The sequence below is a fragment of the Haematobia irritans genome, chromosome 3 (genome assembly GCF_050003625.1).
Source record: "Haematobia irritans isolate KBUSLIRL chromosome 3, ASM5000362v1, whole genome shotgun sequence".
Classification (NCBI taxonomy): Eukaryota; Metazoa; Arthropoda; class Insecta; order Diptera; family Muscidae; genus Haematobia; species Haematobia irritans.
Genome location: NC_134399.1, coordinates 35,741,795 through 35,813,883, shown reverse-complemented (window position 1 = coordinate 35,813,883; position 72,089 = coordinate 35,741,795). Strand labels below are relative to the sequence as shown.

The window sequence follows — 72,089 nt, the reverse complement described above, 5'->3', positions numbered from 1 at the left end:
TTTTACTCCCTCTCATTCACTCATTTCTTATATTTGTTCTCTCTATGCTTTAGTGAGATATATCTTGGCCTGCATATTGCCTGCCAAGCATTTTGGTAGATTTTTTGGTGTCTCTCTACAACAAAAGAAAGGTTGTTTAACCGCTTTTTGTTTCTTTGCTGTTGCAAATCCACCAAGAGTTGACAGGTTTCTCAATTGTCAGAATCTACAGATTGAACAACCTTTGTGTGTCAATGCGTGTGTGTGTCTGTGTATATTTATTTGTTTATTGTAATCAAAATTATGACAAATATGGATTAAACCTTTTGTTTGATATATTGACATAGTGAGCCACTGTAGGCGTATGGTAAAAGGGTGATGAAGGCGGTTTTGTCACTTGTCTACCAGAGACCGAGAATTACAGAAAATTGATTTGCTTTTGGGGATTTCTTGACAATTATTTATTGCCGGAACCGGAATTTGAGGGGTTTTAAATGACAAGAGAAAGCAAATGTTTACTTAAGAATGAACTGGAAAACTTCACATATTCTATTTATAGTCCTATTTATAAAAGAACATTTTCGGAGGAACATTAAAAGTAATGACTTAAGAAGAACTTTCAAACTGTGAAGCTCTACATAGTATCGAGCAGCATTTGTTGATAAGAGAGACATTCATCCACAGTACTACCGTTTATTCTCCGGAGATAAGGCCGGTATGCACCTCTAGCGAAAAATTTCATTCCCATAAGAAATGCATTGCTATTTATGCTAACGAAATTTTCGGTAGCGTTCAATTTCGTAAGCTGGTACGCACCTCTAATGAAAATAACAGGGTTGTCAAAAGCATATTTTGGCAGCAAACATTTAATTTATTACAATCATTGTGTGCGTAAAAGTTTTAAAGGTCTGTAAATAATAAACAATTTATTTGAGGAATATTTGGAACATATATTAACAATTTTTAAAAGCGATTAGCTGGTTTAAAATTTCTGTACACAGCCCTGTTTTTTGTTGTAGACTTAAATAAATTTTTGCTACCGAAAAATTTCGCTAGAGGTGCATACCGGCCTATAATACTAATTTATTTCCAAAATAAATCCTATATCTATCTATATTTCTATAGAAAATTTTGTCACAATTTTATTTCTATAGAAAATTTTATCAACATTTTATTTCTATAGAAAATGTTGACAAAATTTTATTATATAGAAAATTTTGTCAAAATTTTATTTCTATAGAAAATTTTATCAACATTTTATTTGACAAAATTTTATTTTATAGAAAATTTTTTTCAAAATTTTATTTCTATAGAATATTTTGTCAAAATTTTATTTCTATAGAAAATTTTATTTCTATAGAAAAATTTTTCAAGATTTTATTTCTATAGAAAATTTTGTCAAACTATTATTTCTATTGAAAAATTTTTCAAAATTGTATTTTTATAGACAATTTTGTCAAAATTTTATTTTTATGGCAAATTGTGTCAAAATTGTATTTTTATAGAAAATTTTGTCAACATTTCATTTCTATAGAAAATTTTGTCAAAATTTTATTTCTATAGAATATTTTGTCAAATATTTATTTTATAGAAAATTTTGTCAAAATTGTATTTATAATAAAAATTTTGTCAAAATTTTAGTTTTATAGAAAATTTTCCCGAGATTTCATTTTGATACAAAATTTTGTCAATATTTTATTTTTATAGAAAATTTTGTCAAGATTTTAAATCCATGGAAGATTTTTCTTAAAACTTTAATTTCTATAAAAATTTGTTCAAAATTGTATTTCTATAGAAAATTTTGTCAAAATTGTATTTTTATGGAAAATTTTGTCAAAATTTTATTTTTATGGCAAATTTGTCAAAATTTTATATTTATAGAAAATTTTGTCAAAATTTTGTTTCTATAGAAAATTTTGTCAAAATTTTATTTCTATAGAAAATTTTGTCAAAATTGTATTTTTATAGAAAATTTTGTCAAAATTGCATTTTTATAGAAAATTTTGTCAAAATTTTATTTTTACAAAAAATTTTGTCATGATTTTATATCTATGGAAGATTTTTCTCAAAATTTTATTTCTATAGGAAATTTTGTCAAAATTTTATTCCATTAGTCAATTTTATCAAAATTTTATTTTTGTAGAAAATTTTGTATAAATATTATTTCTATACAAAATTTTGTCAAAACTTTATTTCTATAGAAAATTTTGTCAAAATTTTATTTCTATAGAAAATTTTGTCAAAATTTTATTTCTATAAAAATTTTTGTCAAACATTTTATTTCTATAGAAAATTTTGTCAAAATTTTATTTCTATAGAAAATTTTGTCAAAATTTTATTTCTATAGAAAATTTTGTCAAAATTTTATTTCTATAGAAAATTTTGTCAAAATTGTATTTTTATAGAAAATTTTGTCAGAATTTTAGTTCTATAGTAAATTTTAGTCAAAATTTTATTTCTATAGAAAATTTTGTCAAAATTTTATTTCTATAGAAAATTTTGTCAAAATTTTATATCTATAGAAAATTTTGTCAAAATTTTATTTCTATAGAAAATTTTGTCAAAATTTTATTTCTATAGAAAATTTTGTCAAAATTTTATTTCTATAGAAATACGGTTTTTTTTCTATAGAAAATTTTATTTCTATAAAAAATTTTGTCAAACATTTTATTTCTATAAAAAATTTTGTCAGAATTTTAGTTCTATAGAAAATTTTAGTCAAAATTTTATTTCTATAGAAAATTTTGTCAGAATTTTATTTCTATAGAAATTTTTAGACAAAATTTTATTTCTATAGAAATTTTTAGACAAAATTTTTTTTCTATAGAAAATTTTGTCAAAATTTTATTTTATATAAACTTTTGCCAAATTTTTTTTATAGAAAATTTTGTCAAAATTTTATTTTTATAGAAAATTTTGTCATGATTTTATATCTATGGAAGATTTTTTTCAAAATTTTAGTGCTACAGAAAATTTTGTCAAAATTTTGTTCCATTAGAAAATTTTATCAAATTTTTATACCCTGCGCCACACTGTGGAACAGGGTATTATAAGTTAGTGCATATGTTTGTAACACCCAGAAGGAGACGAGTTAGACACATGGTGTCTTTGGCAATAATGCTGGGGGTGGGTCGAGTCGATATAACCATGTCCGTCTGTCCGTCTGTCCGTCTGTCTGTGAACACATTTTTGTGATCAAAGTCTAGGTCGCAATTTAAGTCCAATCGCCTTCAAATTTGGCACATGTTCCTAATTTGGGTCAAAATAGATTCCTATTGATTTTGGAAGAAATCGGTTCAGATTTAGATATAGCTCCCATATATATCTATCGCCCGATATGCACTTATATGGACCCAGAAGCCAGAGTTTTATCCCAATTAGCTTGAAATTTTGCACAAGGAGTACAATTGGTAGTATAGTCATGTGTGCCAAATTTGACTGAAATCGGTTCAGATTTAGATATAGCTTCCATATTTTTGGCACAATTTGGTTGAAATTTTGTACTAGGAGTACAATTGGTAACATAGTCATGTGTGCCAAATTTGATTGAAGTCGGTTCAGATTTAGATATAGCTCCCATATATATGTTTTTCTGATTTCGACAAAAATGGTCAAAATACCAACATTTTCCTTGTTAAATCGCCACTGCTTAGTCGAAAAGTTGTAAAAATGACTCTAATTTTCCTAAACTTCTAATACATATATATCGAGCGATAAATCATAAATAAACGTTTGCGAAGTTTCCTTAAAATTGCTTCAGATTTAAATGTTTCCCATATTTTGTTACTAAAATTGTATTCCAGCCTAGTGCATTAGCCAACTTAAATTTTGAGTCCATAGATTTTGTAAAAGTCTATCAAATTCTGTCCAAATCGAGTGATATTTAAATGTATGTATTTGGGACAAACCTTTATATATAGCACCGAACACATTTGACGGATGTGATATGGTAACGAAAATTTAGATCTACAAAGTGGTGCAGGGTATAATATAGTCGGCCCCGCCCGACTTTAGACTTTCCTTACTTGTTTTCTATAGAAAATTTTGTCAAAATTTTTTTTCTATAGAATATTTTGTCAAAATTTTATTTTTATAGAAAATTTTGTCAAAATTTTATTTCTATAGAATATTTTGTTAAAATTTTATTTGATAGAAAACTGTGTCAAAATTTTGCCAAAATTTTATTTTTATAGAAAATTTTGTCATGGTTTTATATCTATGGAAGATTTTTTGTCAAAATTTTGCCAAAAATTTATTTTTATAGAAATTTTTGTCATGGTTTTATATCTATGGAAGATTTTTCTCAAAATTTTATTTCTATAGAAAATTTTGTCAAAATTTTATTCCATTAGTCAATTTTATCAAAATTTTATTTCTATAGAATATTTTGTCAAAATTTTATTTCTATAGAATATTTTGTCAAAATTTTATTTCTTTAGAAAATTTTGTCAAAATTATATTTCTATAGAATTTTTTTATATAAAAATTTTTGTAATAAAAATCAGTTTACTTTTTTAATCACCATGACCTTGGTCCTTTGTCAGCGAAGAATATTTTTTTTTAATCATAACAGTTTAGATGAAATTCATTTTGTATTTATTGAGCATAGTGTGCGAAAAAGTTTTATGCTCGCCTTAAAAATTTTTCTAGATGTATTATTTTGGTTCTTAAATATGAAAATTCCCCGTGTAGTCTCTTAAAATAATTTTGTTCATATGAATACTATTCTATGGCTCTTCAATAATGTGGAATTTCTATTGTTATAACGATCACAGTGATACTACATCCATATTTTTATGGTTTTGCTGATGCTTTAAGTGTTACAGGAATTTTATGAAAAAAATATATGTACGTTCATATAAATTTGTTATTTGACTTAATTTTTAAAAAAGATTAAGTGTATGAGCGCCGATATTTATTAAAAAAAATATTTTTGTTATTAGTAGTAATATAATATTTTATAAATTGTATTTAATTTGAACAGCAAATTTATTTTATATTTTCAAAAAAATACTATTATAATTTAGTAATACTCCTTTTAAATTAAATTTTATATTTTTATAGAATTTGTTTATGTAACTTCAAGATTACTTTGAGTTAGAATTTTACAATATGAAATTTTCAATATACGCAAATATTTATTTTAAATTATTTTTTTAATTAGTTATAATTTAATTTAATTTTATGGATTTGCTGTTTATGTTTATTCTAAAAAAGAGTGTCAATATTTTATAAAAACAAAATTTTACTGTATTATTTTTTTTTATTTTGGACAATATTTTATAATGTTTTATTTAACTTATTTTTGAACAGAAAATTTATTTTATATATTATACAAAAATTACTATCATATTATAATAAATTATTATATATATTATTTTTATATTTAATTATGTTGGGAAAATATTTTGTATTAAAATACTTTGCCTTAATTTATTTCAACATACATATTCTTCTTTGAATAATAATTTTTCCTGATTGCAGTAGTCTTTTTCTGATGTCTAATTTGTCAAATAGTTTTTAGTTTTTTTTTCTATAATAAACTTTATACAAAAATTGTGTATTTCCATGTGTTCCACTTAAAAAGCAAATAGAAGAGAAATTACTTCCAAGAAATTACTATATTTTTTATAGTTACTTTACTATATTTTATTATTATAATATAATATTTTTTTATAAAATATCAGTTCTGTTCAAAAATTAAGTTAAATAAAAATTATAGAATAAACTATTAAAATAAAATTAATAAGATTAATAACAAATTTAATAAATACTCTATTATAATATTATGACTATATCATAACAATAACAACAATAATACAGTAATATTTTTTTTATTTTTATAGAATATTTTTATCTAAATATAAAATTACTTTGAATTACTATATCTAATTTTAATATTCGCAAATGTTGATTTTTATTTTTATTTAATTATTTATAATTTATTTTATTTTTATAAATTTGCTGTTTAATATAAAAACAAATACAAATGAACATTTATATGTGAGTCAAAATGAAAAAACAAAAAACGATGTTTTTATCTATGAGTTGGAAATTTACTGTACCAAAACAATAATACAGTAATATTTTTTGTTTTTATAGAATATTTTTATCTAAATATAAAATTACTTTGAATTACTATATCAAATTTTAATATTCGCAAATGTTGATTTTAAAGTATTTTTATTTAATTATTTATTTATACTTTATTTTATTGTTATAAATTTGCTGTTTAATATAAAAACAAATGAACATTTATATGTGAGTCAAAATGAAAAAAAACGCTATTTTTATCTATGAGTTGGAAATTTACTGTATCAAATTCGCTATATTTGTCAATATTGCTTTTAATGTATTTTTTAATCAAATATTTTTATTTATTTATAATTTTAAAAATTTTCTTAAACTTTGTTTCGTTTTTTTTTTTAATTTTCATTCGTAATCTTTAATTACAAGTTCAAGTTGCGGTTTAATGATCTTTTAGGAATGTGAACTTGACGTTTTTTTTTTCTAAAAAAACAACAACAACAAAAACAAAAGGCGAGTTCAACATCCGTTTTTTATAGTCTGTTTACAAAATTTAGAACTTGTTCTCTAATACTCTCCAAACTTGAAATTAAATTACCAAATCACTATTTAGTTTTGTTTTCTTCTCTGTATTATTTCATTGTTGGATTTCAAAAATTTTCCGAATTTTGAAATAATCGAATGTCTCTGATTTATATTTGATTTCCCGAAAATCGTTTTTGATTTTATGGAGCCGCTCACGCACGTAACGCAAACCGAATTTCACACTGCACCATACACAAATGTTCTGGTGTTTGTGTAGAAATACAAACGGAAACTGCAATCGACGACAGTAGTAAGTTAGTGTGAGCGCAGAAATGTTGGAAGCAGGCTCCAACATTTATCATAGGGAGCATATAAAACCATATACACTTGTTTGATACACATAGACTATGGGCAAGAGATGGGTGATGGTGGGGTGGGGTAATCTGTAATGTTCTCGAAATTTAAAAAATGAGAGTGAATTTTTTGGATCAAATCTATTGAGTGTTTATGTATGTGTGTGTGTGTGTGTGTTTATACTCCAACACTTTTATGTTTGTATATGTTACTACACATAGTGGGACTTGTTTGCAACATGCATTAGATGCAGAAATAGAGAGGAATACAAAGAGATAAATATTTTTTATAAGTAATTACAGATATTTAAATTATGTTTTTAAATTGATATGTTTGGTAAAATGTTAAAATTTAATTTGTCAATTCATTCATTTAAAAATAAAATTATATGTTCTCACATAAGACTATAAACTGGTGAGATTTATGTTGAAGGAGAGAGAGAGAGAGTGAGAGAGATTCACTTTGTAGTAGGGTTACCCACCCGCTTGAAAATTTCTGGCTGCATAACACCGCCAAGTAATACCAAAAACTATTGTTTCCATTCATGGACACTAGCTCAGTATGATGGTGGCGGCGGCGGCGGCCTGCCATATCCTACAGCAACCCATATTGGGGAAGTATCTATCGGCATTCATTGTCGAGGGAGCATACGGGAGAGGGGACAATTCTTTGTGAACAGCCAAAGAGTCAATCACCGTTCGAAGGTCATAGGTTTGGTGCTGCAATGCACATACTACAATTTACAGTGAAAGAGTCCTTGAGTGAAATATTAAACCGTAGATAACAACAAAAACTGGAACAAATATACAGAGTTTATATACCACACACACACACATTAACACATTCTCAAAAATTATAGTAGCAAAAAAAGGATATGCACTTGTACTCTTTGAATGTATATACTATGGATATCTATCCATATCTGTGTGTGTGTGTTATATGTATGTAAATGCCTACAATCCAAATAGAATTGTTTTGAGTCATAAACAACAAATCATGACCTTACCCAATATGAAATGAATAAATAGTGTGTGGCAAAACATTATCAAGTCAAATCAGAATATAACAACAGGGTGTGAGATTTGCATATCCTAACCCAATGGGGGGATTTCATTTTATGGACAATCCCAAAGGCAAAAAGATTTTTTGATATATAAAAAAATATATTGAAGGCTTAGTAATTGCTTAAAATAACGAAATTAACTAATAAAGGATTTAATATTTTTGTTTATTTATTTTAAAAACGTTTAATTAATTAAAATCTAGGTTGAGTAGAAATTTTAATAAGGTACCCAAATTATTTGAGGAAAATTTTAATAATCCAACGACCTGATAAATAACATTTAAAATTCATAAAATGTTTATGTATGTGTGTGAGGAAATTCGGTAGTGTTTGTAGAAAAGGATTTCCAATACTACCCTCTATCGTGCTATATTCGATTCCTTTTTGGATGGGAAACATGAAACTCTTTTGCCATAAAAATGTTGTTTTCTCAACAAATATAAAATGACTGTCAAAATTAGATACCAAATGTCTCAGAAAATAATATTGTTCCGACAAAGATGTTACATATTCACCGTTCAAAAATAACATCTTGCTCTAGGAGGTGATCATATTCCCAGCAAAAAGCACATCGCCTAAAAAGTAGTGAAGATGTTGTTTTTGGATCCGGAAGTGGTGCAAAATCGGCGCAGAAGCGACGAATTTAACATAGTTGGTAGGATTATTGATGTTTTGGTAGATTTTGAAAAATATACCCCAAACAAAGTACTTCCTCTAGAAATAAAATTTTAACAAAATTTTCTATAGAAATAAAATTCTTACAAAACTTTTTATAGAAATAAGATTTTCTATAGAAATAAAATTTTGACAAAATTTTCTATAGCAATAAAAGTTTGACAAAATTTTATATTGAAGTATAATTTTGACAAAATTTTCTATAGAAATAAAATTTTTACAAAACTTTCTATAGAAATAAAAGTTGGACAAAATTTTCTATAGAAATAAGATTTTCTATAGAAATAAAATTTTGACAAAATTTTCTATAGCAATAAAAGTTTGACACAATTTTATATTGAAGTATAATTTTGACAAAATTTTCTATAGAAATAAAATTTTTACAAAATTTTCTAAAGAAATAAAAGCTGGACAAAATTTTCTATAGAAATAAGATTTTGACAAAATTTTCTATAAAAATAAAATTTTGACAAAATTTTCTACAGAAATGAAATGGTTTTTGCAAAATATTCCCCCCAACAAATTTTCTATAGAAACAAATTTTGAAAAATTTTCTATAGAAATAAACTTTTGACAAAATTTTATATTAAAATAAATTTTTGACAAAATTTTCTATACAACTAAATTTTTGACAAAATTTTCTATGCAACTAAAATTTTGACAAAAATGTGTATACAAATAAATTTTTGACAAAAACTTCTATAGAATTTGTTATAGTAATAAAATTTTGACAAAACTTTCTATAAAAATAAAATTTTGACAAAATTTTTTATCGAAATAAAATGTTGACAAAATTTTCTATAAAAATAAAATTTTGACAAAATTTACTGTAGAAAAAAAATTGAGAATATTTTCTATAGAAATAAAATTTTGACAACATTTTCTATAGAAATAAAAATTTGACAAAATTTTATATTGAAGTAAAATTTTGACAAAATTTTCTATAGAAATAAAATTTTGACAAAATTTTCTAAAGAAATAAAATTTTGACAAAATTTTCTATAGAAATAAAATTTACACAAAATTTTCTATAAAAATAAAATTTTGACAAAATTTTCTATAGAAATAAAAGTTTGACAAAATTTTATATTGAAGTAAAATTTTGACAAAATTTTCTATAGAAATAAAATTTTGACAAAATTTTCTAAAGAAATAAAATTTTGACAAAATTTTCTATAGAAATAAAATTTACACAAAATTTTCTATAAAAATAAAATTTTGACAAAATTTTCTATAGAAATAAAAGTTTGACAAAATTTTATATTGAAGTAAAATTTTGACAAAATTTTCTATAGAAATAAAATTTTGACAAAATTTTCTAAAGAAATAAAATTTTGACAAATTTTTCTATACAAATAAAATTTTGACAAAATTTTCTATAGAAATAAAATGTACACAAAATTTTCTATAAAAATAAAATTTTGACAAAATTTTCTACAGAAATGCAATGGATTTTGCAAAATATTCTTCATAGACTTATAGTGAACAAATTGCCTTGTTACTTGTTTGATAAGCTCATCTTTGGTCAATCAAATCGCTGCCTGACTCTTATTATACCACGCTTCAAATATGTGAACTATAGTAGAATGTTCTTCATTAATGCTGTAAGACTATGGAATAATTTACCTTACAATGTTAGATGCTTAATTAATATTGACAAATTTAAAAAAAACCGTAAAGAGCTTTTTAACTAGTGCAGCCTAAAATTACTTATTCATTCTAAAAAAAAAAAAAAATCTCAGCTCCTTCTCTCTGTAAGTTTCTTAAATTCTATAATATATGGTGGTCATTATATATATATTTTTTTTGTTATTGTTAACTTCGCTATTGCTTCTTCTTTTGTGTTTTTGTTTTTGGAAAAATATATTTTCTTTTATTTATTATATATCTTGTCTTGTTTACTATACTATAATATTTACTTATACTTTATATAAATCGTATGACTATGTGTTCCTAAACTACTATGTTGAACTATAAAAGAATATAATTCTTATTGTTCTGATATTGTGATAAAATAAATAAATAAATAAGAAAAATAAGAAACAAATTTGCTACAGAAACTAATTTTGAAAAATTTTCTATAGAAATAAAATTTTGACAAAATTTTATATTAAAATAAATTTTTGACATAATTTTCTATGCAACTAAATTTTTGACAAAATTTTCTATGCAACTAATTTTTTGACAACATTTTCTATACAAATAAATGTTTGACAAAATTTTCTATACATCTAAAATTTTGACAAAAATGTCTATACAAATAAATTTTTGACAGAAACTTCTATAGAAATAAAATTTTGAGAGATTTTTCTATAGAAATAAAATTTTGAGAATTTGCTAGGGAAATAAAATTTTGACAAAACTTTCTTAGAAATAAAATTTGACAAAATTTTATATAGAAACAAAATTTTGACAAAATTTTCTACAAAAATAAAATTTTGACTAAATTTGCTGTAGAAAAAAAATTGACAATATTTTCTATAGAAATAAAATTGTGACAAAATTTTCTGTAGAAATAAAATTTTGACAAAATTTTCTATAGAAATAAAATTTTCACAAAATTTTCTATAGCATAGAATTTTTCTGTAGAAGTAGTAACTTTTTCTTGTTGGTGCAAACTAAAAATATTTAAAAAGTCGACATATTTAATAAATTCTCGCTATAAAAAGTGATCTTTTGAAAACACATTTGTTTTCGTAATAACCACACAAATTTTTTCAAACAGTGCAAAATCAGATTTTTTAGATTATTTTTGGATCGAGTGGCAACCGTGGTTGCATCGCACCCAAAATGTGGAGTAAAAAAAATATTAACAATACCAGAAATAATCTGAAATGTGAAGACCAAATTTTATCGAAATCCACCAGGCAGTGGTAGAAAACGTGAGATGAACATGTACGAGAACGTAGCCGTTGAAGTTCGAAAATGTTCAAGAATTCACCGATGTCCAATAAAAGTTTGACTGGAAAAAGCCAAGGAGTTGCTGCGTTTGCAGGAAAGTAGTCAGTTACCGAATTTGATTTTCCCCGGCGAAAAGGCATTCCAAATTGAGCAGTTTGTGAACAAAGAAAATGAATGGGTTTATAAGCTGAAAATGTACACCATGGATTGATCAGCAGAACTCAAGCGCCATCATAATGGTTTGGGCCACTGTAACGGCAAATGGTCGCTCCCCCCTCTTTTTTATCAATTGTGGTGGCAAAATAAATACTGAATATTAGCGGGAAAATGTTGTAAATGCCTTATTGAACCCCGGGGGCTGACAAATATTTCGACTGCAGACCCTGGACATTCCAACAGGACTCCGCACTAATGCGTCAACCAAGATTGGTTTAAAAACAGGAAGTTCCTTGCATCGTTTATAACTCAAAATGGGCACCAAACTCTCCAGACCGCAATCCGTTGGACTTTTTCATCTAGAGCATTCTGTAGAGCACTTAAAATTACCAAATTACCGGAATGGGTCAAAATACCACAGGGGTGGCTGTTCGTGCAGTTGGAAATAAACGACTGAAACCCACATCATTTTCAGTCGTTTATTTCCAATATTTTGTGCTTTTTAACAGTACAATGAAAAAAAATATTAATAACAAAAAATATAGCGCTTTACTTTCTTGCATATCAGCCACGCTGTAAATTTGGATACACACAAAAAAAATTTTCTGATTCAATCACGAAATTAATTGATCCAATTAATTTTTTAATTGAAATGTCTTCAATCACAGAAATGAAAGTATCAATTAAAAAATTAATTGACAGTCAATTAAAAAATTAATTGATCCAATTAAATATTTAATTGATACTATTAATTTGTGTGATTGATTTTTATTTCAATTAAAAAAATTGTTGAATCAATTAAATTTTTAATTGAATATTTTTTAAAACTCAATTAAGATTTTAATTGGAAAAATTTTCGTGAAATTTTTTCTGTGTATCTATCTTTTTCCATTTGGCAATAGGGGTCATATTTTTTAGGAGCAGTGCCTTTATTTTTTGTAGGCCATATATTGAGAATCACAAAAACATTTTGGAATATCCGTTTTTACCTGCGGCTAGAGGACTAAAAGGTCTATCTTTCGCATATAAATCTGGGTGCACATCATTTTCCTTTGGCCTTAGTGGCAAAGTTTTTTTCTCGAGGAGCAGTACCTCCACTTTCTTGTATTGAGAATCCCACACCCTCAAAAAAAATCGCTTCTTTAACATATGTTCCAAACATATTTTGCAGGAAGCATATATATTATTGGATACTGCCGAAACATTAATATGTTTGTTTTATGTGAACATATTATATGTTTGGAATCATTTTGAGCCCAAAAATATTGTATGCTTGGAAGAATTTTTCCCAAAGACGATTGTGCTCATTCCCTAACATACTCGTTATTTTCACTTCCACGAAATATTTTAATTCTTGGCACCTTTTTCTGTAATACAAATAATGTTGAAGAAATTATTCACTTTTATAATTTTTTTAAATTTTACCTCCCGTCTGCACGGAGAATCGAACCGAGGACCATACAGTTTGTAAGCCAACACTCTATCCACTGGGCTACGTAGCTGTTATAATCACCAGCAAATAATTATCGTTATAAGTTACATTTATATAGCATAGTTTGCAGCGCCCACGAGCCCATGCAAACATAACATTATTTAACAGAAACATACATTTGTTTGCCACGTGGAGCAGTGGTTAGCATGTCTGCCTTGCATGCAAAGGGTCGTGGGTTCAATCCCTGCTCTGACCGAACACTTTTTTTTTAATTTAACTTTAAAACTTTGAAATGTGGGTTATTAAAGATTTATAGTCAGTAACAGTGCTTGATATAAACGAAATTGACTGATTTTTGGATAAAATATTATTTTTTTTTAAAGCAAAAATAACAATTTTGTAACAAAAAACTGTTTTTGGTACAAAACTTTAAAATTTGGTATTCAAAAACTCTAACAAAAGAAGAACGTGGAGTCGAGTATAAACATACATAAGTAATTTTATAATATAAACATAAATTTATTTATGCGTGAACAGTTTTTTACTAGCATTTAACACCATCGCTCTAAAATGCCTTTTATTTTTCGTTAATAATTCATTTTAAAGAAAATAAACTTTTTAAATTGTTTTAGCTGCAAAGCTCGAACTTAATGCCCGCTTTTATATTTGAAGGTGTCCGTCAACTCCTCGTGGACTACTTATTAATAAAGAGGAACTAAACATTGTTTTTATATATTTTACTGTGTAATTTTTCACTATTTCCTCCTTATTTTATTTTACTGTCCCAACTCTAAAAAGAGTATAGTGCCCTTTCGTTATTTTTATGAAGACCCCTGATTTCTTTTAACGAACCAAGAAAAAAATTGTGCCCATAATGCCAAAATGATAAACAAAACACATGTCCACACATACATAAAATGCTGCTCTCAAGGCGAAAACATATGCTGTTTGTTTTTCAAATGTCTATTCTCTTGGTTCCGAATGTCCATTCTCTTTATTCAAATTAAATAATATTTAGACTTAAGCATATCAAATTTTTGGCCTTATCATAAAACAGTTTTCCGAAACAACATACAACATTCTTTCGCTGTGTTATGTTGATATCTTTTGTCAACTCTCCCGGTTCCCATCTCTATTTCTTTCTCTATACTCTCTCTGTTGCTTTGAATAAAATATCACAACATATGTATGTTTAGTCGAAATTTGTAAATTTATATATGTTTGCATTCACACATATGATTTTTATGAAACATTCATGCCCCAAACATAATATATTCTAACATATTAACATAGATGTCCCAAACATTTAGTGTTAGTTTAGGAACATTACATGTTTGCACTTAAATATATTGTGTTTTAAAATTGTACCCGAAACACATTTTGTTTATATCGGAACATATGAAAAACATATTTTTCTAAGAGTGCATACAATACCCATTCCATACATTTTGTGCTTTTTAACAGTACAATGAAAAAAATATTAATAACAAAAAATATAGCGCTTTACTTTCTTGCATATCAGCCACCCTGTACATTTGGATATATATCTTTTTTCATTTGGCAATTAGGGGTCATATTTTTTTAGGAGCAGTGACTTTATTTTTTGTAGGCCATATATTGAGAATCCCAAACACATTTTGGAATATCCGTTTTTACCTACGGCTAGAGGACTAAAAGATCTGTAAATGTTCTTTGGTTTTTTTTTATGTAGATCTTGCGTCCCTTGCTTAAATAAATAATTTTGTACTTGTAAGACCATGTTTCCTCGCCCATTTCCCAACCAGCTGGAGAAGGCTTTATTTATGATATCTATAATTGTCATTTTCTTCGAGTGAAAATGCCATCACTTTTAACCTTTTATTTTCAAAGGATAGCAAATAGCTCTTTATGGCTAAATTTCGCAGTAAAAGTGATACCCAACGTGTCATGAAAGTGTCTACCTTTCAGAGTGAAATTGTGATATCTTTGGGACATACAAGCACGACAAAATCCATCAGTATCTGGTGGGAACATTTTCACCACGGTTTATTTATAAAAGTCTTTTGAAAATACTCGAAACTTTATCTTATTCACCTTATGAATTTCAAATAAGAACAAACTAATATAACAAGGGATTGGCAACACTAGTTTCAAATCGATTTTAAATAGAAATAAATTAAAACTATTCTAGTATTGTCTCAAAAACTTTTGTATTTTCAAATAAGCGCTCAGACAAAAGAAAAGTATTAAAACCGAGGTAATATTTACCGACTCATTTCATGAAGGCATAATTTTTACTCTTTTTCTCTCTCTCTCTCTCATCAACAGAATTCTCAATGTAATTGCATCACTTTTATATATATTGTGTGGGGAAGGGTGGGGTATGGTTCTCTGTAAAACTAGCACGTTGCAGAATTCAAATGAAAAACTAATGTCAGCTTTATTAAGTTAGGAGAGCAATGCAGCACTAACACTAAAGCAAAACATGTAGGCAATGGACACACTGAATCTAACGCAATAGCATCATAAGCATAACACAAAACTTCTCTCACCCATACACTCTTACATATGACGATTATCAAAACGCCAGTGCAACGATATTGTATGCGTCGTCGACGACTACCATAGGAATAACAGCAACAACAACAATAGTAACAGAGCCAAAGGCAATTCTAATGCAACAAAGTCAACCGAGTATAAGTTCAACAACATTTTCATACAAAATCCTTGAGAGTCATTGAAAAAAATGTGCACATAGAAAAACAAAACAACAACAAAAACAACGACAATAACAATGTACCCAATAAACACAAGATGAGCGTTTTTCAAATGCAACAACTTTTCAGTTTGAGGGTAAATATAATTTTCAACATAAATTCAACTTGACTTGAAATAGCTCATCTTCAATACATCTTCAAATTGTTTGCGAATTACTTCCAATTTGCCAAAATGTTGACGAAATCTTTGAAAAGGTGTTGAAGATAATATGAGAAAACTTTGACAAAACACTACCCTAAAATGCAACGAAAAAACCATGTGGTTTTTAATACTTATTTGTGCAACGAAGTTCGTGGTCAATTGCAAGAAATAAAAAAAATGGAAAATTTTAGACAAATAACCAAATAGTTTATAAAAAAAGGTAAGTGAAAATAATAAATGAAATAAAACTTTAAGGAAGTCACTAAATGTATATCTCTTTGCAGAAAACTAAAATTATGGAGTCTACGTTCTTGAAAACATTAAAACGCTGACCGATGAAAAAATGGTGGACAATTAACTGGAACTGCTTCAAAAAGTTTATAATAATTGGTACGTCAATATGAAAAATTAAATCAAAACTTTAGAGAAGTCACTAAATTTTAATCTCTTTGCAGAAAACTAAAATCTTTGGATGCTACATTCTTCCAAACATTAAGAAGCTGACCAATGAAAAATGAATGGCTTATCGACAAGAAAAAGTTTCCAGAAACATTATAAGTGCAACCAATTAAAATGGTTAAAAACAACAAATTGTTGAAATCAACAACTTCTGGATGAAAATGTGCATCACATCGTCAGTTTAATTCATATGCTATTATCAGTTTAAAATGGATATTTTGTGAATTCCTTCTGCTGGAAATCAATTCTAACACGCGGTCCTGTACGTTCCTAATTTCAAATTGCCCGCATGTTAATAAATTGTAATGCTGTTTTATGACACCAAAAGGAAGGAAATCGAATTATCAATGCAAAAGTGTTTACTAATAATGTTTAAGATATTTAACGTTTTGTTGTTTGTTTTTTTTTTGTTCTTATTTGTTGATATGTTTAATAAGATTATTATTTATCAATTGGTATTGTAGTGTATTATGTAGTGTAGTGTATTATTATATATTTTATTTTGATAAAAATGAATAAATTATACAAAATTAATAGAATTTTGGCTTTGACTTTCAATTTGAAGTGGGGATATCGTTCATACAAATTTAGGTTGAAATGTATTTGCAACGATGTTAATTTTGAATTTGACTCGCATCGAAAATTATTTGACAAATTATTGAGTAGCGATGCATTTCAATTTGAGGATAACACTTGAGATATTATTGTTAATGTGTTGAATTTCACTGTTGAGGGTAATGTCTGTTTTTTGTTGAGAACGCGATTTTCTCAACAATTTCTCAACTTGAATATTACCCTAATCCTTTGAAAAAATGTTTGAAAAATTGTTGAAATTTAGCATTTTTCAAACGTTTGTGTTTATTGGGTACACTCACACAGAGTCGCCCAAAAACAATAACAACGATTGATAAAGAGAAGAAATAGAAGAAAATTTCAAAAAATGCAGCTAAAAATTAAAATAAATAGTGAAAAAATATGAATTGTTGAAAATGTAAATGTATGTGTGTGTGTGTGTGGAAAACAAAAGTTGCTATAGAAAATAGAGAAGCATAAAATCCTCATTCCAAGAAACACCCAAGTGTATATTTTGCAATGCAAACTACTAAGGTTGACCGAAGACATTCTGTGGTTACAATTTAAGGAACTGGAAGTGCAAAAAGACGAATAATGAGTAACTTAATTTCATTTTATTTTATTTTGTTAGAAGAATAATTATGACCACATATTTAAATAAGTAAAATAAAAAAGGAGCTTAAGTCGGAGGTGAACGATTATATGGTACGCCACATCACTCTGTTGAGTTAGGCATATTCACCACACATGAGAAATCCAATAGAAAAGAAGACTTTTAAATGATTTCTTACTTAATGGACATGTTTTATAGTATATATAGATTTGGAGCTCTATATTAATACTAAGAACCCATATGTAAGCAATATTCGAAATGAAATAGCTTGTGCTAGAGTATAATCCACGGTGGTTGGCAAATCTTGTGCTATTTTTGAATTACAGTGTTGCCATATTTTTTCTTATGAAGACAGTAAATGCAAAATGGCATTGGGGCGTCTGGGATAAGCAACGACTAAATTCGGCCGTAGTTGGTATTTCTTTTCATTTAACTTAAAAATTTCAAATTAATTTAACTTCATACATTCTTGTAATTAGTCATCGATTTATTCTTATAAAGAAATCATCTAAAGTCATTATTTATGTAAAGTAGTCATTTAATCACTTTATAATCCTACACATTATTTACTTAGATAGAACTAAAGTTATATCCCACACAACGTAAAAAACGTCGAATATAAATAATACATTGTTGTTCAATAAAAAATAGTGAAGTAACGGAAAACAAAAGAAATTATATGTAAGCGTATAATAAGGCAATTGTGTAAGTCGTAGCAAGATTAAAGTACTTGCTTAGTATTGAAGAACTTTACACACCTGCTAAGAAACATGATGAAATAAGAAAGTAATTAATTATAAGCATATTTGATTAATTATGAGAATATTTAATGAAAAGATATATGAAGGAAATAAGAAAAACGTAAAAAATTCTAGATAAACATTACGAAATGTTTAATTAATTTTTTTCATATTATGTAATTTATTTTAATTTTTTAATTTTAATATTTAAATTTTAAAATTTAAATTTAATTTAAAATTTAGAGAGAGAGAGAGAGAGAGAAATTTAAAATTTTAGATTTTAAATTTAAAATCTACAATTTAAAATTTCTCTCTTTCTAAATTTAAATTAAATTTAAATTTTAAAATTTATAAATTTAAAATTTATTATAAATTTAAAATTTATAAATTTAAATTTCAAATATTAAAATTTAAACATTTAAAATAAACAAGTATATACGGCCGTAAGTTCGGCCAGGCCGAATCTTATGTACCCTCCACCATGGATTGCGTAGAAACTTCTACTAAAGACTGTCATCCACAATCGAATTACTTGGGTTGCGGTAACACTTGCCGACGGCAAGGTATCTTAAAAAATCCTTAACACCGTCTTCTAAATTGTAAGTTAGTCCATACGTGGGATATATTAAACAAAAACAAATGCCGATTAAATACGTATATAATTCAGTTCGACAACATTTTCTATAGAAATAATATGTTGACATAATTTTCTATAGAAATAAAATTTTCACAAAATTTTCTATAGAAATAAAATTTTCACAAAATTTTCTATAGAAATAAAATTTTGACAAAATTATCTATAGAAATAGAATTTTGACAAAATTTTCTATAGAAATAAAATTTTGACAAAATTATCTGAAGAAATAAAATTTTGATAAAATTTTCTTTAGAAATAAAATTTTGACAAAATTATCTATAGAAATAAAATTTTGACAAAATTATTTACAGAAATAAAATTTTGATAAAATTTTTTATAGAAATAAAATTTTCACAAAATTTTCTATAGAAATAAAATTTTGACAAAATTATCTAAAGAAATAAAATTTTGATAAAATTATCTATAGAAATAAAATTTTGATAACATTTTTTATAGAAATAAAATTTTCACAAAATTTTCTATAGAAATAAAATTTTGACAAAATTATCTGAAGAAATAAATTTTTGATAAAATTTTCTTTAGAGAAATAAAATTTTGACAAAATTATCTATAGAAATAAAATTTTTTATAGAAATAAAATTTTCACAAAATTTTCTATAGAAATAAAATTTTGTCAAAATTATCTAAGGAAATAACATTTTGACAAAATTATCTATAGAAATAAAATTTTGATAACATTTTTTATAGAAATAAAATGTTGACAAAATTTTCTATAGAAATAAAATGTTGACAAAATTTTCTATAGAAATAAAATGTTGACAAAATTTTCTATAGAAATAAAATGTTGACAAAATTTTCTATAGAAATAAAATTTTGATAAAATTTTCTATGGAAATAAAATTTTGACAAAATTTTCTTTAGAAATAAAATTTTGACAAAATTATCTATAGAAATAAAATTTTGGTAGATTAGTTTTGGCAATATGGACCAATTTTTGTGTGATTGGCCATTGGCTATATATAACTATACACCGATATGGACCAATTTTTGCATGGTTGATAGATACCATATACTAACACCACATACCAAATTTTAACCGCATCAGATTAAATTTGCTCTTCCAAGAGGCTCCGGAGTTCAAATCTGGGGATCGGTTTATATGGGGGCTATATATAATTATAGACCGATATGGACCAATTTTTTCATGGTTGTTAGATACCATATACTAACACCACATACCAAATTTTAACCGGATCGGATGAATTTTGCTCCTCCAAGAGGCTCTGCAAGCCAAATTTGGGGGGTCGGTTTATATGGGGGCTATACGTAAAAGTGGTCAGATACGGCCCATTTTCAATACCATCCGACCTACATCAATAACAACTACCTGTGCCAAGTTTCAAGTCGATAGCTTGTTTCGTTCGGAAGTTAGCGTGATTTCAACAGACGGACGGACGGACATGCTCAAATAGACTCAGAATTTCACCACGACCCAGAATATATATACTTTATGGGGTCTTAGAGCAATATTTCGATGTGTTACAAACGGAATGACAAAGTTAATATACCCCCAGCCTATGGTTGAGGGTATAAGAATTTATAAATTTTAAAATTTAAATTTAATTTGAATTTTAAATTTAGAGAGAGAGAGAAATTTTTAAATTTAATAATTTAAAAAATTTAATTTAATTTAATTTTATTTTATTTAGTTTAATTTAATTCACTATAATAATTTAATTTTTTAATATATTTGAGTAAAAATATATACATTTAATTTAAATAAAATATAATTAAATACAATAAAGATTCTCTCGGTTTAAACGAAATTATTTTTAATTATTTAGATTTGTTTTTAAATATAGTCAATATTTAGTTTTTAAAACTATATTAACTGAAAAATTATCTAGAAATTTTAACAAGCAAAATGACTTAATAATATTTTTTGTTTTAATTTCTAAGTAAATTTATGAGTGCTGCATATTTGCTAGCAAAGATTAAAATAAACACTCAACGCAATGAGCCTGAACTTATGATAGATAACGTGCTAAATGTAAAACTAAACATAAAAATAAAATGTAAACAAATTATAAATAATGCAACAAGAACAAAAAGCAACAAAAAAGAAAAAAACAAATGCGTTGGCACTACATTAGGTGAGGTTGAAGGCAATAACGACGACAATCACGAAGTTTGGTGATGGTGATGATGATGATGATGATATTGCATACGATGACGACCGACCGACTACTTACGGCGATGCCAAAACAATGATAATGATATTGATGACAAGCATGCTTGCATGCACAGCCATCCCCAAAAACAATATTTGCACTTTTAGTTTCAACCATAACGTAACACGAACGCCAGAAATCCCCAATGCATCACAGACAGACACTAAGACACATGGACTGACATACAGACAGATAGCAATAAAAAGAACAAACGCCTAAACGCTTACGCTCGGCTATCTAATGCACATCAGTGGCATACATAAGCGAACGCACATTAATGAAACGACGATTGCGAGAACCATGACACTAGCAGCAGTAGCCGATATCGGTTAAACCATAGACCTACACTAACAATCACCAATACTTTGGCAAATAATTAAATTTTTTGCACTCTTTTCGTTTTGCCTGGCCAACACACATACCTCCTCACGCGGATAGAGCGTCTAGCGAAGCCTTGTTAATAGAGTATTGCTAATAACGAAAACAATAATATACAATGCAAAACAAATTGTGTACATAAACCGGGTGAGAGATATAGAGAGTGAGAGTGGCTATGGCAATTCTCACTAACCAGGCAAGAACCATGACAACATTCATGTATGAAGTGCATTTGAGTATGCTACCACATTGAATGTATGGTAGTGTGGGTTGTTGGGTTTTTGTTGGTATGTGAAATACTTGGCGTTGTTTTTGTGAGTTCTCACTGCACCAGCAGCATTGGCTCGGGTACAATGACCACAAAAATATTGTTTAACTATATCATGATGTTGTTGTTTTCGTCGTCGTCGTCATCGCTATTGTTGTTGTTGTTGCATATTAAAATTTGACCCAGAAAAATTGACTAAAGTGCAAAATATGAAAGCACTTTACATGCACACACACATATGCACATATAGAAGACGAATCCATCCAACAGAAAGGTATGCTTCGGGAGAGACAAAAGACCATTGAAAGGTAAAAATGCTAAATGGCAAAGGAAATCGATTGAACCCCTATTGAAGGTGGTTAACAAGAGATTATGGATTAATGTTGGGTAAAAGAAGAACCTATTCTCGGAAAAAAATTGCCTGTTTCGGTATTAGGCTAACATGAAAAATAAAAACAAGTATATACGGCCGTAAGTTCGGCCAGGCCGAAGCTTATGTACCCTCCATCATGGATTGCGTAGAAACTTCATCTAAACACTGCCATCCACAATCGAATTACTTAAGTTGTGGTAACGCTTGCCGATGGCAAGGTATCTTAAAACCTCCTAACACCATCTTCTAAATTGTATGTAAGTCCATACGTGGTATATATTAAATCAAAAAAGATCGATCCAATACGTATATAATTCAATTCGACAAAGTAGACATAAAATTTTGACAAAATTATCTACAGAAATAAAATTTTAACAAAATTTTCTATAGAAATAAAATTTTCACAAAATTTTCTATAAAAATACAAATTTTGACAAAATTTTCTATAGAAAGAAATTTTTGACAAATATTTCCACAGAAATAAAATTTTAACAAAATTTTCTATAGAAATAAACTTTTGACAAAATTTTCTATAGAAATAAAATCTTGGTAGATTATTTTTAGCTCGAGTGGAAACCATGATTATGAACCGAATAAAATTTGAACAAAATTTTCTATAGAAATAAAATTTTGACAAAATTTTCTATAGAAATAAAATGTTGACAATGATGAAAATTTTATTATGAACCTAATAAAATTTTAACACAATTTTCTCTATAGAAATATAGAAATAAAATTTTGACAATTTGAACCGGATCGGATGAATTTTGCTCCTCCAAGAGGCTCCGGAGGTCAAATCTGGAGAATGTTTTATATGGGGGCTATATATAATTATGAACCGATGTGAACCAATTTTTGCATGGTTGTTAGAGACCATATACCAATACCATGTACCAAATTTCAGGCGGATCGGATGAAATTTGCTTCTCTTGGAGACTTCGCAAGCCAAATCTGGGAATCGGTTTATATGGGGGCTATATATAATTATGAACCGATGTGAACCAATTTTTGCATGGTTGTTAGAGACCATATACCAATAGCATGTACCCAATTTCAGGCGGATCGGATGAAATTTGCTTCTCTTGGAGACTTTGCAAGCCAAATCTGGGAATCGGTTTATATGGGGGCTATATATAATTATGAACCGATGTGGACCAATTTTTGCACGGTTGTTAGAGACCATATACCAATACCATGTACCAAATTTCAGCCGGATCGGATGCAATTTGCTCCTCTTTGAGGCTTCGCAAGCCAAATCTGGAGATCGGTTCATATGGGGTCTATATATAATTATGGACCGATGTGAACCACTTTTTACATGATTGTTAGAGACCATATACCAACACCATGTACCAAATTTCAGCCCGATCGGATGAAATATGCTTCTCTTAGGGGCTCCACAAGCTAAATCTGGGGATCGGTTTATATGGGGGCTATATATAATTAAGGACCGATATGGACCAATTTTTGCATGGTTGTTAGAGACCATATACCAACATCATGTACCAAATTTCAGCCGGATCGGATGAAATTTTCTTCTCTTTGAGGCTCCGCAAGCCAAATCTGGGGATCGGTTTATATGGGGGCTATATATAATTATGGACCGATGTGGACCACTTTTTGCATGATTGTTAGAGACCATATACCAACACCATGTACCAAATTTCAGCCGGATCGGATGAAATATGCTTCTCTTAGGGGCTCCACAAGCCAAATCTGGGGATCGGTTTATATGGGGGCTATATATAATTAAGGACCGATATAGACCAATTTTTGCATGGTTGTTAGAGACCATATACCAACACCATGTACCAAATTTCAGCCGGATCGGATGAAATATGCTTCTGTTAGAGGCTCCACAAGCCAAATCTGAGGGACCCTTTATATGGGGACTATACGTAAAAGTGGACCGATATGGCCCATTTTCAATACCATCCGACCTACATCGATAACAACTACTTGTGCCAAGTTTCAAGTCGATAGCTTGTTTCGTTCGGAAGTTAGCGTGATTTCAACAGACGGACGGACGGACGGACGGACGGACGGACATGCTTAGATCGACTCAGAATTTCACCACGACCCAGAATATATATACTTTATGGGGTCTTAGAGCAATATTTCGATGTGTTACAAACGGAATGACAAAGTTAATATACCCCCATCCTATGATGGAGGGTATAAAAACTGAAAGTTAAAAGTTTATAGTTTTTTGTTTTTTAATATTAGGGTTGTTCTTACTTTGGGGGATTTCCCCATTATAGGATGGGGGTATATTAACTTTGTCATTCCGTTTGTAACACATCGAAATATTGCTCTAAGACCCCATAAAGTATATATATTCTGGGTCGTGGTGAAATTCTGAGTCGATCTAAGCATGTCCGTCCGTCCGTCTGTTGAAATCACGCTAACTTCCGAACGAAACAAGCTATCGACTTGAAACTTGGCACAAGTAGTTGTTATCGATGTAGGTCGGTTGGTATTGAAAATGGGCCATATCGGTCCACTTTTACGTATAGCCCCCATATAAAGGGACCCTCAGATTTGGCTTGTGGAGCCTCTAACAGAAGCATATTTCATCCGATCCGGCTGAAATTTGGTATATGGTGTTGGTATATGGTCTCTAACAACCACGCAAAAATTGGTCCACATCGGTCCATAATTATATATAGCCCCCATATAAACCGATCCCCAGATTTGGCTTGCGGAGCCTAAAAGAGAAGCAAATTTCATCCGATCCGGCTGAAATTTGGTACATGATGTTGGTATATGGTCTCTAACAACCGTGCAAAAATTGGTTCACATCGGTCCATAATTATATATAGCCGATCCCCAGATTTGGCTTGCGGAGCCTCAAAGAGAAGAAAATAGGTTCACATCGGTCCATAATTATATATAGCCCCCATATAAACCGATCCCCAGATTTGGCTTGTGGAGCCTCTAAGAGAAGCATATTTCATCCGATCCGGCTGAAATTTGGTACATGGTGTTGGTATAGGGTCTCTAACAATCATGCAAAAATTTGTCCACATCGGTCCATAATTATATATAGCCATATAAACCGATCCCCAGATTTGGCTTGCGGAGCCCCAAGAGAAGCAAATTGCATCCGATCCGGCTGAAATTTGGTACATGATATTGGTATATGGTCTCTAACAACCATGCAAAAATTGGTCCTCATCGGTTCATAATTATGTATAGCCCCCATATAAACCGATCCCCAGATTTGGCTTGCGAAGTCTCCAAGAGAAGCAAATTTCATCCAATCCGGTTGTAATTTGGAACATGGTGTTAGTATATGATCTTTAACAACCGTGTCAGAATTGGTCCATATCGGTCCATAATTATATATAGCCCCCATATAAAACGTTCTCCAGATTTGACCTCCGGAGCCTCTTGGAGGAGCAAAATTCATCCGATCCGGTTCAAATTAGGAACGTGGTGTTAGTATATGGTCGCTAACAACCATACCAAAATTGGTCCAATCACACAAAAATTGGTCCATATCGGTTCATAATCATGGTTGCCACTAGAGCCAAAAATAATCTACCAAAATTTTATTTCTATAGAAAATTTTGTCAAAATTTTATTTATAGAGAAAATTTTGTTAAAATTTTATTCGGTTATAATAAAATTTTTAGCATTGTCAAAATTTTATTTCTATAGAAAATTTTGTTCAAATTTTGTTTCTGTAGAAATATTTGTCAAAATTTTCTTTCTATAGAAAATTTTGTCAAAATTTTTATTTCTATAGAAAATTTTGTGAAAATTTTATTTCTATAGAAAATTTTGTTAAAATTGTATTTCTGTAGAAAATTTTGTCAAAATTGTATGCCTACTTTGTCAAACTGAATTATATACGTATTGGATCGATCTTTTTTGATTTAATATATACCACGTATGGACTTACATACAATTTAGAAGATGGTGTTAGGAGGTTTTAAGATACCTTGTCATCGGCAAGCGTTACCGCAAGTAAGTAATTCGATGGCAGTGTTTAGAAGAAGTTTCTACGCAATCCATGATGGAGGGTACATAAGCTTCGGCCTGGCCGAACTTACGGCCGTATATACTTGTTCAAGTTTGTTTGGGCTGCCAATAAAATTTTAAGAAAAATCGTCACTTTTTCCCGAAAAAAGTGTCATAATCGGCACTTGCTTTATAAAAATCGTCCAAAAATCGAGAATTTAAATAATATTAAAATAAAACATATGTTTTGGTTAAAAACAAAACAGATGTATTCATTTCATATAAAAGCACGCAATTCTACTATAATTAGTACATGCGTAGTACAAGCATTATGAGCATGTCATAGCCGCAAAGTAAGCGAACGCCATTCTGTAACTCTTTGTATATTCTAAATTTCAGCTTCTAAACATTAAAAACAACAAATGCATCCAGATTTTATATCTTAATCCACATACTCGTAGTGTTTAGGGAATAATAACTTTTATTGACTTTAGACTATATAAAACATACTGATCGACTCAGAATCACCTCCTGAGTCGCTTTATTCGTATTCGTCCGTTCATCGGTCGGTCTGTCTACACTGTTAGAAAATTATGTTTTTCATATGTTCCGATATAAACAAAATGTGTTTCGGGCACAATTTTAAAACACAATATATTTAAGTGCAAACATGTAATGTTCCTAAACTAACACTAAATGTTTGGGACATCTATGTTAATATGTTAGAATATATTATGTTTGGGGCATGAATGTGTCATAAAAATCATATGTGTGAATGCAAACATATATAAATTTACAAATTTCGACTAAACATACATATGTTGTGATATTTTATTCAAAGCGACAGAGAGAGTATAGAGAAAGAAATAGAGATGGAAACCGGGAGAGTTGACAAAAGATATCAACGTAACACAGCAAAGAATCAAAAGAGAATAATTTCTGTGAAACCGCTTGTATGTTGTTTCGGAAAACTGTTTTATGATAAGGCCAAAAATTTGATATGCTTAAGTCAAAATATTATTTAATTTGAATAAAGAGAATATACATTCTGAACCAAGAGAATAGACATTTGAAAAACAAACAGCATATGTTTTCGCCTTGAGAGCAGCATTTTATGTATGTGTGGACATGTGTTTTGTTTATCATTTTGGCATTATGGGCACAATTTTTTTCTTGGTTCGTTAAAAGAAATCAGGGGTCTTCATAAAAATAACGAAAGGGCACTCTACACTTTTTAGAGTTGGGACAGTAAAATGAAATAAGGAGGAAATAGTGAAAAATTACTCAGTAAAATGTATAAAAATAAAGTTTAGTTCATCTTTATTAATAAGTAGTCCACGAAGAGTTGACGGACACCTTCAAATATAAAAGCGGGCATTAAGTTCGAGTTTTGCAGCTAAAACATTTTAAAAAGTTTATTTGCTTTAAAATGAAAAATAAAAGGCATTTTAGAGCGATGGTGTTAAATGCTAGTAAAAAACTGTTCACGCCTGAATAAATTTATGTTTATTATAAAATTATTTATGTATGTTTATACTCGACTCCACGTTCTTCTTTTGTTAGAGTTTTTGAATTCCCTCCACATTTTAAAGTTTTGTACCAAAAACAGTTTTTTGTTACAAAATTGTTATTTTTGCAATAAAAAAATAATATTTTATCCAAAAATCAGTCAATTTCGTTTATATCAAGCACTGTTACTGACTATAAATCTTAAATAACCCACATTTCAAAGTTTCATTATAAAAACTTAATATTGTATAAATATAAATGTGTAAATTAAAAAAAAAAGTGTTCTGTCGGAGCAGGGATTGAACCCACGACCCTTTGCATGCAAGGCAGACATGCTAACCACTGCTCCACGTGGCAAACAAATGTATGTTTCTGTTAAATAATGTTATGTTTGCATGGGCTCGTGGGCGCTGCAAACTATGCTATATAAATGTAACTTATAACGATAATTATCTACTGGTGACTATAACAGCTACGTAGTCCAGTGTATAGTGTGTTGGCTTACAAACTGTATGGTCCTCGGTTCGATTCTCCGTGCAGGCGAAAGGTAAAATTTAAAAAAATTATAAAAGTGAATAATTTCTTCAACATTATTTGTATTATTGTATATTACAGAAAAGGTGCCAAGAACTAAAATATTTCGTGGAAGTGAAAATTACGAGTATGTTAGGCAATGAGCCCAATCGTCTTTGGGAAAAATTCTTCCAAGCATATAATATTTTTGGGCTCAAAATGCTTCCAAACATATAATATGTTCACTTAAAACAAACATATTAATGTTTCGGCAGTATCCAATAATATATGTGCTTCCTGCAAAATATGTTTGGAACATATGTTAAAGAAGCGATTTTTTTTGAGGGTGTATGTATGCAGGATTCCGATCGCGAGGTATATACATACCTCGCCGATTTCAACAAATGGGGTCCTATTGAGCCTATTTACTAACCAGTCGTCTTCAAATTTAATACAAGGTACGTAATTAAGTACCCTTAAAGTAAGCAAAATTTAATCGGAATCGGTTAAGATTTCGAATTCGCTCGATTTTCCCAAATTTTTTAACGGAGTAAATATCGTCATTTTCGAGGCAAAAATCGGAAACTGCTATTTTTTGAGTCAGAAATCGTCAAAATGCCGATAAATCGGCAAAATTTGCAGCCCTGTCCATATGTTTGGCTATACGGGACATATAAATAAATTCAGGGCTAAGAGCAATATGTTTGGTGGTGAAATTTTTGTAAAGATCCAATCTAGTACTCACCTATCTCTCTCCCTGTAATAGAGAGCCTAAGCTGTGTTATATTAAGTAGTAGGAACTCCTTGAGAAACAAGAAATTGTAGTTTTGTTTCAATAAATTCTAATATTCCAATATTTGGGTACTTCTAATTCTTTCTTGTTCAATAACACTAGCCAACAGTCGTTTTGTGATTTGTTTCTAGCATATTTTTTCTTATTGATTTTGAGTTACGAAACAATTTTTTTAATTTTTTTTTTTAAATTTTTGAAGGTACACCTACAATTTTGAGCATATCTTTCGTCTTATTTGACCTATTTGATCCTAGTGCTACTCAAATTAAAGAAAATTGAGCCGTCTACAACTCATTCTCAGAAAATTTTCAAATCGGGTAAGTAGTTTGGATGTTGGCGGCTTAAAAAGGTTAAAAAACGGCGTTTTTTTAGTAAAAATGTGGCAGAAAAAACCATATAAAAATTCATATAAAATATAAAACACGATGCTAACAGCAATTTTGTTTTTTTTACATATAGCTGAAATTTTTACAAATTTTTTTGGTAAAAGACCGAAAAGACCAAATCAACGCATCAACGCTGTTTTCCACATGGCATAAAATGTACAGTTATATCTTTGTTTCTACTCATTTTTTTTTGGGCGTTGATTTGGTCTTTTCGGTCTTTTACCACTTTACTTTACCAAAATTATAAGTCCGCTATTTGTTGTTAGATTTTGTTACGTGAGGGCTTATTTTCTTTGTAAAAATTTCAGCTATAAAAACCAAAATTGCTGTTAGCATCGTGTTTTTTTATTTTATATGAATTTTTATATGTTTTTTTCTGCCACATTTTTACTAAAAAAACGCAGTTTTTTAACTTTTTTAAGCCGCCAACATCCAAACTGCTTACCCGATTTGAAAATTTTCTGAGGATGAGTTGTAGACGGCTCAATTTTCTTTAATTTGAGTGGCACAAGGATCAAATAGGTCAAATAAGACGAAAGATATGCTCAAAATTGTAGGTGTACCTCCAAAAATTAAAAAAAAATTAAAAAAATTGTATCTCGAAAACCAATCGACAGAAAATTTTTTAAAACTCATTTTCGTGTTTAGTAGGTCAAAATCAATAAGAAAAAATATGCTAGAAACAAATCACAGAGAAAATTTTGTTATTTGTTACCTAGTGTAATCACAGTTTGATTGGATATCCATATTCGAGGCATATAAATTGGTGAAACTTTTGTTAAGATCCAAGCTAGTTCTATCTTACTTCCCTCTCTCTAATTAAGAGCCTAAGCTATTTTAAGTAATAGGAACTTTTTCAACTCTTTGAGAAACAAGAAATTGTATTTTTACTTCAATCCACTCTAATGTTCCAATATATGAGTATTTCTTGTTCTTCGTTTTTCAAGATTCTTAGTTTTTATTCTACATATGTTAGCTATTCGGGGCATATAAAAAATGCAGGGCTAAGAAATTCAATATTTTTGGTGGTGAAATTTTTTTAAAGATCCAAGCTAGTATTCTCTCATCTCTCTCTCTCTCTCTCTAGTAATAGAGAGAAAATATTTTCAACTCTATGAGAAAAAATAAATTGTATTTTTATTTTAATCCACTCTAATATTCCAATATATGAGTATTTGTTGGTCTTTCTTTTTCAAGATTCTCAGTTTAATTGGGTATCCATATTTTGGTTATTCAGGACATATCAGAAAAGATTCAAAACATTGTTGATGAAAATAACGGTACCCACTATGTGAATATTCGCCATGTATTTGAGATCACCAAATAAAACGGAAAGTCCAACTCACCCGTAAACCGGTTTACATGTAGTAAAGAAGAGTATGTAAATCATGTGATGTTGCGCATGTATTTATGTGTGTGTTATTTGAGTAATACCAATGTAATTTGGCTAACATAGTTGGGGGGATTAATGTTTTTCGTATGCTCTCTGGCTTTGTTGGACAACAGGGATTATAACAAGGATTATTGGGTATATTTACATAGAATGTATGTTAAAATTTTGATTTTAATTAAAATTAAAAAATAGAAGTTTCTTTAAAAAGGAGCTAATAAATCATATTTTTTTTACCTCATCGAAATGATTATGTTTTAGATTAAATGTCCCCAATATGACTTCATTTTTAAATTTTTGTTTTGTTTACTTTCGTTAAATGAAATTTATACAAAATGAAGCACACAATGGGGGGGATAATTAATGTTTTTCGTATGCTCTTTGGCTTTGTTGGACAACAGGGATTATAACAAGTATTATTGGGTATATTTACATAGATTGTATATTAAAAATTTTGAATTTGGTTAATAATAAAATTAAGACAAGAATAAATTTCTTTAAAAAGGGGCTACTAAATCCAATTTATTTTTTTTTTCATGGAAATTATTATGTTTTAGTTAAAATTTCCTTAATATTTTTAACCCTATTTTTATTTATTTATGTATTTTTTTTTTTTGGTTTTTGAAATTATTAACTTTTCGTTAGCAACTGAATTTAAAATTTCCCCAATAGAAAAAAGTTTTTTTTTGTTTACTTTCGTTTAATTAACAAAAAAAAGACAAAATGAAGCATAAAATTTTAATAAATTCGAATTTCCCACGAAATAGTTCAGAAATTCCAAAAATCTAAATTTTATAAAAAATGCATCCGTCTTTAAAATTTTATGGCTCTAAAGACCTTTTTGCAATTTTTAACACCATTTTTATTTGTTTTTTGGAATTACGAAATTTGTGTTAGCATTTGAAAAAAATTGATTATGTAAAATAATTTTTTTTTTAAATTTCTCGACAAATATTTATTTATTTGGCAAAAATTAACCTTTATATTATTTCCGAGTAAATTCGCTTTTTTCGTGAGAGTAGGTATTTTTTGTGAATGCGGTATGGCAATGGACATTCGGTCAGTGTGAATAGCTGATTAAAGTCTTTGGACCCAAGTATACTTTTTTCAATATAGATTATCAGTTATTTCTAAAAATTTTAGCATGGTTTCCGATAGGTTTGAGAACTGAATTTATCCTATGTGGACAGTTCAAGTTTTGGAGCGAGGATATGTTTAATATAGATTTTGTTTAAATATAATTTATATAAACACATTTCCTAAAATAAAAGCTGTAAGATTTTTACTCCTGATTGAAGATTTTCATGAACTTACCTTATAAAAAGAAAATCCAACGCTGCAAAAGAAATGCTCGCGTCATAGCCTAAATGGCCTGAAAAAAAATAAGAAATTTTTATAGACTGACATTTATTTTTTAAAAATTTTAATTTTAAATATATTCTTAATGCAATTCTTCTTTGGGAATCAATACCAAAATATTTTATGTAAACAAAAAATCGATGTAAATCACATCTTGTGAATCATAGTAAGTAATGACCATCATTTTTCCCACCGATAGGACAGATGGCACAGAAACTCCCATGGATTGTAAAAATGGTGTCACTATTGCTCTTATAGTCCACAACATGATAGTGGCCAAAATTTTAATAGTACACACTTTTTGAAATTTAGTATAAGTCGATTTTCGGCTTTACGACTTTTTATAAAAAATTTTTCAGAGTTTTTTTTAAAACTTAGAAAAATCTACTTTTCGATATTTTTTCAAAAATTGGAAAAGTCGACTTTTTGAGCTTTTCAACATTTTTAAAAAATTGGATAAAGTCGACTTTTCCAGTTTTTTAATTTTTGAATATTTGGATAATCCGACTTTTCGATATTACGCCTTTTCGTAAAATTTGAAAAAGTAAACTTTTCAACATTACGCCTTTTGGTAAAATTTGGAAAAATCGAATTTTCGACATTTTTAATTTTTCTAAAATTTGGAAAAATCTACTTTCCGATTTTAGGAGTTTTTAAAAATTTGAAAAAAAAAATAAAATGTTCGATTTTCAGAGTTTGTCAAATTTTCAAGTTTTCAACTATTTGGAAAAATCTGTTTTTTTTTAATTCTGATTTTTTTTTAAATGTGGAGTTTTTGAAATTTTGGATAAGTTGTCTTTTCAACATTACGCTTTTTTGTCAAATTTTGCGAAAGTCAACTTTTCGACGTAATGACTTTTTGTAAACTTTGAAAAAGTCGAATTTTCGATTTTGTGATTTTTCCAAAATTTTAAAAAATCGACCTTTCGATTTTTCAAATTTTTCAAAATTTGGAAAAATTATGTCACATAAAAAATTAATGGCAAAGCTTGGAAATTAGGAAAAGACTGTTTGATTTTAAATTTAAGAAATTGACTTTTCGGCTAATTTAAAATTTGGAAAGGTTGAATTTTCGAGGTTTTAACTTGTTCTAAATTTGTAAAAAGTAACTTTTCGAGTTTTTGATATTTGGAAAATACGACTTTTTTAAAAATTTGGATAAGTCGACTTTTCCAACTTACGAGTTTTTGTCAAATTTGGAAAAGTCGACGTTTCAACTTTTTGAAAATTGGAAAATATCGACTTTTGGAATTCCCCACATTTGATAACTTTTTATCGAGTCGACTTTTCGAGCTTTTCCAAATGTGGAAAAAAATTTATTGTTTTATCAAAACTTGTCATTTCTAGTTTTCGACTTTCGTAAAAGCCGAATTTTCAAGTATTCAAAATTTGTCAAAAAATTGACCTTTCGAGTTTTTGACTTTTTGAAAATTTGGATAAGTCGACTTTTGGACCGATTAAATCGATTTTTCGACCTTACAAATTTTTGTAAAGTTTGAGAAAGTGGACTTTTTAACCTTAAGGCCGGTACTCTGTTCGGTTTTTGCGTTGAAACTCCATACAAAAAAGTGCGAAAAACTAGCGAAATTTTTTCCATTTGTGGTACTTTGTTTTTTCGAGTTGAAAAACTGACGTTTATAGCATGACGCCATTTGCAATGTGAATTAAGAAATAATTTATTTATTAAAACTATTTGTGTGGGTTTATAACGCAAACACGGATCATATGTTTGTTCTGATAATATAAACAAGGGACCAAAGGAGTAGCAGATCAATTGAAAATAATATGTTAATTTTGTAATAGCTAGCAGCATCCACCAACCAACCACCAACTTAATTCAATATCGCTCCCTGTTACCTAAATAAACACCGCTTTTTATGTGCGAAATAATGGTTTCTATAAAATTTTTTCGTAAAGGTGGGTATTAAGTTCGAGTTTAGCCGCTAAAATCGTAATTTTTCCACGATTACTTTTCTTTAATAATCCATTTTAAGGAATATAAACTTTGTGAAAATTTGTTTTGGTGCTATTCCCCATCAAATTATAGTGAAATCTGGAACAAATATGTATAATTTTATGCCTTTTTTACTGATTTAGTTTTCACTTTAGTGAAAAAATTACGATTTTAGCGGTTAAACTCGAACTTAATACCCACCTTAAGAATGAACATAGTACCGACCTTTTCGTCTGTTTGTAAAATTGGCAAATGTGGACTTTTCGATTTTTTCGAAACATTTACTTTTCAAGGTTTTGACTTCTTCTAAGTTTGAAAAAATCAACTTTTCGACAATTTGGCTTTTTGAAAATTTTGAATAAATAAACTTTGGAACTTATGAATTTTTGTAAAATTTGAAGAAGTCGAAATTTCAACTTTTTGACTTTTTGAAAATATAGACTTTTGGAATTCCGCACCTGCTTTTCTTTTTTCAAAATTTGATAAGGTTGACTTTTTGAGGTTTTAAAAATTTTGAAAAGCCTACATTTTTGAGTTTTTGATTTTCGACTTTATTCATTTTTCTAAAAGACGACTTTTCCACTTTTTTAAGTATTCGACTTTATAAAATTTTGTAAAAGTCGACTTTTTATACCCTGCGCCACACTGTGGAACAGGGTATTATAAGTTAGTGCATATGTTTGCAACACCCAGAAGGAGACGAGATAGACACATGGTGTCTTTGGCAAAAATGCTCAGGGTGGGCTCCTGAGTCGATAAAGCCATGTCCGTCTGTCCGTGAATACATTTTGTAATCAAAGTCTAGGTCCCAGTTTTAGTCCAATCGACTTCAAATTTGGCACAAGTATGTGTTTTGCCTCAGAATAGAACCCTATTGATTTTGGAAGAAATCGGTCCAGATTTAGATATAGCTCCCATATATATATTTCGCCCGATATGGACTTATATGGCCCCAGAAGCCAGAGTTTTAACCGAATTTGCTTAAATTTTGCACAAGAAGAACAATTAGTACTATAGGAAAGCGTGCCAAATTTTATTGAAATCGGTTCAGATTTAGATATAGCTCCCATATATATCTTTCGCCCGATATGGACTAATACAGTCCCAGAAGCCAGAGTTTTACCCCAATTTGGTTGAAATTTTGCACTAGGAGTACAATTAGTAGTGTAGTCAAGTGTGCCAAATTTTATTGAAATCGGTTCAGATTTAGATATAGCTCCCATATATACCTTTCGCCCGATATGGACTAATACGGTCCCAGAAGACAGATTTTTCCCCAATTTGGTTGAAATTTTGCACTAGGAGTACAATTAGTAGTGTAGTCAAGTGTGCCAAAGATTATTGAAATCTGTTCAGATTTGGATATATCCCCCATATATATATCGTTCGCCCGATTTACACTCATATGACCACAGTGGCCAATCTTTTACTCCGATTTAATTGAAATTTTGCACAGGGAGTAGAATTTGCATTGTAGCTATACGTGCCAAATTTGGTTGAAATCGGTTCAGATTTAGATATAGCTCCCATATATAGCTTTCGCCCGATTTACACTCATATGACCACAGAGGCCAATTTTTTGCTCCGATTTAGTTGAAATTTTGCACAGGGAGTAGAATTAGCATTGTAGCTATGCGTGCCAAATTTGGTTGAAATCGGTTCAGATTTAGATATATCTCCCATATATAGCTTTCGCCCGATTTACACTCATATGACCACAGAGGCCAAATTTTAACTCCGATTTAGTTGAAATTTTGCACAGGGAGTAGAATTAGCATTGTAGCTATGCCTGCCAAATTTGGTTGAAATCGGTTCAGATTTAGATATAGCTCCCATATATATGTTTTTCTGATTTCGACAAAAATGATCAAAATACCAACATTGTAAAATCGCCACTGCTTAGACGAAAAGTTGTAAAAATGACTCTAATTTTCCTAAACTTCTAATACATATATATCGAGCGGTAAATCATAAATAAACTTTTGCGAAGTTTCCTTAAAGTTGCTTCAGATTTAAATGTTTCCCGTATTTATACCCACCACCATAAAATGGTGACGGGGGTATAATAAGTTTGTCATTCCGTTTGTAACACGTCGAAATATCGATTTCCGACTATATAAAGTATATATATTCTTGATCAGGGAGAAATTCTAAGACGATATAAGCATGTCGGTCTGTCCGTCTGTCTGTCTGTCTGTTGTAATCACGCTACAGCCTTCAATAATGGCGCTATCGTCCCGAAGTTTGCCGGCAGGTCATGTTCGAAGATGGGCTATATCGGTCCAAGTTTTGATATAGTCCCCATATAAACCGACCTCCCGATTTGGGGTCTTGGGCCTATAAAAACCGTAGTTTTATCAGATTTGTCTGAAATTGGAAATCTAGAGGTATTTTGGGACCATAAAGAGGTGTGTCGAAAATGGTCCGTATCGGTCCATGTTTTAGTATAGCCCCCATATAGACCGATCTCCCGATTTTGCTTCTTAGGCGTCTAGAAACAGTATTTTCTATCCGATTTGTCTGAAATTGAAAATCTAGAGGTATTTTGAGACCATAAAGAGGTGTGTCGAAAATGGTGTCCATCGGTCCATGTTTTGATATAGCCCCCATATAAACAAACCTCCCGATTTGGAGTCTTGGTCCTATAAAAACCGTAGTTTTTATCCAATTTGCCTGAAATTGGAAATATAGAGGTATTTGAGGACCATAAAAACGTGTACCGAAAATGGTGCCCATTCGTCCATGTTTTGGTATAGCCCCCATACAGACCGATATCCCGATTTGGCTTCTAGGGCTTCTAGAAACTATATTTTCTATCCGATTTTCCTGAAATTGAAAATCTAGAGTTCTTTTGGGACCATAAAAAGGTGTGCTGAAAATGTGTGCCGAAAAGGTGTGCCGAAAATGGTGTCCATTTTTTGGTATAACCCCCATATAGACTGATCTCTCGATTTTTACTTCTTGGACGTCTAGAGACTATATTTTCTAGCCGCTTTGTTTGAAATTGAAAATCTGGAGGTATTTTAAGATCACAAATATGTGAGTAGCAAATGGTGCCTATCGGTCCATGTTTTGGTGTAGCCCCCATATACACCGATCTCCCGGCCTTATTTCTTGGGCTTCTAGAATCCGTAGTTTTTATCCGATTTGCTGGAAATTAGTAATCTATAATAAAATTTTAGACAAACGAAATTTCTTTTTCTTATAAAGTATTTTCGTTTATTCAACGATTGTCTCTAAAATTTGAGTCAAAAGAAAACTTTGCTTGTCTAAAATTACGTTTCTCAAAAAAGAAAACTCTTCTTTCAGGGTATATCAGGCGCACTGATCAATTGCTTCAAACTGAAAGTAAAAGTTCCAGATTTTACTCATCGTATTTAAATAAATGCGGAAAAATCTACAGATTTAAGATTTTAAATCAACGCGTAATTTCAACATATACACGATATGTTTATATTTTCTCTAAAACTCAAACAAAATTGGTTCTCATAAATCCAGAATCTTATCTGGTCTTCATAGGTAGAATCTTTAAAGTTTGTCTTCGGGAGCTGGCTCGTTTGGGAGAAGATTTGTCATCAAACCCCCTACAATTATATATATATTATCAAGTAACCCACTACGACGAAGAGTTTTCATAGTAAACTATTATACTTGATTCATGGTGGTGGGTATTTAAAATTCGGCCCTGCCGAATTTACTGCTGTATATACTTGTTTTTTACTAACATTGTGTTCCACCCTAGTGCATTAGCCAACTTAAATTTTGAGTCTATAGATTTTGTAAAAGTCTATCAAATTCTGTCCAGATCGAGTGATATTTAAATGTAGGTATTTGGGACAAACATTTATATATAGCCCCCAATATATTTGACGGATGTGATGTGGTATCGAAAATTTAGATCTACAAAGTGGTGCAGGGTATAATATAGTCGGCCCCGCCCGACTTTAGACTTTCCTTACTTGTCTATTTATTGAAAATTTCGTTTTTTTTAATTTGGAAAAGTCTACATTATTATCTTTTTACCAATTTCTGTAAATTTTGTAAAAGTGGACTTTCCGAATTTTTAAATGTTTACAAATTTTGGAAATATGGGCCTCTTGAATTTTCCACATTTAATAATTTTTCAGCTACGGTTAAAATGTAAAATTTTACACATTCATATTCACCATATGTATGTCGCAAATATGTATCCATTTTAAAATAATTCTTATAATAAATTATATCGTCTACTCCCAGAGTTATCATAGAAATATTTGCTGCTTTTAGTGTAATGTCGACTGTTTGTCAGAAGTCGAATATTTGAGCTTTGTCGATTTGAGTCAATTTTAAAAATTTCAAAAATCGATTAGTCGCATTTAAAAATTATAAAAAGAGGACTTCTACTTTTTTTTAACTAAAAGATGATAAGTCGAACAGTCGATTTTATATCCCTAGTCCCAAATAAATAAACCCCTGATTTGACTGACACCGATATTTTTAAAAATCGGTTTGATGACTTTGTTGGAAAAGCCGAATTTTCAACTCGTTTAGTCGATCAGTTTCCGTGAAATTTTTAACTATTTTCGCTTTAATTTCCAGAAATCTCTTAAAAATAACTTACCTCACCAAAAAAAATATTCCTTTTATAATTTAATAATTTTCATTAATTTATTAGTGACTTCGAATAATGCACAATTTAATGTCCAATTTGTTATTTACGATATAAACTAAAAATATTTATGTTTTAGCGATAGTTATCACGAACTGAAATGCCAAAGGGAATATAAAAGTCTAAACTTTGTTTAAACTAATTGGCAAATAATAATTGCAAGCAATCAGCAGCCAATATCAATACCAGCCATACATTCTGGAATGGGAAAACAAAAACCACAAACCAATTGAGATAGCCATCCAATGAGGCAAACGCATTTGTGGAGAGAAAAAAAATTGCAATGTTTTTTTTTTTTTTTAATTTTCCAAAGCTTATTTAAAAAAAGCAAAAACAAATAAATATTGAAAGTAAAAGCCAAGTAGCCAAAACAACCTGCCAATATTGTTGTCACCTGGATTAGGGGTTGGTTGGAGTGAAATACCTCGGTTAAGCTTTTAATTTCCATATCTAACGGTCTTGGTCGTGTCCAATGGTAGGAGGGGATGGGGACGGGGTGGGCTTAATTTACGTTCGAATTGTCCACAAAAACAATGACCAATGACTGGTAAACAACAGACTAGACATAATAAACATTTGCAATTGTCCACTTGAATTATCATAGATGCCAGACCGACTGACTGACATTCAGTCGGTTGTGGTTACAAATGAGCCATTGCAAAGATACAGCTCTCGTACGGCCAGATAGCGGGTGTGCGCATGCGCACTGTGCTAAACATCGTTCATAACAAATTGCAGCTGATTGTTTCTTGCATTTGGCATTTATTTCTTATTTCCCTGAATTTTGTATTAACATATCATGCTTAATAGGCAATAGTCAAGGTTATTGGATTAGGGAGAGAAAGATTTAGATATCAATTATATTAATTATTAAAATAAGCTTACCGTATATTTTTAACAAGAAAATATCAATAATGAATGTTTAGGTTAGGTTAGGTGGCAGCCCGATGTATCAGGCTCACTTAGACTATTCAGTCCATTGTGATACCACATTGGTGAACTTCTCTCTTATCACTGAGTGCTGCCCGATTCCATGTTAAGCTTAATGACAATGGACCTCCTTTTTACACACAAAGAAAATTTCATTAAAATTGAGCCAATGAAAATTTGTCATTGATATAACGAAACATTTTCGTTAATAGTACGAAACGTTACGTTGAGTAACAGAAAATTCGTCATAATAACGAAACATTTCATTGTATTAACGAATTTGTTTCGTTGGCTCACTTTTAATGACACATTTCGTTAATATAACGAAACTTTTTCTATCAGTGTATAGCCGAGTCCGAACGGCGTTCCACATTGCAGTGAAACCACTTAGAGAAGCTTTGAAACCCTCAGAAATTTCATCAGCATTACTGAGGTGGGATAATCCACAGCTGAAAAACTTTTTGGTGTTCGGTCGAATCAGGAATCGAACCCACGACCTTGTGTATGCAAGGCGGGCATGCTAACCATTGCACCACGGTGGCTAATGAATGTTTATATTAGCTTATTAGTTCATAAAATAGGACTTTGAAAATTTTGATTTTTGAGAAAAATAATTTTGTAGTAAATGATTTCTTAGAATGTGGACACGCAAAAAAAAATCATTAAAATTCAGCAAACGAAAAATTTTCATTAACATTAATAGTACGAAACGTTACGTTGATTAACAGAAAATTCGTTATAATAGCGAACAATTTCGTTGTATTAACGAATTTCTTTCATTGGCTGACTTTTAACGATACATTTCGTTAATGTAACGAAACTTTTTCTATTAGTGTACGAATTTTCCAAATTTAAATTTGTTTGAAAAGTAGAAATGCTAAATTTTCAAAATTTTGATTTTTATTTAATTTAAAAAAAAAGTCGAAATCTCGACAAGTCGACATTTTCAATTTTTTTATAGGAATAAAAAGAAAAGACGACTCTTTCCAATTAAGAAATAAAAAATATGTAAGGGTCAAAAATTTGACTTTTCCAATTTCTAAAAACTTCTAAAGGCCGAAAATTTGATTGTTCCAGTTTTGAAGTCGAAAGGATGAGAAGTCAAATTTTCTAAATTTTGAAGAGATCAAAAGATCGGCTTTTCCAAATTTAAAAAAAAAAACTTATTTTTTCCAAAATTTAATTTTATATACAAAAACAAAAAAAAAACACCGGCTCATTTTAATTAAAACAAGTATATACGGCCGTAAGTTCGGCCAGGCCCAATCTTATGTACCCTCCACCATGGATTGCGTAGAAACTTCCTCTAAACATTGCCATCCACAATCGAAATACTTGGGTTGCGGTAACCCTTGCCGATGGCAAGGTATCGTAAAACCTCCTAACACCGTCTTCTAAATTGTAAGTAAGTCCATACGTGGTATATATTGAATTACCGATTAAATACGTATATAATTAAGTTTGACAAAATTTTCTATAGAAATAAAATTTTGACAAAACTTTTTATAGAAATAAAATTTTGACAAAATTTACTATAGAAATAAAATTTTGACAACATTTTCTATAGAAATGAAATTTTAACAAAATTTTCTATAGAAATAAAATTTTAACAAAATTTGCTATAGAAATAAAATTTTGACAAAATTTTCTATAAAAATAAAAATTTGACAAAATTTTCTTTAGAAATAAAATTTTGATAGATTATTTTTGGCTCGAGTGGCAACCATGATTATGAACCGATATGGACAAATTTTGATGTGATTGGCGATCGGCTATATATAACTATAGACCGATATGGACATATTTTGGCATGGTTATTAGCGGCCGTATACTAACACCTCGTTCCAAATTTCAACCGGATCGGATGAATTTTTCTTCTTCAATAGGCTCCGGAGGTCAAATCTGGAGAACAGATTATATGGGGGCTATATATAGTTATGGACCAATATGGACCAATTCTGGCACGGTTGTTAGAGACCATATACTAACACCATGTACCAAACTTCAGCAGGGTGGGATGAAATTTGCTTCTCTTTGAGGCTCCGCAAGTCACATCTGGGGATCGGTTTCTATGGGGGCTATACATAATTATGAACCGGTGTGGATTAATTTTTGCGTGGTTGTTAGAGACCATATACTAACACCATGTACCAAATTTCAGCCGTACCGGATGAAATATGCTTCTCTTAGCGGCTCCGCAAGCCAAATCTGGGGGTCCGTTTATATGGGGCTATACGAAAAAGTGGACCGATATGGCCCATTTGCAATACCATCCGACCTACATAAATAGCAACTACTTGTGCCAAATTTCAAGTCGATAGCTTGTTTCGTTCGGAAGTTAGAGTGATTTCAACATACGGACGGACATGCTTAGATCGACTCAGAATTTCACCATGACCCAGAATGTATATACTTTATGGGGTCTTAGAGCAATATTTCGATGTGTTATAAACGGAATGATAAAGTTAATCCTATGGTGGAGGGTATAAAAATTGAGAGGTCGATTTTTCCACATTTAAAAAAAATATTTAAGGATCACAAATTAGGCTTTTCCAATTTCTAAAAACGTCTAAAGGTCGAAAACTTGAATTTTCCAGATTTTGATGTCGAAAGGTTTAAAAGCAAAATTTTCTAAATTTTGTAAAGGTTGAAAAGTCGGCATTTCCAAATTTAAAGTAAGTTCACTTTCCAAATTTTAAAAACATGCCAAAAGCTCGAAAAAATCGAAAATTTGGATAAGTTGATATTTCAAAATTAAAACAAGTATATACGGCCGTAAGTTCGGCCAGGCCGAAGCTTATGTACCCTCCATCATGGATTGCTTAGAAACTTCTTCTAAACACTGCCATCCACAATCGAATTACCTAAGTTGCGGTAACGCTTGCCGATGACAAGGTATCTTAAAACCTCCTAACACCATCTTCTAAATTGTATGTAAGTCCATACGTGGTATATATTAACTCAAAAAAGATCGATCCAATACGTATATAATTCAGTTTGGCAAAGTAGACATAAATTTTTGACAAAATTTTCTACAGAAATAAAATTTTAACAAAATTTTCTATAGAAATAAAATTTTCACAAAATTTTCTATAGAAATAAAAATTTTGACAAAATTTTCTATAGAAAGAAAATTTTGACAAAAATTTCTACAGAAATAAAATTTTAACAAAATTTTCTATAGAAATAAACTTATGACAAAATATTCTATAGAAATAAAATCTTGGTAGATTATTTTTGGCTCGAGTGGCAACCATGATTATGAACCGAATAAAATTTGAACAAAATTTTCTATAGAAATAAAATTTTGACAAAATTTTCTATAGAAATAAAAATTTGACAATGATGAAAATTTTATTATGAACCGAATAAAATTTTAACAACATTTTCTCTAGAAATAAAATTTAGACAAAATTTTCTATATAAATAAAATTTTGGTAGATTATTTTTGGCTCTAGTGGCAACCATGATTATGAACCGATATGGACCAATTTTTGTGTGATTGGACCAATTTTGGTATGGTTGTTAGCGACCATATACTAACACCACGTTCCTAATTTGAACCGGATCGGATGAATTTTGCTCCTCCAAGAGGCTCCGGAGGTCAAATCTGGAGAACGTTTTATATGGGGGCTATATATAATTATGGACTGATATGGACCAATTCTGGCACGGTTGTTAAAGATCATATACTAACACCATGTTCCAAATTACAACCAGATTGGATGAAATTTGCTTCTCTTGAAGACTTCGCAAGCCAAATCTGGGGATCGGTTTATATGGGGGTTATATATAATTATGAACCGATGTGGACCAATTTTTGCATGATTGTTAGAGACCATATGCCAACACCATGTACCAAATTTCAGCCGGATCGGATGAAATATGCTTCTCTTAGAGGCTCCACAAGCCAAATCTGGTGATCGGTTTATATGGGGGCTCTATATAATTATGAACCGATGTGGACCAATTTTTGCATGGTTGTTATAGACCATATACCAACACCATATACCAAATTTCAGCCGGATCGGATGAAATATGCTTCTGTTAGAGGCTCCACAAACCAAATCTGAGGGTCCCTTTATATGGGGGCTATACGGAAAAGTGGACCGATATGGCCCATTTTCAATACCATCCGACCTACATCGATAACAACTACTTGTGCCAAGTTTCAAGTCGATAGCTTGTTTCGTTCGGAAGTTAGCGTTATTTCAACAGACGGACGGACGGACGGACGGACGGACGGACGGACGGACATGCTTAGATCGACTCAGAATTTCACCACGACCCAGAATATATATACTTTATGGGGTCTTAGAGCAATATTTCGATGTGTTACAAACGGAATGACAAAGTTAATATACCCCCATCCTATGATGGAGGGTATAAAAATATAATAAAATCGGAAAGTCGACTTTTCCAACTTAAAGCAACTTTTCCAATTTACTTTTCCTAGTTAAATCAAAGACCGAAAAGTAGACTTTTCAGTTTTCTAAATTTTGAAAAAATCAAAAGGTCGGCTTTTCCAAATTAAAAAACAAGTTAATTTCTCCAAATTTTAATTTGATATAAAAATAAAAAGCCGGCTCTTTTAATTAAAAAAAATGAAAAAAGATTTAAGGATCAAAAATTAGGCGTTTCCAATTTCTAAAAACGTCTGAACGACTTTTCAAAATTTAAAAAAGGGCCACTTTTTAAAAAATCGAAAAATCGTTTTTATCCAACAAAATTTAAAAAAAAAAATCGAACATTTGACATTTCCAAATTTAAACAAGTATATATGGCCGTAAGTTCGGCCAGGCCGAAGCTTATGTACCCTCCATCATGGATTGCGTAGAAACTTCTTCTAAACACTGTCATCCACAATCGAATTACTTAAGTTGCGGTAACGCTTGCCGATGCCAAGGTATCTTAAAACCTCCTAAAACCACCTTCTAAATTGTATGTAAGTCCATACGTGGTATATATTAAATCAAAAAAGATCGATCCAATACGTATAAATTCAGTTTGACAAAGTAGACATAACATTTTGACAAAATTTTCTACAGAAATAAAATTTTAACAAAATTTTCTATAGAAATAAAATTTTCACAAAATTTTCTACAGAAATAAAAATTTTGACAAAATTTTCTATAAAAATAAACTTTTGAAAAAAAATATTGTATAGAAATAAAATCTTGGTAGATTATTTTTGGCTCGAGTGGCAACCATGATTATGAACCGAATAAAATTTGAACAAAATTTTCTATAGATATAAAATTTTGAAAATCTTTCTCAAAATTTTGACAAAATTTTCTATAGAAATAAAATTTTGGTTGATTATTTTTGGCTCTAGTGGCAACCATGATTATGAACCGATATGGACCAATTTTTGTGTGATTGGGCCAATTTTGGTATGGTTATTAGCGACCATATACTAACACCACGTTCCTAATTTGAACCGGATCGGATGAATTTTGCTCCTCCAAGAGGCTCCGGAGGTCAAATCTGGAGAACGTTTTATATGGGGGCTATATATAATTATGGACCGATATGGACCAATTCTGGCACGGTTGTTAAAGATCATATACACGCACAGAAAAAACATGTTTGGACATGGTTGCCGCATCCATTTAATGCTTATTTAGAGTATGTAATTGTCGCGAAAACCATGTATTTTGTCTTTGTAAAAATAATTTTCGAGCGGAGAAAAATATATGTTGGCAATAAGCATTTAAATGGTTCTCAAATGCCGCAAACATGTTCTATTATTTAAATGATAGAATTTGAGACCATTATATGGTCAGGAAAATCATGTATCTGACCATTCAATTTTTTGCATTTTTTGCAGAGAAAAAAATATTTTTATAGTTTACGTATAGACATGTCTACAACTATTACATGGCCATAAAGACCATGTACATTGTTTTCGTGACCATTTAATTTTTTAATTTTTTTGCAGCGACAAGAATTTTATAAAAACATTGAGCAGGTACACACGATTTTCATTTTGCGCGTCAGTCGTGTGTTGATTGTTTCTTGGAATGGACGGAGAATACGGAATTATTGTGTTTTGTGTTAATTTATTTATTCAGAAATGGCACGTGGTTTTATGTGAATACAAAAAAGGAAAGTGTAATTGAAAAAAATATACCTGGTTTTTGTTCTGCATTTTGATATATGGTATAATTTATTTTTATTTGCAGTTACATGATGTCTGCGTTTGTACATTTGATGGGCACGAAGTAAATATGGAATGATTACTTATTGTTGAAATTGAACCAAACTAGAGTGTGTAAAAATATGTGAAGTTTGCTTGCACGACATTATAAATACAAATAAACAATGAATTAGTTTATAAATAAATAAAAACAAATAAATAAAGTTAATTTTGTGTTTTCTTTTCTCAAGTGGCGTCCTTTTTTCGACGACGAAAAAAGTTTTTTCATAAAAATCAAAACATTTTAGGTTGTGACCATGTTCTTTTAACTAGAAGAAAAACATTCTTGACGAATAACATAACATTTTAGATCGTGACCATTGTCTTTTAATGGAATCAAAATTCTTTTTATCAATATAATAACATTTTAGATGAGGACAATTGTATTTTTCTTAGAACCGTGTTCACTGAGCCAACATGGTTGCAGGTTACAATGTTACATGGTCGCCGCAAAAATAGCTGCTATCATATTATTTTGCTCTTCGAATATGATTGTGGCAATCATTTTTCTTCTCTGCGTGTACTAACACCATGTTCCAAATTACAACCGGATCGGATGCAATTTGCTCCTCTTTGAGGCTTCGCAAGCCAAATCTGGAAATCGGTTTATATGGGGTCTATATATAATTATGGACCGATGTGGACCAATTTTTGCATGGTTGTTAGAGACCATATACCAACACCATGTACCAAATTTCAGCCGGATCGGATGAAATATGCTTCTCTTAGAGGCTCCACAAGCCAAATCTGGGGATCGGTTTATATGGGGGCTATATATAATTAAGGACCGATATGGACCAATTTTTGCATGGTTGTTAGAGACCATATACCAACATCATGTACCAAATTTCAGCCGGATCGGATGAAATTTGCTTCTCTTTGAGGCTCCGCAAGCCAAATCTGGGGATCGGTTTATATGGGGGCTATATATAATTATGGACCGATGTGGACCAATTTTTGCTTGATTGTTAGAGACCACATACCAACACCATGTACCAAATTTCAGCCGGATCGGATGAAATATGCTTCTCTTAGAGGCTCCACAATCCAAATCTGAGGGTCCCTTTATATGGGGGCTATACGTAAAAGTGGACCGATATGGCCCATTTTCAATACAAATACCTACATCGATAACAACTACTTGTGCCAAGTTTCAAGTCGATAGCTTGTTTCGTTCGGAAGTTAGCGTGATTTCAACAGACGGACGGACGGACGGACGAAAAGTCGATTTTTTAACTTTTAAAAGAATCGAAGGGTCGTAAAGACGATTTTTCTAAATTTTATAGGAATGTAAAGTCGACTTTTCAATATTTTGAAAAAGACAAAACGTCAATTTTTCCAAATTTCGAAAACAGTAAAATTTTTCAAATTTAAAATATTCAAACTTTCAAAATTAACAAAAGCTTAAAAAGGCTTTTGCAAAATTTGCAAAAGTAGATATTTGAAAATTAAAAAAATTTTAATTTAAATTTTTGTAAAGATCAAAAAGTCGACTTTTCAATATTTTAAATAGTCAAAAAGTCGACGTTTTCAAATTTAAAAAAGTCAATTTTTCCAAATTTAGAAAACAGTCAAATATTTCAAATTAACTAAAGCTAAAAATGCTTGAATAGTCGAATTTTGCAAATTTTGAAAAATTAGATATTTTAAAATTTAAAAAATCTAATACAGTAATCCCTCGATTTACGTCGTGATTGGTTCGGGAATTTGACGACGTTAATCGAAACGACGTAAAACGAATTTAAAATTGCTCATACTTACTCCTAAGACCATTTAATTATGTATATACATTTAATTATGTGTATAACATACATAATAAAAAATTTCAAAAATAAAGGTAATTCAGAATTTGACGAATTTTCGGTAAGAATTTCAGAAATAAATGTTTCGATGTCGTTGGTACTTATTTCAATTATGGAAGGCGTTTCTCATAAATTTGGCAAAAAGAAATCGACGACGGAAATCGAATGACGATGTAAATGGAAGTTGGATGGAACAAAAAAAAAATTGACGACGTAAATCGAAACAACGTAGACCGAGGCGACGTAAATCGAGGGATTGCTGTATTCGAGAAATTGACTTTTCCAAATTTTTAAAATAATCGAAAAGTCGATTTTTCCAAATTAAAAGAACAAAAAAAGGAAAATAGAAAGCCCGAACAGTCGACATTTCCAAATTCTACAATGAAAACAAAAATGAAAAATCGAAAGGTCGTATTTTTAACTTTTAAAAGAATCGAGATTTTTCTAAATTTTGAAGGAGCTTAAAGAACCAAAATTCTACCTTTGAATATTTTAAAAAAAGTTAAAAGTTTGACTTTTTCAAATTTAAATATCGAAATGTCGATATTTATAAACTTTGTAGAATCCAAAATTTTGGGATTCTACAAAATTTAAAAAAAATTCAAATTCGCCATTTGCAAGTTTTTGAAAAGGTCGAAAGCCAAAAATCAACTATTCCAAATTTCAAGTCAACTTTTTCTTTAAGTCCAAAAATCTCCTTTTTCAAATTTTGAAAAAATCCGAAACCCGAATTTTTACTTTTAAAAGTTTTTAAAAAGTTATGTTTTAAATTTTCTAAAACTTCTAACGTTTAAAAAGTCGACATTTACAATTTTTAAAAAGTCAAAAACTTTTCCAAATTAAAAAAAAAAAACGAATTTTCCAAATTTTGAAAAAAGTCTAAAGGTCGAAATGTCTACCTTTTCAAATGTAGAAAAAGTTGACAAACTTTGCAAAGTTTGAAGAATGGGAAATTCGAAAAGAGTACTTTTTAAAGTTTTCAAAAAGTTTCAATTTTTTTTTTAATTCTTATTAAAAATTTTGAAAAGGACAAAAACTTTTCCAAAGAAAAAGTCTTAAGGTCGAAAATGTCTACTTTTTCATATGTAAACAAAGTCGACTAACTTTGCCTAAATTTTGAAAAAAAAAAACGGAAAACTCGAATATTTTGCATTTCTAAAGTTTAAAAAGTCTAAAGATCAAAATGTCGATTTTTACCAAACAGTCGTCTTTTTCAGATCGTCGTTTTCAAATTTCAAAACGCTTGTCTGAAACGATTAACTTCTAATATTTTTTTTGCAATTTTTCTAGAATAGATTTAGCAGTTTTTTCGATAAAATTTAAATAATTTGTACCATTTTTTTAACCTAAAATAATAAAATTACCCACTAAAAAGATGACAAAATTAAGTTGTAAAAAAAATTAAATTAAAAGAACTTCCTGTGTAGTTAAAATAAAGTGGGAGGACATTTTTGAAAAAGCTTTTAAAGTTGTGCTTTTAGAAGAATTTCCAAATTTGTTTGCTGGGTCAGTCCATTAGAACCAACAGGGAGGTTTTTTGAAATACTACATTTTTGAGAAAAACAAAATTTTTTTTTGATAACAAAGGGTCCCTAGTGGGATACAGAAATATTTTTTTTGTAAAAAAATCTAAATTTCCAAAACCATTTATTATAATATTCAAATTCTACTTATCTACGTTAAAAACTTTCTGCAATCGGAAAAGGTGAACAACTCGAAAAGTTCAATTAAAAAAAAATTTAAAGGTCGCAAAGTTGACTTTCCCAAAGTGGATTTTTTTGAAATTATAAAAAAATCCTTTTTTCCAAATTTTAAAAAAGTCGAAAACTCAAACTTTTCCTAATTATAAAAAAGTCTCGACATTAGCTCTTCTTATTTAGTCTCAAATAATTTACAATCAGCTGCCAATGAATTCCGTTAATTTAATTAGTTTAAAATGCAAAAAAGCGCAATAATTTGTTGCAGTTTTTATTGCAATAAATAAAAGCAAGATTTTAATTGGAATTCCTCTATGCATTAAATGATCGTATTTTACGGCCATTACAATTGACCACACTTTGTTGTTACAATTGGCCATATCACACCGACAGAAATGTCAACAGAAAGCTTTTATTGGTAATGAATACGGAACAATGTGAATATCGTGTGATTAACTTGTGTTTACAGGGTAGCTGATGTGTAATACATATATTTTTTAAAAAGCAACAAATGTCGCATATTTTGGTATCAGTATGGATTTGTTCAAATTGTCTACGCTTTGAACAATAAAGAAAATTTAAAAAAATATATTTTTTTAATTAGAAAATAAAAAAATATATTTTTTAATTAAAAAAATATAGTTTTGTTTTATTAAAAAATATTTTTTTAATTAAGAAAATAAAAAAATATATTTGTTTTAATTAAGAAAATAAAAAAAAATATATTTTATTAAATTAAAAAAAATATTTTTTTTTAAAAGATTAAAAAAAAATAAATAAAAAATATTTTTTTTATTAAAAAATAAAAAATAAATTAAAAAAAAAATATTTTTTTTAATTAAAAATAATTTAAAACAAGCAAGGAAAGTCTAAAGTCGGGCGGGGTCGACTATATTACACCACTTTGTAGATCTAAATTTTCGATACCATATCGCATTCGTCAAATGTGTTGGGTGCTATAAAGGTTTGTCCCAAATACATACAGTTAAATATCACTCGATTTGGACAGAGTTTTATAGACTTCTACAAAATCTATAGACTTAAAATTTAAGTCGGCTAATGCACTAGGTTGGAACACAATGTTGGTAAAAACCAAGTAAGGAAAGTCTAAAGTCGGGCGGGCCGACTATATTATACCCTGCACCACTTTGTAAATCCACATTTTCGATATCAAATCCGTCGAATGTGTTGGGTGCTATATATATATATATATATATATATATATATATAAAGGTTTTAGTCCCAAATACATACATTTAAATCTGACTCCATCTGAACAAAATTTATAATCTATAGACTTAAAATTTAAGTCGGCTAATGCCCTGGGATGGTACACTATGTTAGTAAAAAACAAGTAAGTAAAGTCTAAAGTCAGGCGGGGCCGACCACCACTTTATAGATCTAAATTTTCGGTACCATATCACATCCGTCAAATGTGTTGGGTGCTATATATGAAGGTTTGTCCCAAATACATACATTTAAATATCACTCGATTTGGACAGAATTTGATAGACTTTTACAAAATCTATACACTCAAAATTTAAGTTGGCTAATGCACTAGGGTGGAACACAATTTTAGTAAAAAAATATGGGAAACATTTAAATCTGAAGCAATTTTAAGGAAATTTCGCAAAAGTTTATTTATGATTTATCGCTCGATATATATATGTATTGGAAGTTTAGGAAAATTAGAGTCCTTTTTAGAACTTTTCGACTAAGCAGTGGCGATTTAACAAGGAAAATGTTGGTATTTTGACCATTTTTGTCAAAATCAGAAAAACATATATATGGGAGCTATATCTAAATCTGAACCGATGTCAACCAAATTTGGCATACTTGACTATACGACTAAGTGTTATGTTTGTACAAAATTTCAAGCAAATCGGTATAAAACTCTGGCTGCTTGGTCCATATTAGTGCATATCGGGCGAAAGATATATATGGGAGCTATATCTAAATCTGAATCGATTTCAATAGGGTTCTATTCTGACCCACATTAGGAACATGTGCCAAATTTGAAAGCGATTGGACTTAAATTGCGACCTAGACTTTGATCACAAAAATGTGTTCATAGACAGACGGACGGACGGACGGAGGACGGACGGACGGACAGACGGACATGGTTATATCGACTCAGGGACCCACCCTGAGCATTATTGCCAAAGACGCCATGTGTCTATCTCGTCTCCTTCTGGGTGTTACAAACATATGCACTAACTTATAATACCCTGTTCCACAGTGTGGCGCAGGGTATAAAAAGAGGAAATCGGTCAATTAGTTGTGGGTAATAAATCCAAATTTCTGCAAATAGGGCAATAGATTTATGTAAGAGCTACATGTAAGACTAAATACGATCAGCTAGTACATCAAAATTTGAAATTTGAATAACATAGGTTATTAAATAAGAGAATTATGGCCAAATATGACAAAATCGAGCGATGCATATATATAGGACCTATATCTAAATCTGAACCAATTTGTATAATATTTTGCAGGTATGACTGATACCACAGAAGGTCACTTTGTGTAAAATTTGAGTACGATCAGATAGTAAATGAGGCCCCTATGGTCAAAAATAAGGTTATTAGGGGCAAATTTTTCAAAATCGGGCGATACATATATATGGGAGCTATATCTAAATCTGATCCGATTTCGATGAAATTTCGCACATACAGTTAGAGCTATATAAGATTACATTTAGCCAATATTGAACACTATCGGTTGATAAATAAGGGTTTTACGGCCAAATTTGGCAAAATCGGGCGATACATATATATGGGAGCTATATCTAAATCTGAACCGATTTCGATTATTTTTGGCACATATTGCCAGTACCATAAAAGATTAGAGTAAGCCAAGTTTGAGTAAGATCGCTTAATAAATAAGGTTTTTATGGCCAAATTTGGGGAAATCGCGCGATACATATATGTGGGAGCTATAGCTAAATCTGAACCGATTTCGATTATTTTTGGCATATATTGTCAGTACCATAAAAGATTAGAGTAAGCCAAGTTTGAGTAAGGTCTTTTAATAAATAAGGTTTTTATGGCCAAATTTGGGAAAATCGGGCGATACATATATATGGGAGCTATAGCTAAATCTGAACCGATTTCGATGATTTGTTGCACATACAGTTAGAGCTATATAAGATTACATTTAGCCAACATTGAACACTATCGGTTGATAAATAAAGGTTTTGTGGCCAAATTTGGGAAAATCTGGCGATACATATATATGGGAGCTATATCTAAATCTGAACCGATTTCGATTATTTTTGGCACATATTGCCAGTACCATAAAAGATTAGAGTAAGCCAAGTTTGAGTAAGATCGCTTAATAAATAAGGTTTTTATGGCCAAATTTGGGAAAATCGGGCGATACATATATGTGGGAGCTATAGCTAAATCTGAACCGATTTCGATTATTTTTGGCATATATTGTCAGTACCATAAAAGATTAGAGTAAGCCAAGTTTGAGTAAGATCTTTTTTTAAATAAGGTTTTTATGGCCAAATTTGGAAAAATCGGGCGATACATATATATGGGAGCTATAGCTAAATCTGAACCGATTTCGATGATTTGTTGCACATATAGTTAGTGCTATAGAAGATTAGTGTAAGCCAAGTTTGAGTAAGATCGCTTAATAAATAAAGTTTTTATGGCCAAATTTGGGAAAATCGGGCGATACATATATGTGGGAGCTATAGCTAAATCTGAACCGATTTCGATTATTTTTGGCATATATTGTCAGTACCATAAAAGATTAGAGTAAGCCAAGTTTGAGTAAGATCTTTTAATAAATAAGGTTTTTATGGCCAAATTTGGGAAAATCGGGCGATACATATATATGGGAGCTATAGCTAAATCTGAACCGATTTCGATTATTTTTGGCATATATTGTCAGTACCATAAAAGATTAGAGTAAGCCAAGTTTGAGTAAGATCGTTTAATAAATAAGGTTTTTATGGCCAAATTTGGGAAAATCGGGCGATACATATATTTGGGTGCTATATCTAAATCTGAACCGATTTCGATGAAATTTTGCAGACTTGAAGGGCGATGGAAAAGACTATCTTTTGCCAAATTTGGTGACGATCCGTTTGAAAAAGAGCGCAACGTGACTCCATTTGTCGAAATCGGGCGATACATATATATGGGAGCTATATCTAAATTTGATCCGATTTCTTCCAAATTCCAATAGCGTTCGTCCTTGTGCCCAAAAAACACCCTGTACCAAATTTCATCCAAATCGGTTAATAATTGCGACCGGAACAAAAAAAAAAAAAAAACATGGACAGACGGACACCAAGCGCTAGATCGAATCAGGAGGTGATTCTGAGTCGATCGGTATATATTTTATGGGGTCTAAAATCAATATTTCTGGTAGCCACATTTTTTGGCCGATCAAACTTATTATACCCTGACCATTATGTTGTTTAGGGTATAATTAAAATATGAATATGTGATTTATGTGTCGCCTCAATTTATAGACAAACTATTGAATAATATATTTAAAGTAAATTCTATGTAAGCCTCATATTGTAGCTTTAAGCAAATACGAGTATGTAGAATTATGACTATAAATATTTCATTTACCTAAGAATTCATGACTTTTAATTGCTTTCCACTAGCAAGTATGATTTTTTCGCAGTGATTTGTTTTTGTGGTTTTATTTCCACATACTCAGACGATTTGCTATTATTATAATTTTTTTTTCAATTTTTATAACCTACAGTAAGGTAGGTTACTCATATAGTCTATCAGACTATATGAGCCAATGATATATCTTCAAAAATCGTGTGAGACATTATCAGGCAAATGTAGAAATTAACCAGAGAGCTATGTGGAAGTGTACGACCAGGATAGCTCTTCTTATCTAAATAGGGAGTGTTCCTCTGTCACCACCAGGGTTGGCATGTCGCAAACTTTTGCAATATAATGATTAAATACTTCTATTTGCTAGTAATCTTATATGTTTCCGTCACTATAGAAGTTATGTTTTATTTTCATTATGTTTTATTTTTTCCTCATAGAGTATCCATAATTCGTATAAATCGGCACATACCTTGATTTCCTTCTCAATTTTCGTCGCATTGCTTCGCGTTTGTCTTTTTTCTCTCATTTCTAATTAATTTGCCATAAATCATAAGTACTTTATTAGCAATTTCAATGTCAAAGTTAAAACGCAAATTGTTTGTATTAATAAAAGAAACTACAAGTGGTCTCAGTTGCTGGAATTTGTTTTTTTTCATTGTTGCTATGATTTCGCATTTACTGCAAGTTATGCGGAAAAAATGTAGTGATGTAAAATCAATTAGCAGGGAGTGGAAGAGATTTATACACTCAAAAAAAAAATTGAAAATGGAAAATGGTACTGATGATTACGACTTAAATTCATTGATGTACTAAGGTGACAATCGAAAAATCAGAAATTTGATCCACAGATCCTACAAGCCTTCGATAGGTTGAAGGCCATAATTAGTGCCCAAGATGGTCGATTCGAATGAATCAAAAGAGATTCTAAAATTTAATATTGTTTCCGATATTTCGGCTTTTGAACAAAATGAAGTATTGTAACTTAGGTACAAGGACAGGTAAGTCGTGATCAACAGTGAGACACCTCGCGAACGCCGTTACAAGGGATGATGGGATTTCTGTCACCTTTGGCGACGTGACGGTAAGTGATTCGAGGAGATGTCCGAGATTTTTCAACCGACAGTTTCTCTATAATCTCGAGAGTGATAAAGGGTGATACGGTCAAAATTTGGTCAAGGGAAAACGCGTGTAAATCGGTGAAATCGTTTATTTAAAAAATCAAATTAAATTTCTTTTTCAAGTTCAATTAGTATAAAATTCAGGAAAAATATTCAGTTAGACTTTCGCTTTTCCAAATCCGAATTGCCGGGCCTCACGCTTGACACCTGCCATCAGATTTTGTACAGCCACCTTGTCCACCTTCTTCGCCGCAGAAAGCCAGTTTGCCTTGAACTGCTGCTCGTCCTTAGCGGTTTTTTGGTCTTCTTTAGGTTCCGCTTGACAATAGCCCAGTATTTCGCAATTGGGCGGAGCTCTGGCGTGTTGGGAGGGTTCATGTCCTTGGGAACCACCTGCACGTTGTTGGCGGCGTACCACTCCATGGCCTTTTTACTGTAATGGCAGGATGCCAAATCCGGCCAAAACAGTACGGAACACCCGAGTTTCTTCAGGAAAGGCAGCAGACGTTTATTCAAACACTCTTTCACGTAAATTTCTTGGTTGACAGTCCCGGAAGCTATGAAAATGTTGCTTTTCAAGCCACAGGTACAGAAGGCTTGCCAAACCAGATATTTCTTTGCGAACTTTGACAGTTTTATGTGCTTGAAAATATCTGCTACCTTTCCCCTTCCTTTTGCAGTATAAAACTCCTGTCCCGGAAGCTGCTTGTAGTCGGCTTTGACGTAGGTTTCGTCGTCCATTTCCACGCAGTCAAACTTCGTCAGCATCGTTGTGTACAGCCTCCGGGATCGCGCTTTGGCCGTCGTATTTTGTTTATAATCGCGATTTGGAATCACTACCTTCTTGTAAGTCGATAGTCCGGCTCGTTTTTTGGCTCGATGCACGGTTGTAGACGATACACCCAGCTTATTTGCGGCATCTCGGAGAGAGAGGTTAGGGTTTCGCTTGAAACTACCGGCAACTCTCTTTGGCGTCTCAGCGGCTTCCGGTTTTCGATTTCCCCCCGATCCAGACTTCCTGGCTGTCGGCAAACGTTCCCCAAGCACTTTAATTACATTTGTAAAGGTTGATTTGGCAACTTTTAGCGATTTTGCCAGCTTTGCGTGCGAGTAGCTCGGATTTGATTTGAAATTGAAAGAAATACGTCAAGTTTATGTTGACCAAATTTTGACCGTATCACCCTTTACAGTGAAAAGGGGGGCATTTTATTTAATCGGATTCGTTGTCTACGAGCCAGCGATACACCGCAGTTTACCACAGCCGAAGTCACCAATGTCATCAACAGAGCGAAACCATATTGGATCCTGGGCAGAAAATGGTCGGGAAGTAATGGGGAGTGAGATCTTCCCTTTTTAATTGGATTCCACGTTTGGTGGATAATCGAGTGACACAAAAAAAAACATGCATTGAAAATTAAGAGGATAAATAGAACTACACTCATGGGTATCACAGCCACTGCCGCTTTCGTGGGACTAATGGGAGAATGTCCACTCGATATGCTCTTAATAGCAGAGGTGACACTCATGAGACTTAAAAACTTGGATACTCTGGAGAGCACTATGTGCAGGCATACATTTACCATTCAAGGCTCTGGGCCCCGACGGAATCTCTATGCTAAACCTGAAGCATCTGGGAAGTACTTGGAATCGCTCGCATTATACCTGATGTCTGTAAAATGGGTAGAGTGATTCCACTACTGAAGTCGCGCAAAAGTCTAGAGAAAGGGTAAATCATACAGACCGATTTCTATTCTCTCGCCAGTGGCCAAGACACATGAGGCACTACTCCTTTTCCCAAGCATGTGGAGAATTTTCCAGCTGCTAACCGTCAACAGGGATTACATAAAGTGCATAGCTTCACCACAGCTTTGCATGCCATTTCAACCGTATCACGGGACGGTCCTATCGAAGGCATTCCATACGCTCAGCCATGCCAGACTATTCGAGGACATCGAGAACACGTCCCTATCGGGAGGAACCCAGCATTGTGTTCTAAATCATCGGTCTGACGCTAGTCGTTTATGGAATTTAGAGAAAAGAAGTCAATACCCCGTAGAGTGAAACAGGGACTTCCCCAATGTAGGGTGATAACTCTGGCACTGTTTAACATCTACTTATTTGCTACATATCTCCGCAATACACCATTTCCTGGATTTTTATCGCAATAATTATCCAGACCACCATGTGATGGATAAACTACCCCCACCCAGGTATGTAAGGGTTGATCTACGTTATTTAGATGAGAGCGCTGCGAAAGAGAGCCTCTAGACCAGGTAGCATACTAGGCAGGTCTACAAGCAGACTAGTGTAATTTTGGCCCAATTAAAATCAGGTAGGTACAGTCACCATGGTGCAATGGTTAGCATGCCCGCCTTGCAAGGTCGTGGGTTCGATTCCTGCTTCGACCGAACACTAAAAAGTTTTTCAGCGGTGTATTATCCCACCTCAGTAATGCTGGTGACATTTCTGAGGGTTTCAAAGCTTCGCAAAGTGGTTTCACTGCAATGTGGAACGCCGTTCGGACTCGGCTATAAAAAGGAGGTCCCTTGTCATTGAGCTTAATATGGAATCGGGCAGCACTCAGTGATAAGAGAGAAGTTCACCAATGTGCTATCACAATGGGCTGAATAGCCTAAGTGAGCCTGATACATCGGGCTGCCACCTAATCTAACCTAACAGTCACCATAACTCCAGCGTAGATATCGCTACAAGATCACTCTGGACATACCCCATCTTAGCGCTTAGCAAAAAGGGATAAAATCACAAAAACAGTTAGTGTAAATGGGATAAGTGACAAAACTTTTGACAAAAAGGTGGCACAAAAATGTAATACGTATGAAATTTGGTGTAACTAAAACGAGGTTATAGGCTGAGCAGCAAAGACATCAAGGTTGTGGTGTACGCGGATGACATCGCAATATTGGTATTGGGAAAATTCCTGTATCTGTTGAGTGGGGCTTTACAGTATCTTTCGGACTAGACCAGGAGATGCGGATTGGTTGTGTACCCTGGAAAAATGGAAATGGTACTCTTCGCCAGAAGAAAAACGATCATTGGATACAAAGCTTCCGAATTTCAATGAACGAAGTTGGGTCTCTCGAAATCAGCAAGATACTTGGGAGTTCTTTTAGTCCCTTAACTGAACTGGATGGAAGGTATGTGGATTGGTTGTGAACCCTGTCAAACGGAAATTCACTAGAACAAGAAATATCTGGAATTTCAATGGACGAAGTTGAGTCTCTCGAAGTAAGCAAGATACTTGAGAGTTCTCTTGGACTCTTAACTGAACTAGATCGAAAATACTGCAGACCGCATAAGGAAGACCTATGTGATATTTGACTCTCGGCAGAAAATGGTCGGGAAGTAATGGGGAGTGCGATCTTCCCTTTTTAATTGGCCTTGCACTGCGGTTATAAGAACTGTTGGTTGTGAACCCTGGAAAAACGGAAATTCACTAGAAGAAGAAAGATCTGGAATTTCAATGGACGAAGTTGAGTCTCTCGAAGTAAGCAAGATACTTGAGAGTTCTCTTGGACTCTTAACTGAACTAGATCGAAAATACCGCAGACCGCATAAGGAAGACCTATGTGATATTGGACTCTCGGCAGAAAATGGTCGGGAAGTAATGGGGAGTGCAATCTTCCTTATTTAATTGGCCTTGTAGTGCGGTTATAAGAACTGTGGCCACATATGGATGCCACGTTTGGTGGATAATCGCGAGACACAAAAAAACATGCATTGAAAATTAAGAGAATAAATAGAACGACACTCATGGGTATCACAGCCACTGCCGCTTTCGTGGGACTGATCACTCGATTTACTCTTAATAGCAGAGGTGATACTCATGAGACTTAAAAACTTGGATACACTGGAGAGCACTATATGCAGACGTACAGAACTTCTTGCCGAGCCGAAACGGACTATATGGCGACTGAGCATGTTTATCACCATAAGACATATTCAGTGAAACCTCTCAAACTAGGACACCGTGAAAAGCGGACATCACTCAAAAGTGGACAGTTTTCGTGAGACGCTTGCTAGTTATCACATTAAAATTAACCCCATAAGTGGACACCTCCCAAATGTGGACAAAATAAAGGCGACCGTGGGTGTTCACTTCTGAGAGGTTTCAAGGTTCCAAGTATGGAAGAGTGGGAGGAAAGAAGAATACCTTTCGCAACTCTAAATATGTATACAGACGGATCGAAAATGGACCAGATAGTGGCATTTATTGATGTAGAACTAGGAAAATGGAATCTTATGCGTTAGATGGCGATTGCAGTATCTTTTAGGCGGAAATTTCTGCCTCAGCACAAAAGCTGCTGAGTTGCTGTTGATGAGGCCCTTGTTCAGAAGCAATATCAGCTTCTTCATCCGCACCCCTGGAAAATGCGGTCCTAATGTCTAAGGTAGTCAGCCGCTGTCGTAGAGAACTTTGGGTTCTCACGGAACAGCATAATGTAACTCTGCGCTGGATATCTGGGCATTATGGAATAATGGACAATGAAGAAGTAGATGTGCTGGATAAGGACAGAGCTCGTAGAATGAATAATGTCATTTCTCCACTGTCGTCATATATCTTTACAGGATGCATGTCAAATACGACGGGGAGGACGTTGGGTCTCTTCGGAAGGTTGCGAGCAAACCTTGTTGATATGGGGCGAAAAGAACCGTAGGAATTGTGAAATTCTGACGGCGATGAGCGGAGAGGAATTGCAGCCTTTAATTGGCAGAGTAACGGGACATAACACACATGGGAAACATATGGTAAGAATAGGCCTTAAAGATGATGCCATCTACAAATGGTGTTTGGACTCGGAAGTTGCGAAAGACTCGTACCACTTCCTGTGCATGTGTTCATCATTATTCTTTAGAAGAAACAAGCTACTGGGTTCCTTTTTCTTTCAGGCTCTAAGCAATCTGGAATCACAATGGACCTATAGTGGTATAATTGGACGTCAATTTAAATCAATTCAAGAATTTATGTCTTCCTCTAAAACCTAACCTAACCTATGATATTCCGGGTATCTAGACAAACTAAAAGAGAGAATGACATGTGAAGGTTTGCTTTTTTCGAGTGTTCGTTTGCTAAGAGTCATAACATTAGCAGACATTGAATAATGTGATTTCTTTCCAATTAGTTTTGTGTGGTATTTAAAATTGCTATAAATCGGGATTACAACAATACTGTTATTTGTTTCGTTTTAAATATCAACGACATTAGACCCCCTTGCCAGGGTAGACAGTAATAAAACTGCATTCAATTAATTGCAAATATGAAATTGAAATAAATTTACATATTAAACAGTTGTAATTGTTTTAATGATGTTAACAAATCTCCCACCTAGCAAGAGACTGGAAAGCATGAGCAGACACTAACAGACGGACAGATTACTAATGGTAAGGTGCTGCTGCGTTGGCACATTACACTCACTTTGAAGTTAAGCTTGAGCAGTCAAGACAAAGAGGTTGGGCTTTGTACAATCATGCAATTCTTAAACTGCTGCGAAGGAGTTTAGCAATGTCAATGTCAAATGTGGGAATATTTTCTATATCCACATATACGTGATGGCATTAAAGATAATAACCTGTTTGGAGTCTAGGACCACTTAGTGAACTTGTCCAATCGATGTCGTATAGTTCTAACCACAATGTCAATGTCAAGTGTTGCATATGGTATGGAGCCTGGATGCATTTATGAGGAGGGGAGCAAAGTATCTTAAAAATTTCAAGTATTTGTGAAAGACACGTTCATAATTTAAAGTTCAGATCTTGCTATGGTATAATCAGTTATGTAAGGGGTTAAAAAAATATTCAGACCCTCTTCTGGAGCCAGATAGCATACTTAGGAATATCCTGCCAAAAGCAGGCTGATGGCAAACATAGGAGGACCACGGGAACCACCGTGGTGCAATGGTTAGCATGCCCGCCTTGCATACACAAGGTCGTGGGTTCCATTCCTGCTTCGACCGAACACCAAAAAGTTTTTCAGCGGTGGATTATTTCACCTCAGTAATGCTGGTGACATTTCTGAGGGTTTCAAAGTTTTCTAAGTGGTTTCACTGCAATGTGGAACGCCGTTCGGACTCGGCTATAAAAAGAAGGTCCCTTGTCATTGAGCTTAACATGGAATCGGGCAGCACTCAGTGATAAGAGAGAAGTTCACCAATGTGGTATCGCAATGGACTGAATAGTCTAGGTGAGCCTGATACAACGGGCTGCCACCTAACCTAACCTAGGGGGATCACTACCTCGAATGTCATCTGCCCACAGATACTTCAATAGGTACCTCTACAATGGCACTTATTTATATGACAAATACTATGGGGGACCACGGCGACTGTCCCTTTAGAGATACTGATGGGAGTACGCCCACCCGATTTGCACATAAAGAAAACATCAGAGGTTTGCATACACTGGAGATCACTGTTTGCAGACGTAATGTAACTTTTAGCCGAGCGTTATAGAGAGGCGGAATATATAGCGACTGATCTACATATCAGCGGAGAGGCTGAAGACTCGCTCGAAAACGCGGAAAGCAGACACACGGAACTCATTGCTTCAGTTGGACGAGATATTAGGACGAACTTTATGGCGACTCAGCATGTATTTGAGGGCCACTTGAGATCGATTATAACAAGTATAGAGGAGTGGAGAGAGGGACGCATACATTGTGGCGATTTGAATATCATTATACGGATGGCTCGAAAATAGATGAGGGCACTGACAGTGGTATCAACTGCGAAGAGTTGGGGATCAGGGATTCATACAAGATGGATGGCGGATGCAGTATCTTTCAGGCGGAGGTATTTCCCATTGCGAAAGCTGCGGAATTACTGTTGATGAGCGCGATATTCAGGAGCGATATCAGCTTCTTCATCGATAGTCAGGCAGCAATGAAGGCCTTAGGAAATCCGAACATAACGTCGAAGGTAGTCAGCTGCTGTCGTATAGAGCTTCGAGCTCTCACCGAACAGCATATCACTATGTGCTGGGTACCTGGACATTATGGAATAATGGGAAATAAGGAGGAGGATGTGCTGGCTAAAGAAGGCGCACGCGGAAAGAACGACATCATTACGCTATCTTTATATACTTACAGGAACAATGTCAGATATGATGATTTATGGAAGAAACGTTGGGCTTCCTCTGCGACCTGCGAGCAAACCAAACTGACATGGGACGACAAGAGCCTAAGAAATCTGATTTTCTGATGGCGACTCACAGAGATGATCTGAGAGCATTGTTAGACATCATAACGGGACACAATAGACATGGTAAGGATTGGCTTAATGACTGACGATATTTGTAGATGATGTCCGGATCCAGAGGCAACAGAAAACGCCTACCATTTTCTGTGCCAGTGTCCAGCAAGGCCTCGGGATGGAAAACATAGGAAACTCTTTCCATGCAACTCGCCTGCAAATTCAAATGATTGACGAGGACAAAGAACAACATGAACAACTATGAGGAAACACAATGGATCAACAGGGAGCCAGCTTTTTTTGCGACGGGCTGGTTTCATCCTCCATAACCTAACCTAACATATGGCGACTGAGCATGTTTGACAGCATAAGCCGAGATATATTATACCAAGTATGGAAGAGTGGAAAGAAAGAATGATACCTTTCGGAATTCTGAATATATTACAGACGGATCGAGAAGGACGAAGGTACTGGTAGCGGCATTTGTTATAGTGAACTAGGAATATGGGGATCTTACACGTTGGATAACCTTAACACAAAAGCTGCTTAGTCGCTGTCAGAAGCAATATCAGCTTCTTCATTTACAGTCCTGGGCAATGCGGACACAAAAAGTCTAATGCAGAACGAAAAGAAGTGACGCGGTGTACAGCATATATGAACAAAGCGATTTAGAAGATCAAACTTAACATACGTCATTCTACGGTATAAAATGGAAAAATGGATGGCACGTCCTAGCACAGGACGGGCGATAACACCATCAAACATAATTAGAAAAAATTATGTCGCGGGAGGATAGCTGACAGAAAATGACCCTTTACGAATATGTTACGAAGGCGAAGCAAATTGATTAGGATATTAGAAAAAACGGCTGCAGAGGATGAGTTGGCAAAATGTCCACGAAGGAAGCCATCTAGTGGCTCCCTCCGTTGGGCATACCTGGGCAATTGCTCGAGTGGCTAATAAAATCTAGAGTCGACTTTTTGATTCTTTTTTAAATTCCTATCATCGTCCTCATTTCATAATAAGCAAAACATAATAGCTTCTTAATTTTCTATTTTTTTAAGCAATTTCCATAACTCTCTTTTCTACCTCACTGTAATAAAATTTCCATTCAATTTTTCAATTTCAATGGAATTTTCCAAAAACCATTTTTAGTATAAGGAAATTTTAGGTCACATTTCATATTAACACATTTTCGACTAGACATTCTCATTTTCGTATTCTTATGAAATTAGAACGAAAATAAATTCAAGTTCTTGGCAATCTTGAAAATCATAAATCTAGGCTAAGGTGTGCGTAGCAATGCTGCAACACCCCCTCACTTTTGGGAATCAACAATGGCATCCTAAAATAAATATGCAACGCAATCTTAGGCATAGAACATCGAGATATACCATTTCTCCCTCCAGTAAAGGGAATGGACAAGATTTTTTATGTTTGGAAACATTGAAAAATTTCGAAATCTATATAGGAGACCAATTTCAATTTCAATACCAACATCAACACCAATCCCCCTATACATACTCTATGGTTATACATGAACATGATCATCTATAGATTATTTTCAAATCGGATACGTGCAAGTGTTTGATGCTTCCAAGTGAAATGACAAATTTGACCCAGAAAAACTATTTTCAATGTTTATATGCCTTTCTGACCCCGTGCGTTTGTCCCTCCGCGATCTATGGTAAGGCAAGCCATGTGTTTTGTGTCCATAGACGAAACAAGAAGAAGAAAGCTGTGTGGGGAATAGTGAAAATACAGCTAGTAGAGGCCCCGATTAGGGAAGGCCCTTATGAGAATATAATCGACTAAGATCGACTAATCATCATAGAAAATTTTGTCAAAATGTTATTTCTATAGAAATTTTTTCAAAATTTTATTTCTATAGAAAATTTTGTAAAAAAAAATTTATTTCTATTGAAAATTTTGTCATAATTTTATTTCTATAGAAAATTTGGTCAAAATTTTATTTCTAAAGAAAATTTCCTCAAAATTTTATTTCTGTAGAAAATTTTGTTAAAATTTTATTTCTATAGAAAATTTTGTCAAAAATTTATTTTTATAGAAAAATTTGTCAAAATTTTATTTCTATAGAAAATTTTGTCAAAATTTTATTTCTACAGAAAAGTTTGTCAATTTTTTTTTCTATAGAAAATTTTGTGTAAATTTTATTTTTATAGAAATTTTTTTCAAAATTTTGTTTTTATATATTTTTTCAAGATTTTATTTATATAGAAAATTTTGTCAACATTTTATTTCTATAGAAAATTTTGTCAAAATTTTATTTCTGCAGAAAATTACATTTTTTTTTTAAATTTTGTTTCTATAGAAATTTTTTCAAAATTTTATTTCTATAGAAAATTTTTTAAAAAAATTTGATTTCTATTGAAAATTTTGTCATAATTTTATTGCTATAGAAAATTTTGTCTAAGTTTTATTTCAATAGGAAATTTTTTCAAAATTTAATTTTTATAAAACATTTTCTCAAAATTTTGTGTCTATAGAAAATTTTCTCAAAATTTTATTTCAATAGAAAATTTTGTCAAACATTCATTTTTATAGAAGATTTTGTGAAAATTTTATTTTTATAAAAAATTTTGTCAACATTTTATTTCTATAGAAAATTTTATGTCTATAGAAAATTTTCCCAAAATTTTATTTCTATAGAAAATTTTCTCAAAATTTTATTTCTAAAGAAAAATTTATTTCTAAAGAAAATTTTATTTCTATAAAAAATTTTGTCAAAAATTTATTTCTATAGAAAATGTTGTCAAAATTTTATTTCTATAGAAATTTTTGTCAAAACTTTATTTCTATAGAAAATTTTATCAACATTTTATTTCTATTTCAGTTCTATAGACAATTTTGTCAAGATTTTATTTATATAGAAAATTTTGTCAAAATTTTATTTCTATAGAAAATTTTGTCAAAATTTTATTTCTATAGAAATTTTTGTTAAAATTTTGTTATTATAGAAAAGTTTCTCAAAATTTTATTTGTATAGAAAAATTTGTCAAAATTTTTTTTCTATAGAAAATTTTGTCAAAATTTTATTTCTACAGAAAATTTTGTCAAAATTTTATTTCTATAGAAAATTTTGTTAAAATTTTATTTCTATAGAAAACTTTCTCAAAATTTTATTTTTATAGAAAAATCTGTGAAAATTGTATTTCTATAGGGAAATTTTGTCAAAATTTTATTTCTAAAGAAAATTTTGTCAAAATTTTATTTCTACAGAAAATTTTGTCAAATTTATCAAAATTTTATTTCTATAGAAAATTTTGTCAAAATTTTGTTTCTATAGAAAATTTTGTCAAAATTTTATTTCTATAAAAAATTTTGTCAAAATTTTATTTCTATAGAAAATTTTATTTCTATAGAAAAAATTGTCAAAATTTTATTTCTATAGAAAATTTTGTCAAAATTTTAATTCTACGGAAAATTTTGTCAAAATTTTATTTCTATAGAAAATTTTGTCAAAATTTTATTATCTACCATTTTTGGTGGAATTCTACCAACTGCGGCAACCGTGAAAGAAGATAATATAATCTCGGTTGGTTGTCGAGTAAGCCACTCGTCATTTAGGGCGTTTTCGTTTTGCAAAAAATATTTTGCCCTGGTGTTACACTACTTTTTCCCTCATTGTATTTTCGCGCTAATAATAGTGTCATTCCAAAATTATTGTTAATTCATAATATTGTGAGGGATACAGGATCCAAAATCTATGACAGTGTCCTTTATATTTGGCAATCAATTTCGAGAATGTTGCACCTTTTTCCCAATCGAAATCGCCATTAGATTTATATTCGAGGGTATACAAAACTTTACATTTAAGGTAACTATGTTGTCTGTTGATAGAGAGGCGGACACTGCAAACAAAATCTGTTGTAAGACCTAGGATTTCATGTCCTTGAAATATGAACGCCATTTTTGTGTTGCATAGAATATTAATTTTTCTGATACAAATATTTTCTACTTAAGCAAAACTTTTTCTATCTTCTCCTATTTTCTCACTAAGGCCCCCTAGTTAGCTTCGAAGAATTACCCCCTTTTTTAGAAGATCTAAAACTTGAGCTTTTGAATGTAAGCATGCGGCAAAATATGATCACTTCCCGCCTGGGTTGATATGCTTTTATTTTTCAACCTGCCTAATAAAAAAAATTGAAAACTCTTGCCGGTGTTTGTTGATGTTAAATGAGATAAAGTAAAAAATATTTTATTAACTTTTTCCACAAATATTTTCTTTGCCTGAAGTTCTTGATTATTTAGGCCCAAGTACTTTTCCATAAACATCATGATCTACTGGTCTTTACCATAAGTGATTATAAACTTCCCATATTCCCTCTTTTTTGTGAAGAGGTTTCATTGCATTTTACCTAATATCGTATCAAAATATTATCTAGACATAAAAAACAAAGTAAATATTTGTCTAGAATAATAAATAGACTTAGACAGGGAGAGGGGAAGTAAAAGAACGCATAAATTGACACTCCAAAAAAGCTGACCCAGAAAATTTTTGTTTATTTATTTTGGCTTTTTCTTATGATAAGCAAATGTTTAGAAGTTGCATTTCTTTCACTAGGTTTAAAGGCTTTTGTATAGAGGGATCTGTTATCAGTTGAGTGAATATAAAAGAAAGGCCCTATTTCAGTACATAATAAAATAGAAAGACCACATGTTTAGGGAAAATTTAATAAACAAAGCCTAAAGTTGGACGTACTCGACCGTAATTACTATAGCAATAAAATTTTGAGAAAATTTTCTATAAAAATAAAATTTTGACAAATTTTTCTACAGAAATAAAATTTTGACAAAATGTTCTACAGAAATAAAATTTTGAGAAAATTTACTATAGAAATAAAATTTTGGTAGATTATTTTTGGCTCGAGTGGCAACCATGATTATGAACCGATATGGACCAATTTTGATGTGATTGTGGATCAGCTATATATAACAATGGACTGAATAGTCTAAATGAGTCTGAAACTTAATCGGGCTGCCACTTTAACCTAACTAAAGACCGATATGGCATGGTTGTGAGAGACCATATACTAACACCATGTTCCAAATTTCAACCGGATCGGATGAATTCTGCTGCTCCAAGAGGCTCCGGATGTCAAATCTGGAGAACGGTTTATATGGGGCTATATATAATTATGAACTGATGTGGAACAATTTTTGAATGTTTGTTAGAGACCATATACCAACATCATGAACTAAATCTCAGCCGGATCGGTTGGAATTTGCTTCTCTTTGAGGCTCCGCAAGCCAAATCTGGGGATCGGTTTCTATGGGAGCTATATATAATTATGGACCGATGTGGACCAATTTTTTGCGTGGTTGTTAAAGACCATATACCAACACCATGTACCACATTTCTGCAGGATCGGCTGAAATTTTCTTCTCTTTGAGGCTCCGCAAGCCAAATCTGGGGATCGGTTTATATGGGGGCTATATAATTAGGGACCGAAGTGGGCCAATTTTTGCGTGGTTGTTGGAGACAATACACCAAAACCACATACCAAATTTCAGCCGGATCGGGTAAAATATGCTACTCTTAGAGGCTCCGCAAGCCAAATCAATAACAACTACTTGTGCCAAGTTACAAGTCGATAGCTTGTTTCGTTCGGATGTTAGCGTGATTTCAACAGACGGACGGACATGCTCAGATCGACTCAGAATTTCAGCACGACCCAGAATATATACTTTATGGGGTCTTAGATCAATATTTCGAAGTGTTACAAATGGAATGACAAAGTTAATATACCACCCATCCTATGGTGGAGGGTTTAAAAATTTGAAAAACCAGAAGGAATATTGAAGAATTTTTCCATAAAAATAAAAATCTGACAGATTTTTTATTAAATTAAAATTTTGGTAAAATTTTACATAGAAATAAAATTTTGAGAAAATTTTCAATAGAAATTAAATTTTGGCAAAATTTTCTATAGAAATAAAATTTTGACGAAATGTACAATAGAACAAATTTGGACTACATTTTCTAGGGAAATAAATTTTTTTCAAAAATTTTCTTTAGAAATAAAATTTTGCAAAAATTTTCTATAGAAATTTTCTTCAGAAATACATTTTGGAAAAATTTTCTATAGAGATAAAATTTTAACGAAATTTTTTATAGAAATAACATTTTGACAAAATTTTCTATAGAAATAAAATTTTGGCAAAATTTTCTATAGAAATAAATTTTTGGCAAAATTTTCTATAGAAATAAAATTTTGACAAAGTGTTCCATACAAATAAAATTTTAACGAAATTTTCTATAGAAATAAAATGTTAACAAATTGTCTATAGAAATAAATCTTTGCCCAAAATTTTCTATCGATGTAAAATTTCCTATAGAAATAAAATTTTAACAAAATTTTCTATAGAAATAAAATTTAAACAAAATTTTATATAGAAATAAAATTTTAACAAAATTTTCTATAGAAATAAAATTTTTACAAAATTTTCAATAGAAATACAATTTTGACAAAATTTTCAATAGAAATAAAATTTTGACAAAATTTTATGTAGAAATAAAATTTTAACAAAATTTTATATAGGGATAAAATTTGAACAAAATTTTGTATAAAAATACAATGTTGCTAAAATTTAAAAATCCTTAGAAATAAAATTTTGACAAAATTTTCTATAATCAATTTTGAGAAAATTTTCTATGGAAATAAAATGTTGACAAATAAATTCCATTTGGTTATCTATCCATAAATTCTTTTATATTTAGCTTAACAAAATATTAATAATAAATAAATAAGTAAAATAAAATAAAATAAATGAAATAAACCTATAGAAATTATTCTTCAATAGTTCCTATTGTTTCTGATATAATGCCATTGACTATGTTACTACAATTGAAATTTGTCATACCAAGATGCTTTCGTGCATTTGTAATTTCAACAAAAGTCAACAAACGAAATAAATATGTGGGCTTTTTTATTAAGAATATTTTCCACAAGTATGACGTTGCTAATGCCAAGTTTTTTTTTGACGAAAAGAACAAAACTTCGTAAAAAATATGAGCAAATATTTTTCGTGTGCATTATTCATAAGCGTTATTGTAATTGTGAGTAATAGCGTGAGCGGCGCAACAGCAACTGCCATTGTCATCGCTCTTATTGTGTTATTCTATTCTTAATGCCCCCTTCAACCTCAGGAGACTCAAACACCAATCCGGGGGCTAGTGAGTGTGGCTGCTAGTCAGGTTTGCCTGCCAAATGCATCTAATCTTGATCAATGCCAGGTGCGTTTAATGCACTTTATGGCTGGCAACCCTGAACTCGCGTTGCCAAGTCAATGCATTGTTGCACAAAGTAAAGTAGCAAAAACGGCAGCAGCAAATAAGATTAATGTTGCTGGTAATATGAATATATTAGGGTGGCGTAGTTTATATAAAGTGATAATGTTACAGTTGAATTATAGTGGCAGTGGAGATGCAAAAGTCGAAAATTATAATTTTAATTAATGAATTCGTCTTTTTGCAAAATTCAAATTAAAATCGAGTTTTGTTATTTTTGAAAATCGTAACGTAAAAGTCAAACTTGGGTTGAAAAGGGAATATGATGCAAATACTTTTATGAATACGCTGAGACTATTTGTGGACTTTAAAAATTTTTAAAACCAGACTTTCAGAAAATACAGAAAAGTCGACTTTCCAAGTTTTGATCTTTGTAAAATTTGGAAAAGTTAACTTGTCGTAATTTCTTTTCAAAATCGGAAATGGTCGGCTTTCCAAGTTTAATATTTTTCATTTTGAAAGTCCACTTTTTGACTTCTAATCCACTTGTTGACCTTTTGACATTATCAAAAAATGGAAACGTCAAATTGGGAAAAGGCGTCATTTCGAGATGTCGAAATTCTCAATATTTGGTATAGTTGATTTCTTGGCCTATTGATTTTTACAAATTTGGAAAAGATTGCTTTTTTACCTTTTCACTATCTGAATATTTGCAAAATTCGAAATTAGTCGACTATTCCACATTATGAAACAGTCGAAAAACAGAGATTTCCAAATGTTTCCAAAATTGACTTTTCCAAAATTTCAAAATGTCTAAACGTCAGAATTTTTGAAAAAGGGATAAAACCGAAAATACGACTTTTTCAAATTTGGAAAGGTTGAAAAGTCTTTTTCTAAATTAAAAAAAAAACGAAAGACCAAAACTTCGCCTTCTACAAATGTTCAAAAAACCAACAACGAAAGTCAAAACTGTTTCCCAGTTTTGACTTTCGACTTTTCCGAATTTTTAATCGACTATCCCAAATTTAGAACAAATCGAAATCTCGAAAAGTTGACTTTTTCCAAATTTAGAAAAACTCGAAATGTCGCCATTTTAAAATTTTGAATAAATCAACTTTGTCAAATTTTGAAGACAATTTTTCAATTTAAAAAAAGAAGGCCGAAAAATTGATTTTCCAAATCTTGAAAAAATTTAAAATTAAAATTCGGTCAACTTTTCAAAATTTTTAAAAGGTTGAAAACTCAAAAGTCTACATTTCCAAATTTTGGAAATGTAGTTTGAAAGGTCAACTCTTCCAAATTTTTAAAAGGCTGAAGACTCAAAATTCTACATTTCCAAATTTTGGAAAAATCATAAATCATTTTTTAAATTTAGAAAAAGCCGATAACTCGATTTTGCAAACTTTGAAAGAATTGAAAATTTGAAAACTCGACTTTTCACATTAAAAAAATCAATAAAGGTTGAAAATGTATTTTATCGAAAACTCGATAAAATACAAAAATCAATTTGACCGATATTTGAAGAAATCGAAAACACAGAAATAGACTTTTCCAAATTATGGAAAACATAAAAAATTGACGTTTCCAAATCTTGAAAAAGTCGAAAGATCAAAAAAACCGAGTAACTCAAACAATTTGAAAAGTCGATTTTTCCAAATTTTGTAAAAATCCAAAAATACGACTTTTTCAAATTTGGAAAGGTTGAAAAGACTTTTCCAAATTTGAAAAAAAAACGGAAGACCAAAACGTCGCCTTCTCCAAATGTTCAAAAAAACCAACAATGCGAAAGTCAAAACTGGGAAAGTCGACTTTTCCGAATTTTTAATCGACTATCCAAAATTTAGAACAAATCGAAAACTCGAAAAGTTGACTTTCCCAAATTTAGAAAAACTCGAAATGTCGACATTTCCAAAGTTTGAATAAATCAACTTTGCTAAATTTTGAAGACCACTTTTCCAATTTAAAAATTTAAAAAAAGAAAGGCCAAAAAATTGATTTTCCAAATTTTGAAAATATTAAAAATAGAAATTTTGAAAAAATTAAAAATCGAAAGGTCAACTTTTCCAAATTTTTAAAAGGTTGAAAACGCAAAAGTCTACATTTCCAAATTTTGGAAAAATCATAAACTCGAAAAATCATTTTTTAAATTTAGAAAAAGCCAATAACTCGATTTTGGCAAACTTTTAAAGAATTGAAAATTTGAAAAGTCGACTTTTAAAATTAAAAAAAAAATATATATAAAGGTTGAAAATGTATTTTATCGAAAAATCGATAAAATACAAAAATCAATTTGACCGATATTTGAAGAAATCGAAAACACAGAAATAGACTTTTCCAAATTATGGAAAACATAAATTGGAAAAAAGTGACTTTTCTAAATCTTAAAAAAGTCGAAAGATCAAAAAACTGACTAACTCAAACAATTTAAAAAATCGATTTTTCCAAATTTTGTAAAAATCCAAATCTCGATAAAAGTCAAAAATCGATTTAACAGAAATTTGAAGAAATTGGAAAACATAAAAAATCGACT

General features: G+C 31.1%; 1 protein-coding gene and 1 long non-coding RNA gene across 3 annotated transcripts; both read left to right on the top strand.

Moving 5' to 3' along the window:
• The first annotated feature begins 15,896 nt into the window (after positions 1-15,896).
• LOC142230146 (uncharacterized) lies at positions 15,897-17,008 on the top strand. Of its 2 annotated transcripts, XR_012720586.1 has the most exons (3): positions 15,897-16,230; positions 16,295-16,400; positions 16,466-17,008. It is a non-coding gene; the product is annotated as an uncharacterized LOC142230146 (long non-coding RNA). The 2 variants fall into 2 exon arrangements; XR_012720585.1 differs by lacking the exon at positions 15,897-16,230 and having other exon boundaries at positions 16,241-16,400.
• Positions 17,009-61,875: 44,867 nt separating this feature from the next.
• Positions 61,876-62,316, top strand: LOC142230838 (uncharacterized). Its single transcript, XM_075301461.1, has one exon. It carries the CDS (start codon positions 61,876-61,878, stop codon positions 62,314-62,316), a length of 441 nt encoding a protein of 146 aa, XP_075157576.1.
• Positions 62,317-72,089: the final 9,773 nt, after the last annotated feature.

Coding starts and splice junctions, on each gene's coding strand:
- LOC142230838 (XM_075301461.1), top strand. CDS start 61,876: ATGGATGGCGGATGCAGTATCTTTCAGGCGGAGGTATTTCCCATTGCG.